Below are 72,089 nucleotides of genomic sequence, written 5' to 3' on the forward strand. Positions count from 1 at the left end.
GTTGTGTATGGCTGCTCTGCTGAGCTGCCAGGTAGACAACACACACCATCTGGAGAGCTCCAAGATTCCTCTCCACAACCAAAGTTGACAACAGACCCAACATTTTCCTATATTCTCCACCTTCCCTGCTCCCCAGGGATCTATGCCTAGATAAAGAAAGTCAGCAGGGCAATGGCAATAGTGGGAGAGACGGGGTGTGTCTAGGAAACCATGGAACACATGTTGACAAGGAATCCTCAGGCTGCCACATGTGGGGAAACTGAGGCTGTCACCTATAGCTTGGGAGATGCCCAGCATGCACCTCTGACTTGTGATCTGACCACATGACCTGCACTCTTAACCAGGGCATGGAACCATCTGACATACCTGTGTTACTATTTATTATTTGCATTGTGGTAGTACCAAACATGGGTCATGGGCATTTGAATTTGATCTCTGCTTCCCACACATAGCCAATGGCAGGTTTGCCCACTGACACTGTGCTCCTCAATAATACCTGGAGAATAGAGAGGTCCCTCACTATTCCCTCAAGGAGCGCTCTTGTCAGCTTAAACATACTGGGTGAAATTTTATTGTATGCAGGTAGTCACCACTTAAGCCTTTAGGAAGATTACCAACATGGTATTAGCCCTCTGCACAGGGGTGGATTTCACCCACTGAGCGTTTCCTGACATTACAAAAAAAAAAAAAAAAGAAAGATTCAAAAGGCAAAGATGCTTCCACACACTGATGCATGCAAAGATGCCATCGCATTATTTACCTGCACAATTGTGCACGTGCAACTCGGAAAATCAGGGCCAAACTTTGAACCCAAAGACGTTGCATAAAGATTACATTAGTTTAAGTAAATATATTGTCAATATACTCTGTGCCCCACACAAAAGCTATGTTAAAAAAACATTATTTAGATTGCAAAGTCAAGCATTCAAAAATTAGGAAATGCCAGAATTAAGGTTGCCTGTGCAACCTTAAGTTGGATCCCTTGTATGTATGTATGTATATTATGAAACAGTCTTTAATTACATGACCACATACTATTTTTTACACAGGACCCCTGCCTTATTTTTTGCATAGGCTGGACAGTGCACACTTAATGAGTCACTAATCAATATTTTGTTTTCTCCTCATTGTTCAGTGTGTGGCCCCCATGCCTTATTTACTGCACACTATTCAAACTATTAGCATGTGCAGTTCATTAAACTTCACAACATCCCTGTTAGGCAGGAAAGCGATATTAAAACAGGATTTGCAGACAAGTAAGTCTGAGGCCTGAAGAAGGCAAGACACTTGCCCAAGGTCACAAGGTGAGGCCATGGCAGAGCCAGAAATAGATTTCAGGTGTTCTGACTTCCAGCTCTAACCATTAGCATCTACCCACCAGGAAAGGAAGGAACTATTGTATATCTTAGGAGCTGCCAACTCATTTTACACAAGACACTTAGTTCTGGTCTACACAACAGAGTTGGGCTGACGCAAGGCAGCTTACATCGACCTAACTATGGAAGCGTCTACACTTAAATTTTGCTTTCTCTGACGTAACTGCCCCCATCCTGACTTAATAACTCCACCTCCACGAGTGCCGTAGAGTCAAGGTTGATGTAGTTACATCAATGCAGCATCAGTGTAGACACTGCATTGCTTATATTGACTGTTACTGGCTTTGAGGAGCCGTCCCACAATACCTCACCCTGACAGCACAACCGATACAAGCACTGCTGGTGAGGATGCACACTGCTGACACACGGAGCAAAGAGAAGACACGCACAAGTGATGTAATTACTGCAGCAGCTGTATGCTGACGTAAGTTAGGTCAACTTAATTTTGTAATGTAGACATGGCCTATTTTGATTAAGTGCACTTAAACAGCTGCCGTGTTGCACCCCAGAGAACAGCCAGCATGGGAGAATTGCAAAATTCCCTCAGCTTCATCCAGTGTAACAGGGACTCTAAATTACACCCCTTTTTAAAAAGAAGTCCATTGTCCAATATATTGGGCCAAATCATGCTTAACTTATTCAAATCCCATTGAACCAAATTCTTCTTTCGGTTATGTGAATATAAACCTGGAGTAGCTCCATTCAATACGTTTACTGAAGATTTTACGCCCGTGTATGTTAAAGCAAAATTGGACCCCAAATGGCACTGCACATCTGAGTAAGGTGAGCAAGATTTGGCCTCTTAATTCCATGTGACAGAAAGGCCTGAAATTTGACGGGATGACAAGTTCTCCCGTTCTGCAAAGTTCCATTCTAGGATTCCCCAGCCAGAGCCATTTTGTGCACCTGGAAAAAGAAAGGATTTTGATGTCTAAACAAAAGATCTGCTAAGGCAGCATATTCAAGATATGATATAGGTTGTTGCTAGTTAACCTGCTTTAAAATTGGCTAAACATCTCAAAGCATCTGTTGGTGCAGGCTCCATTTCTGCTGATTAAACCCCATGCATTCTGCTTACCTAAAAGTGATCTTCCCTGCAGTTTGATTTGTCTATGATGGACTTCCTGATTAAAACCATAGTGTAACGGAGCGCGCCTCCGTTAATGAGCTGCCATATTTCAGCTCGCAGGTGTCTCTATTTTAGGAACCACCACCAAGAATTCTAATTAACGCCAAGTCTGATGCTGGCTTCATGGGCTAGCACTTTCTAACTCATTTCAGAAAGGTAACCTATCATTTTGGGTTTTTTTTTTTTATTTAAGAGGGGAAAGCAAATATATCCATGTCTGGTAGCAATACAAATATATATGGCTGTTACATATCTTGGATCTAAAAGCCCAAACCAACCAACTAAACAAACCCAACAACAAGGAGGTCCTTGAAGCCTTTACATGGCTTAAATAGTGCAACACGCAGTATGCTCTGTGATAAGTGTCTTTATTTGCTCCTCTTTGTCAGGTTGTTACCTCAATCAACATACCCAAGAAAGATGTAAAAGTAAATCAGGGCTGCGGAAGTGAACCCCTGGGTTAGGCTGAAAGGGGGCAGAAGGGAATTCAGAGGATTGCCATTTGGGCAGGAAGAAAAAAACCAAGTCCTTCTAATCTCATGCAGTTTTATTATCGAAGCCTAGCATCATTCATTCCATGAAGCCATTATTCTCTATTAGCCAGACACATAAATTACACCATCAATCCATAGCTACAGTTCAGATGGATTTTGGCTGGCAATATAACTGGAGAGTGGGTGGGACAAATATGACAAGCATTCTGCAATAAGCTAAAGGAATTCAAATTAGTGTTTGAAGTGTATTCAGCTGCTATTTTAACCCTATTTTCCCCACTAAGCTCCAAGCAGTGCTGCTACTTGAATTCCTATTGCAATAAGAAAGTCAAAGTTTGCAAATAATCTTGAATGTGATTTTGTATGTCCCCTGTAAACACTTATTCCAAAGCTATACTATTGGGATTATAATAGTTAGTACTATCACTAACAATTCATTCCCCAGCAACCTGAAAGGCCAAATTTCCCCCGGTCTGACAGGGACCTCTGCCAGGGAGTGTGGGATGGGCTGGCATTGGTGGAGAAGAAGAAGCTGAGGTGGGCTTGGTGCTGAAGCATGGGCACCAGGGCATGGCTAGGTACTGTCGGGGAGGAAGACAAGGTAGGTTCTGCACTGGTACTGAGATGGCAGGAAAGGATGGTCTGCCCCTCTGGAGGAAGAGGTTGGGGTGGGCCGATAGCCTCTGCACTACCACTGGGATGGCCTGGCCCCCTGCAGGAAGAAGCCGGCGGGTGGGACTTCGTGCTGGGGTTGCAGTGGCAGATGGAAGTGAAGAGGAAGTGGGGGTGAACTCCGTCCCTCACCCCCTAGACAGCACCTTTACTCAGCAATGTGGAGCCACTACCGTATCCACACAGAAGGTTGCATGTAACCTCCAGCTCCCTCCTCCAGGCCAGGCCCCTCCAGCTCCAAAGGAAAACGTCACTGAAGATGGAGAAGGACGGTGACTCTAGGCCAGTAAGCTCTCTCTAATTGGCTCAGGTGTGTGTCTGCACTACATGGGGATACTGAGCCTTTTAATACCTTGAGCCGTGCGACCTCCGTGTAATTATGGTTCAAGTCTCTGCCCTTTTGACTTTATGCTCCGTTAGCTGGCTAATGAGAGTAACTGCTCTGTCATTAGGGTGCATGTCACCTCCCGCTCGCTTCTGAGGGAGACTGAGCTCTTTGGTACCTTGACCTCCCAGTAATGAGGTTCAGCATTACTCTGCTTTCGCCAGCCAGTGAGAGTGACTCTCCTGTAATGAAGGTGCAAGTAACTTTCCTGTTGCTTGTTGAGCTCTTTGGACTCCTCAGCAGTGTGACCTCCCTGCAATTCGGGTTCAGCTCTCGGCCCTCCTCCTCTCTTGGCATTATGCCCTGTTGGCAGTCTAGTCAGTGTGACAACCCTGAAATTCAGGTGCACATCACAAGCCTCTCTTATGGGATGCATAGAGCCCTTTGGTACCTTGTAATTCAGGGTCAGCTCTCTGCCCTTTTGCTCACTTAGCATTACGCTCCTCTAGCTGGCTAGTCTTTAATTTGGATATAGGTTGCATTTCTCCTTGATAATGGTGGATTAGGGCCATATTAGTAATTTTGGGCAGTGACACCTCCCTGTAATCAAGGTCTGAAACTTTGCCCATTAGTTCTCAGCATTGGGCTACTTTAGCCTACTGACCACCTTGTAATCAGAATCCTCAGCCCTTTATTCCCTTAGATTATGCTACTTTAGCCAGCTGGTCGGCAGAAGCATTCGGTAAGTAGGGTGCAGGTCTCATCAGTCACTATTCATGGTGCCCTCAAAAACCTCTGAAGAGATTCCTGGCCCATCATGCTCTTTCAAACTTGTCTCCAATAGCAAGTCACAAGGCGTGGCTGCAAAATTCCAGGCAAGAGATTCTGCAGCAGTTGCTGGCAAGTTCAAACAGAGAGGTTTCTGTGGCAATTTTGGAATGAATTGATCAGTATAGTATTCCTTTTTTTCATTGACTTTGAATAAAGGTCAATGAATTTTTCATGGTCTCTCTTAACCCCTGCTGGTTTTGTATTAAGAATTTGGAACTGCATTGTGTAATAGTTGTCAAGGGGAAATCTGGGAATTTGGGTTTAGGAATAGGATTTATTTGATAGTTTTGGAACCTGGGTGAGGCTTGGGAGAGGTGAAAGTCCCATTGAAGAATATGGGGACAGCACAGTCCTGGCCGAATATACCCTTATGAGATTGCCAATAATTCTATAGTTGTGTTTTTTGCCCCATTACCTGAACTGGATAGAAGCTCTGTAATGCACAAATAATTTGAAAAAAAAAATTAAATATGTTTTTGTCAATTGATTGAAGAGATCATTCTGTGCTGCCTTTAATTATTTAACATCTTTTGGCTTTTTTGTATTGAGAATTGTGAACTGCATTGGAATTCTGCTAAAACTCTGCCCTGCACGCTCTCTTTCCAGGCTCACAAGGACAACTGGACAAGAAGGAAGAACCCAATCAAAAAGAAAGAAAAAGAATTGTGGAGCAGGAGACAGGAAATAAATGCTGAAAGCACAGTAATTGGGAATCTTTATAATTTATTATGTGATATATTGCAAAGGTAAATCATGCAACAATCTCACACAGTGAATAAAAATTAAACTAACATAAGACATTAATAAATTTCCTAAAGTTATATTAAGTATTCTTCATGTGCCTTGTAATAAATAGTGTATTAAAATAACTTTTTTTTTTGGTGTTTGTAGTTCTTTTTAGGTTTACACCAGGTCCAGAACTGGGGCATCTAAGTTCATTGGAAGGATAAATTAAATAAAGTAATTACTATGTGTCACTTACCAAACGGTGATACATTTTGAAAGGCTGTATATATCAAATTCTGAAGCTCAATTACGTGTCATATACGAAAAGAAAAATTGTTGATTATCCACAACACTGTCTGATGCCTGGAGAACCATTTACTGCTACAACCTTTCACAGTTTCTATAACTACCTTTGCAACATGAGAGAACACAGATATGGCTTGTTACCCAATAAGCATGTACGGCCTCTCAAGAAAAGATCTTTCACTACTCATCTCGTAAAACGTGTGTCATTTGTGTGTCATAGAGTCACTGTCTAGTAGAGAAGCAGGACATCTTTCCAGTTTAATTTATTAAACTTAACTTTTACCATTCGTTCTTGAGTCATACTGATGTCTATGTTTAGCAGGTAGTCATTTTAACATTCTTAAACTCTGTTGGCCACAGTGAGTTGTTCAAAGGTGAGAACCATTTGGCTATGATATAAGAAAGAACTGAGCTTCATCGTGGCCAACCTATAGAGGCCACTGAAAACATTACTGCCAGTAGGCACATTATTAACCCATATCTCTCACTCCACAAGAAAAAAATGCTTTTCATACCAGATCGGTGCCAAAGCTATAATGTTACATGGAGTTGACCTAAGTTTCTACCTATTTCGATATGTTAACCACTTGGAAATTGTCAATAAAACTGGAGAATTTGCATCTAAAGTTGATTTCATTGTCATAAATAACAAAATATTTCAGATGTATGTTTATCTAGGTGACTACTTTGTTTTAGTTAAAGCATTTCATCCTTTCTTAGAAAATGTGCTCCAGAATATATGTGACTCGAAGTATTAGTTGACCAATATAGACATTTGTTTTTACTAACAGTTTCTCACTATGTACTGAGAAATAATTGGGAATCCATAACGCAAAACACAATGCTGTAGGATTATACCTCACTATTCTTGATAAATAACTGTTTCCTACTCAGATGGTTGTATTAATTTAAATGGAAGATATGGGGCCAAAAAGACAAAGGTGTTAACATGACTCCAACTGCCCAACGTTAAACAGTTTTAAACAAGGTTCAGGTTTCGTATACATGGATCTCAGCCTGTTTGGTCCCATGACAAACACACCATTAAACATCTTTTTTTAACCTTTTACTAAAGATACAGAAAAAGAAGGAAAAACAGTTCAAGCATTTGAAATGTAAAGTATTAAATAAGGCTTTCTTTCTAAAGACTCTCTGCAGCTAACGGGAAAGGGAACAATGGATGTTGTTGAAATGAAACCTCCCCTTGGCCTGACCGTCTCTCACTCCAGTCTATGCTACTCACTTATGTTGGTATAACAGCCTTGCTCAGGGGTGTGGAAAATCAGTGTAGTTACACCGGCTGAACTCCTGGTGTAGACAGCACTATGCTGATGAGAGGGATTCTCTACTCAACATAGTTACAGCCTCTCAGGGAGATGGAGAATCTGCACCAATGGTAGAAGCTCTCCTGTTTGCACAGGTCACATCTTCACTAAGCGCTACAGAAGCGCAGCTGCACCGGTGCAGCGCTGTAAGTGTAGACAAACCCTTAGCTGGTATTAAAGACGGTAATAACTGTCCTTTTGGAGAAAAGAGAAGACATTAGTTGAAACGAGCTGGAGCTGTTGTTATTGTTGCTGTTGTTAAAGTACAAAACAAGACAAACGCACACAAGAGGGAAGGGAAAAAGAACAGCAAAGAGAAAATACAGCTTCTGTCTCTGATCTTGACCTTCATTTGCAACCTCACTGCTGGAAAAACACACATAAAGCACACAGTCTAATCCCAGAGCTCAGTCTCCAATTCATTCCCAAACAACCCCTTAGCCCAAGCCCTGTGAGCCCAAATCAGCTAGCATGGGCCAGCCATAGGTTTTTAATTGCAGTATAGACATAGTCTACAAGCTTTAGGGATCCCTTAAACCTTAGTGAGCTTTTTAAGGTGTAATAATTGTAGAAACCAGTTAGGTATTGAACAGTGAATTGTTCTATTAAAAGATCCATCATTTTAGTACTGGTAGATAATTTTATTCTACACTGAGAAGACGATTTTGCAAAAATCATCACCTTGTGATAAGAATTTGTTAAATGGATTAACGAGGTTTGATTATCACAACTTGATACATCTTTAAATATTCATGTTAAATTCATAGGTTTAACTTTATGACTGTCATATAAACCATCTTGCTTTAGTTCTGTAACTCCTTATTTATTAATGTAACATTAATAAAGTGTATAAATTCAGGAATAGCTTCAGTTCTGTCATTGGCTAAACAAGGAGGAATCCAATCAACTTGTGAAGAATTTTGGTGTGGTTAATTTTAATTGTGATTTTCTATCTTATTCTTACGGCCTTTGGAAATAACCCCCTCTGAATACTGAAAGGGGTTTTTTTTTCTTGCTTTCTATGATCACACTTTGGAGGGGAAGGGAAGACTACCATGTGACCTTGAAAGGAGGATGTTTGTAGTGTTGTTGCTCCTGTGTTGGTCCCAGGACATTAGAGACACAAGGTGGATGAGGTAATATCTGTTATTGGACCAACTTCTGTTGGTGAAAGAGACAAGCTTTCAAGCTTACACAGACTTGAAGAAGAGCGCTGCATAAGCTTGAAAGCTTGTCTCTTTCACCAATAGAAATTGGTCCAATAACAGATATTACCTCACCCACCTTGTCTCATGAAAGGAGCCTGAAGTTCTCACAGCCACTTAGCTGCATAGCATTTTCTTTCTTGAACTTTTAAGGGGAACAAAAGTGGGACTTGACTTGGACCCCCCATCCCTCTAGTCCACTGCCTTCAAGCCTCCATTCACCTGTAGATTTCCCAGCCCTGTGGATCTCTTCTACAGGACCAGAACCCAATTCCTTAGTATGCTACATGCAAGGCCCCTGTGTCTTCTGGGATAAAGTTAACCTACAGCTGGCAAGCTGGTTTCTGCAGCATTCCAGTGCAGGGAAATTCAAAAAAAGGTTGAATAAATTAAATATGAAAATTAATATTACAGTAACCCCGTGTTTATTTTCAGAAATTAACTTATTTTATGATGGTTCTAAATTTTCAATTTGCCTTGGGTATTTGTACTGACAGTGAAAAACTGCATTTGTATGGGAGAGAGCTGGGTAAGGGAGTAGGAAGATATAAATCACTATATAAGTGCTAAGTATTTAAAATTTTTTAGTGCCGTGAACAAAAGTTTCCTAGTGAATATTTCATTTCAATTAAGTTTCTCTTTTTCTTGGCATTTGATGTTTCATTCCTATAGTACCTGATGTCTTTTCCTCTATTGAAATATACATGGGGATGTTACTTTTGTTTTAGTACATTTGCCTTATGATTTATTAATAAAAATAGGCGATTTGGAAAGCAAATAATTTAATATTAGGTGATAGTTCATTGTATGAAAACCAGTTACACAAATCCAAGGAAAGATTGAAGGAAGTGATATCTGTGTAGATGGGATTAAGGAAAAAAAATCTCAATATTTCAACACAGTAATTGCTGCTAATAAATCATCTTCAGAAGTAATTCAGAGCTTGTGCTTGCTTTCCCATCCCAACATGCCTTTCCAGTCCTCCAGAGCCGACTCATCACAGTTGGACTCGCTACCCTTCTTTACAGCTGGAGACTCTGTGGAGCAGCCATTATTTTGGTTGGAACGAGGCAGAGTGCAGGTGGCAATGGCATGCTGAATATTGGAAAGAAGATGTGTTTATCTCCTTTCTTACTCTGAAGAAGAGCTCGGGGTAAGCTCAAAAAACTCATCTCTCTCACCAGCAGAAGTTGGTCCAGTAAAAGATATTACCTCACCCACCTTGTGTCTCTAACTCTTCTATAGCAGTGTTCATCAGTAGAGCTCAAAGAACTTTACAGAGGAAAACAGCAGCATTTTCCCAGTTTTCACAAATGGGGAAACTGAGGCACAAAGCAGTACAGTGACTTGACCCAACATCACTGGCAAAGCCAGGAATAGAGTGCATGTCTCCTGAGTTCCAGTGCAGTGGTCTATTCACTTGGCCACACTGTCTAGCGCATCTGCAGTTGTGCTTTGAATTTAAAAAGCATCCTACTGCAAGGGAGAGGGGATTATAACTATCCTTATCCCTTTACACCAATTTTTTTCCTTTGACGTTCTCCCCAAAAGAAGCCTGAGGGAAGAAAACAAAAACCACACTGATAATCCATAGATCTGCCAAAAATGTAGGTTCAGAACCTTCCCCCACTTTTCCTCATCCTTCCAAACAGAAGTTCATTTTGTGTGTGTTTCTATCATGATTTACCACATTGGACAGAACAATACCTATAACGATGATTATTGACATGCCGTGGAAATACAGATCAATATGCCTTGAATGGAAGCAACTTGTTTACTAGCTAAGAGCAAGAAGATAGCATTCTAAAAATGGGAGACAGTATGATTATTAAAAAGCCAAACTAAAGGTAGATGGAAGAAGAGAAAACAACTTATTAAAGCCTCATTGTGTACTCTAAGATAGCAGTGACCCTCTGGAGAAAAAGAGGTAATTAATCCCTGTAGATTCAGCTAAATGGAACATCCATTACTTTCCCCACTGGTCATTGTTTTGTAACATAATGTTTGTGCAGATTTAAAAAAAAAAGTACATAAATTAGCAAGAAGGCAGGATGCCTTAGGGCCTGGTGTCAGAGACTTCCCCTCTAGAATACTGGTTTGGAACTAACCTTTGGACCAGATTTTTTTGTTCCAAAAACATACACTCCGTAAAGCCTGGTCCAGCTCCTGGTCAGAAGAAAGACTCCAATGGATTTCACTGGGAGATGGATGGGGATATTAATGAGGATGCTGGATACAAAAGTGATTTTCAGCTCAGGCCAAGAATTTGACATGATCCAAAGAGGGCTTGGATAGTTATACGGAGCAAGAATATCTGGAGTTATAATTAATTGTGATAAAAATGTTGGAAGGGATATTAAATGTTGTGCTTCAGGTCTTAAACCAGTCTCTAACTATTAGAGATTAGTATGAATCTTAAAGTGGGAAGCGGGGAGGGGAAGGAGGGAGATTATTCTCTCATCTGCCTGCTGCAGGGTTCTTACACGTTTCTCGGAAGCAGTAGGTCACTGGCTACTGCGCCACATGGACCTTGGGTCTGATCCAGCATGGCCATTCTTATGATCCTAGTGGTTCCTACTGGCCTGGCCAATAGCTGTGACATCATCATTAAAGGTTTAGCTTTACAGGTGGAGATTCCTGCCAGGTTCTTATGCATTTGTATTCCAGTTTCCCTGAAAATATTTCCTGAACTCACCGAGAGGCTAGTCCCAGGAGTGACCCAGCACACAGCTGGCCTACATAATCTGATAGCTAATCAACACTAAACACTAGTCTATTTCTCCTATTTCAATGGCCACAAAATACCAAAAAAAGCACGGAGAATTCCATTGCTCAAAGCTCACTCCGTTTCTCAGAATGAGCATGACACAGTGCGTGGGCGGCACTTGTGCTAAGTTAGCACGGAGGAGAACCAAGCCTGTTTCCTAAGTAACCACGAACATTATATAACTGTGTTTCACTAGTGATCTCCAAAGATGCAGGTCTCACTTTCCAGTCCTGGTTCTTGGGTGGGGGGGAGGAGTAAAGTTGCCATTCAGAGAAGAGTCCTAATGAAGCAGTCTCTCTTGCCTTCCCTCTCTGCACTCCATTATCTCTTTCTCCCTGCTGTGGTCATTCAAGGCCAGACGGAGCCTTTAGGCTCTGCCCTGTATACAGGATCTAAGATGGTGAGTAGCTGTGTCACCCCAAGAGGCATCCTGAGAAGGAACTGCGAGTCAGAGTCAACAGTTCCTCCCTTCTTGTGGGGGAAGGAATTTACTGATCCTGGGGGGAAAAAATGCTGCTCACTTCCCTCTCATGCCCAGCCAGCGAGGTGCGGAGTCAGGAGGAAAGTCCCTAGGCTCTGCCCTCACCCTCTCTGCCCCTCTCCGTCAAATGGCTTGCCAGAGGAGCAATGACTATGCAGGGTCTGTCACAGTGGACCCAGATCTGTACCCCTGGGTGCCCTAACACAGTGGCACAGGAGAGCGGGGGAGCCGTATTGGTGCTAATGACAATCTAGCCCTTCAAGAACATGTGCTTTTACCCTGGTGCTTTGCTGACAGATAAAGAATCTTTTACCTGCTGCAAGTGCCAGGGGTGGTGTCTGAAAACGCTCAGGGACTCGGATGCTGAGGTCTTAAATAAATGGCAGAAAGAGCAGCTAACTTTTCAAATACGGCTCTTTTGTGGGAGAAATGTGTAAAATGGCACAGAGGTGTGTTCTGGAACATTTATGAGGAAATGGGTCTCATTTCCTATTTATCCCCGATACTCACATGGCCTCCATGACTATAGCATCTGAGGGCTGTACAATCTTTAATGCATTTATCCTCAACACCCCTGTGAGGCAGCACTATTATCCCCATTGTATAGAGGGGAAACTGAGGCACTGAGAGGCCAAGTATCTTGCTCGAGGTTACAAAGTAAGTTTGTGGTAGAGCAGGGACTTGAACTCAGGTCTCATAAATCACAGGCTAGGGCCCTATCTGCTGGATCCTTCTTCCTCTCACTTCCTGCTTCACTCTCCAATGCCCACTTTCTGTCTCCCCTTTCCCACCACTCCTAACTTCCCTCTTCCTTCAGTACAAAAGTTCAACCAGCTGATTATTTAATGGCCATCACTTCTTCCTTTCTAGAAAACGTATATGATCCATTGACCTCACTGGGACAGCTACACAGCCAATGACAGTCCGTCTCCAAGACCAGGTCAACAGCTCGTACTACCTTGCTAAAACCAGAGGCCTAGACAGTGCTTTTCAGTGGTGGATTGGGATGGAGCTCAGGCTCTGAAGCCCAATCACCTGCTCCAGCCACAACATCTACCCGGCTATTTTTTAAGCAGGGTAGCACAAGCCCCGTCAGCCAGGGCCAGCTGACTCGGAGGCTCGTTGCCACAGGCTGTGTAGACGCACCCACTAACACTTCCATTGCGATTTAGTTTCCATTTCTGTATGGACACCAAACAATAGCAGCTTCTTTAAATTGGAAATTGAATGCTGCCCTGGAATCCTTCAGCATAACATGCCACTGAGTTATGTCTCCCAGTTCTACTGAAGGACAATACCATGGGAGCTACATTGCCCAGCACTAGAATTTTGATTGCATTTTATTTCTTCTGCATGCTCCCCCCTCCCCCAAAAAAGAACAAGACAAAAGGTTTTGTGCATAATAAAAAGCTGCCTGTCCTCTCCTGTTTTGCATGGTTTCACTGGTTTATATCGCCTCTGTTATTATGTATGAATAATGAAAGATCATGTAAGAGAACACGGACAAGGTGGATACTGCATTACCTTTTATTAGCACAGGGTGATGCTACCATATGCAAGCTTTCAGAATTTCCTTGTTTGTTTATTTTTTTGGTCCAAAAGCGGAGCCAACACCTTCTCAGAGTGCAGTGTTGGAGAATTAACCAATGGAAGGGCAATGAGTCGGAGTGCAAGTTACAACCCTGTAAAAGTCAGGGTGTGGGTTTTTGTTTGTTTGTTTTGCTGAAGAAATTTCCTACTTACTGGGGACAGCCTTTTTAAAATAAAATTCCTAATGAATATATTAATCACCTCCAGCTAATATTACCAATGTTATTTAACATCTCTGGATATTATTACCAATGTTATCATCATCAGTGGATATAATACTGCCCCTAGATGCATATCTTCAACCTGGGTTTATGGCATGCCTCCTCATCACACAATGCAAACAGCAATGAACTGGGAATCAAGAAAGACAGGTTGTAGTCCAGGCTCTGCTATCACCTAGCTGCTTGAATTCAGGCCAATCAACACTGATAACACCAGCAAAGTCAGTGGAAGTGGTAGATTATCTGCACCTCTGGAAATCAAACCATTAACCTTCCTGTTCTGGTCAGAGAGTGAGAAAGTGACTCCAAGCAGACCTGGTTCTTTTATAACTTCCAGTCTCCTCTGCCATGTGACCTCCCTGGTCAGTATCAAGGTTCCCTTCTTCTTACACACACACACACACACACACCCATCAGATGATCAAGGATCCTGCCAGATGATCTGCTGCTTGGTTACTATCCTCCTGGAATCCAGACTTGACAATCTGGTGTTACCTAGATTGTAGCTACCCAATTCTTCTGCTATGGCAAGGCCTACTCAATGGTTGATAGTCCTTAATGACCATTTCATTCAAGAGGCAGGCACCAGCCCTCTTTCTTTAACACAAGAAGTATAATACAAAACTTCAGCAAAATACATCTGTGACATTATCTGATTAAAATATGACCACGTAAATCATTGTTGCTACCACTGTTATATAAGTGCAACAAATCTTGAACAAAGTATGTCAAGTAAGGTGTCTATGGAAAGGTTATGATTCACTGAATATAATTATGCTATTTGTATGCATGTATCATTCTTGTGTCTGAAGTTATGAATATTAACTATGTACCTGTATTTCAAATGTTTGCTCCGGTGGTAGCACCCACAAGGTATTTAGCCAGCACATTGTGAAAGGACTATTCAAGTTGAATAGCCCATCAAAGAACACTTGACTCACAATGGACCATGAGAGATGCTTATCTACACTAAATGGACTTTCTTGTGATGGCCTCTACTATTACTAAGCAAAGCATGCATAGACATGTGACTTGTCCATGTGACTCCAAACACCGTCTGTTCCCTGTAATTTTCCACAGTGAGAACAATGGTTTCCCTTCACTTGACAGACATTATAAAAGGCCCTGGACCAGTGGCATAGCCAGGTGTAGTGAACAGGGGGAGCTATCACCAAAAAAAGGCGCCACTCGCTTCGGCGCTTTTACTCACCCGGCGGCGCTTTTACTGAAGGGGCGGCGCTCCGGGTCTTCGGCGGCAGTTCAGCGGTGGGTCCTTTGGTGCCGCCGAACAACTACGCGACTGCCCTGGACACATCTTCATTTTGCCTCTTTCCTGCTCAATCCTCTGGAGTGTGGAGTTATGCGAGCATTCTAACCAAAGGACTGAGGACCTTCCAATGATTTGGAAGCAACCAGAGACTTAAAAAGCCAGCAGTTTATTCCATCACTGCTACAATCCTGATCTAGGAACTTTGCAATGAATGTATGTATTTGATTCCTTTAAACCAATTTTAGCTCTCACCATTCTCTTTCTTTCTTTCTTTTTATAAATAAACATTTAGACTTTAAGTATCAAAGGGGTAGCTGTGTTAGTCTGGACCTGTAAAAGCAGCAAAGACGTTAGTCTATAAGGTGCCACAGGACTCTTTGCTGCTTTAGAGTTTAGATACTAAAGGATTGGCAACAGCATGGTTATTGGGTAAGATCTGAGTTGTATATTGACCTGGGTATGTGCCTGGTCCTTTGGGTTCAGAAGAATCCTTTTGTTTGATGAAATTGGTTTTAAATACCTACTCATCATTAAGTCTAGTGTCTGGGTGTTGAATCCATGACTAAAACCTAAGGAGGCTACATTTTTGACTTCTTGTTAGCCAGTGCCAGTGAGCCAGAAGTTTACTTTTGTTGTTGGTTTGGCATATCTCATGGAAGAATAACCACCAGTTTGGAGGTGTGTCTGTCCTTTTTTCCAGCAGCTTGTCCTGAATTTGGTATTCTCAGTCAGGACCCATGGAGGTATGGTGACCACATCCATAAGGCATAAACATATCTTCATAATATCAAACAGAATCCATATGTTGTATATACGACTCCCAAACTGCCCCAGGTTTTAATTTTCAAGTGCAACAGAACTGAGTGATCCTAAGAATCAGGCTGCTACCTGAGATGAATGCAGACCCATACTTTGGCCTACAGGTGCAGAGAGGAAAGTCTCAAGCAGCTATAGGGTGGACTCTGAAGAAAGGTTGTGCCCAGGAGAACTTTCTCTATTCTTGTTTTAAACTAGATGATTTCAGCTATGTTTGAACGGATGGCGGAGTAATTGCAGCAATTTTACGATGGTCTTGTTCCTCTCATAACACGGGATACGCCTCATTACTCTTTGGAGTGGGTTTTAGTGAGCTAGCATGCTAAGAAACATCAGAGTGAGCTTTCTGAGAAAAAGACTCTCATGAAGACAGGTCTATAACAAGCAACAGAGGGTCCTGTGGCACCTTTAAGACTATCAGATGTATTGGAGCATAAGCTTTCGTGGGTGAATACCCACTTCATCATTCTATAACGGTATTTGGGCCACTCTTTTCAGCGTAGCAGTATGTTACAGTGGCTCTGTCTTATCACTTCATTACAAATACATAATCCTGTCACATCGTATCTTCCCACATGCAGAGACTAACCACAACACACACGTTCCCAAGGCAGCGCTGTCTCTCTCTCACTCTCCACCTGCTTTCCCTGGTAGCTTGACTGTATGAAGGCAGCAGAAGATACTGCTCATGACTTCTTTAAAAGAGCCAGATCCAGGGGGGGCTGCTGTTCCACTACAAATGCCCTAGCCATCTTTGACACATTTTTAGATGCAATAAGAACGTAACTGTTTGTGGCAAGGACAATTTGACAAAAGGAATTATTTCCTGAGCTCTGCTGAGTTTCCAGTGAAGTATATGAGAAAGCATGATATCTTGGATCAGAACTTTTCCCTCTCAAATGTTCTTGACGCATCTTGATATAGCCTGAAATGATGAGATACACCGAATACTTGTTGCTGGGATGGAGGGATAACATAGGGATTTCCATACCACAGGAGACCAGCAGTCCATCTAATCCAGTGGCCAATACTAGAGGTCTCAAAGGAAGGTGCAAGAAATCCCATTGTGGACAATTATAAAATAATCTGCCTATAGGGAAGTTACTTTCTAACACCCCTAAAGATTGATTTATTCCTGACAACATGAGGGGTTATATGTCTTATATTAAATGGAATGCATTTTTATAACTATGGATATTTTAATTAGTCACATAAAGAACTGGGTTTTTTTTAAATTTACTAAGCATTGGGATTCATTGTGGCAATGAGTTCCGCAGGCTAATGATGCATTGTGTAAAACACCACTTCTTTTTAGCCATTTTGTATTGCTGCCTTTCAGTTTCATTACATTTCTTCCTGTCCTTTTATTATAAAAGTAAGTAAATCCATTTATTCATGTCTGAATATTGGTGGCATCATAGGAGAACTTCTGGATGCCGTCACAATCCGTTGCTAACTTCCAGCACTTAGCAGCTGACCTTCCAGTGATCTGCTGCACGTCATCCATCCATCCCCTCACTGGCTCTCCCCTACTGCAATGAGCCCTCCAACGTTGTTTCCATAGTAACTTTCTCAAAGTTATTTCCATCTCTACGACGAATGTGACCAAAGTACCTAAGTTTGTGTCTCTTGATTTCTGACATCAGGGTCTGCTTCTCTCCGATAATATTTCTAACTGCCATTTGGTGTTTTTCCCCCCTTTAATAATTATTTTTGATGCAGTCAGACTGCTAATTAAATATACAAAAATAAGTAAATAAAAGGTGTCCGACTAATACTCAGGTGGCTTTGACACAAGTTAAGCAAAAACTAGAATCACTGCCAACCCACCGGCAACTGCAACAAATCTATCCATCACCATAAAGATAATGCCTCCCCTCCCCAGAGCCCAAGTAAATAGATATTGCAGTGTTCCCTGAATGGCAACCTAGCCAAGCTATGTAGGAATGCTTCATTTAGCTTCTCAAACCCATTCATTATTCTGTACACTTCTGTCATCTCACCCTCATTCATCTTCCCTCTAGACAGTCCCAATCTTTTCGGTCCTTCTTTGTGCAGATGTCTTTTTCATGCCTCAAATCATTCTGTTGTCCATCGCTAGACCCCTTCTCTTTCTGCTATGACTTTGTACAGCTCGGGTGACTAGACTGAACATCCACGTGGAATCCCCAATCACTCGGCTACAGCACCTTCACCTCCCCTTTGTGGCACTGCAGGGCATGTGGCGGAACCAGGATGTGGCCCCTCTAAATTATCTATGTGCTGATCCCCTGTAGCCAACTGATAGGTTACAGAGGAAGTTGCATCCAGCCTTCCTTAGTTGCAGGGTGAGTTGACATTATTCAGGCTCCTGAGGGGAGGAGAAGTGAAGAAAGGAAGAAAAAATTAGGGTATTGTGGGAAGATTAATATTCTAGAGACTTTTAAGAGGGGCGATACAGAGCAAGGTACCCACATTCCCGGATACCTTAGCGCTTCCTGAGTCCTTTCCACATCTTCCCTCGGAAACTGACACACAAAACTTTCCTAAACTTCCAAGTAACTGTGCACTCGCCCTGTGCAAAGCGCCATAAACACCTTCAGACTATTTAACGGTTCATTTCCACGAGGGATGGTGCAGGGGGAAACATCATCAGCTGAAACAGAGACGCGGTCCAAACTTTAGCAGGCAGGTAATTTCTCCCAAACCGGTGCTCTGCTCCATCAACCAATATCTTCAGTGGCTGTTTAAATATGACAGTATTGATTTGGTGAGTGCTAATCCCCCAAGTGTCTTTTTCAATTGAATATCGCTTGGCAGCTCAGCAGTTCCTAGTCATTTATCAGCAGGGGAGGGCTTGGCAAATAATGGCTCTGGCGCGGCAGCAAGGTCGAAGATGTTGAATTATTCAGGAATTTATTTATTTAAAGCCAACATATTTCTGGAAATGCCCAGAGCTCCTATGAAGCAAGCCCACCCCCTCCTTTTACTCCCGCCACTCATGCCGCATCCGACTGCAAACCCACAGCAACTGTGGCATCTTTAAAGGATGAATGGGCTACGGTGTTTGTGGGGGGGTTACATCCCACTCGCTCCCCTGGCTCAGAGTGCACAGGCTGCTCACTTAATATATCCCCCTGTGAGCAAGCGAAGGAGGGAACGGGCAGATCCTGGTCTCCAAGCCCCACCCACTCATCAGTCAAATCAGCTGACTGGACACGGTGGGGACTGTAAGCTCTTCCATAAAAAGGAGTGAAGTAATTTATCCCTCAACACTGAGCAAGGACAAACTGAGGAGGGGTTGGGTGGATAGTGACTGAGTCATAGTTGGTTCTCTGGTTCGCTTATGGGTTGATGCAACTACACGCGGTCCCTTGCTCAGGGCAGGTTCCATCCTAGCGCTCAGTGGCTAGTCCCATGTAAATCAAACTATAGTCTGTCTGTCTACACAGGAAAGTTATTCCGGAATAAGGGAGGGTGTGAGTTTAAAACACTACATCAGAGGGGTAGGCGTGTTAGTCTGTATCCACAAAAACAATGAGGGGTCCGGTGGCACCTTAAAGACCAACAGATTTATTTGGGCATAAGTTTTCATGGGTAAAAAGCTTATGCATCTGAAGAAGTGGGTTTTTTACCCACGAAAGCCTATGGCCAAATAAATCTGTTAGTCTTTAAAGTGCCACCGGACTCCTCGTTGTTTTTAAAGCACTATAGTTATTCCAGAATAAGTGTCCACCCAAGGAACCAGTAACGTAACTGGGGGGGGGGAGCAGAGGGAAGCGGCCGCTCCCACTGAGCACATTCTCCAAAAGTGGCACCTTTTTAATTTTTTAAAGGGTGGAGCGACAAAATAACGCACGACCGTGGTTTAGATCCAAAGCCTTTTGACAACGTGGATAATGTGAACAAATTAGAACTTTTGGCAGACATGTACTCAGGTGTGATCGACAGTGAAACCGAAATTGTAGAAGAGTTTCTTTCATTTAAAGACATGTACAAAGCGATAATGAGCATTAGCGGTAGGGTAAAATCAAGTGTCGAGAAACTCACCCTCAACAGTGTACTGAAATTCATGATCACCAATGATATGTGTTCCATTTATCCTAACCTTTCAAGACTGTACCACATTTTTCTGACCTTGCCAATAAGTAGCGCAGTTGCGGAACGATCCTTTAGCCGGCTCAAACTTATAAAGTCCTACCTGCGCTCTACAATGGGTGAAGATAGATTGTCTGGGTTAGCTTTGCTCTCCATTGAAAGACAATTGGCTACTGAAGTTGATTAAAATAAAGTAATAGATAACTTTGCTAGAATGAAGCTTGGACAAAAGAGGCTGTTGTAGTTGCTTTATAGATTAACATATTGTTCTGATCTTATCTTTGAAATATAAAGTAAGTAAATAACAGGTGTTTTTATTATGTTTTGATTTTATATACAATATAAATAGATGTCATACTGTAAAACGGTTTTTATATTTTAAATGCAAAATAACACACGTACTTGTTGTAAAACAATATCATTGTGGTGTTTTTATTTTAAGTATCAAATAAAAATGTATAACGCATTTAAAAGTATGTAATTAATAATTTGATATGTCAGGTGGCTCCTTTTTTTATGTGTTTGCTCCCCCTCATGTTAGAACCTGGCTACGCCACTGCAAGGAACTATTCTGCCATAGGTATACTGGTCAATTTCTCCATGCAGACAAGCCGTAACTAATGGAGTAATATGCTACTCAGTATGATAAGACCCTCAGCATTTGGCCCATTGACTTTGCTGTATCTGCTCACACTTGTAAGCATACCAGGCTCTAAATGTTGACATGGATGGGAACTATTATGCCTATATTATGAATTCCTGGTTAATATTTCTTGAAAACTTATGCATAGCATGCAGAATAGCACAAGTGCAAATCCATGCAAATACCACCAAATCTTATTTTTCTATGCCTGCCTGGCCCCCTGAGATACAGGTTTGACCCCTGCTGTATTCCAGAGGCATGCCTCTTCAAACTGGGAGCCAGATGTAGATTTCTTCACATTCCATTCATTCCTTTTGTTGCCAAACGTTTCCAAGAGAGACCTAAAACCTTCTTTCATTGTGATGTCTTAGGAAAAAAGTGAATAAAGAATATTTTAGGCATTAATTTTAGTATCCAAATACCATAAGGCAAGATATTCAAGTGCACTGGAGCAGTGGAGCTGTCCCCCCACATTTCCTTCCTCAGCCCCCATCCCTGGGGTTGCCAGGAGTTGCTCAACCCACCCACTGCAATTTAGAGCAGCCCCAGGGCTGCTCTTAAAACTATGCTGACTGGAAGCAGCTCCCAAGGGGTTATTACATTTGAAGAGGTTGCTAAACCATAGCATGCTGTGGTCACTCCCCATCATGCGCTCAATACTCCCTACACTGATGAGGGGTATAATAGGAATGATATCATAGAGCTAACAGGCACTCTGCCCTAATCAGGGAGTTGCCTATGCTGGGGGAATCTTCAGGTGTCCATTTAAGGAAGCATTAAGTCCATTTTGTACCACAGGAGTGACATAGAGGGGAATTAGTGGAGCCAACCATCAGGCCTGTAATGTTTGAAAACCATTAGCAGGGGTAATCGTGATACATTTGGATTTTTTAAAAATGGACTCCATGACAGTTTTGCAGATGGCTCCGAGTTCTGTAATTCTTTCTGCGAGCTGACAAAAAAGCCATCCGTGAAGCATTCAAGCAGAACACGGAACTTTAAACTACTCTGTATGAGTTTGTGTAATGTAACAATGAATCAGTTTAATCAATCATCGGTGTTGTAGCTAGCAAAGAAAGCCAGTTTAGCCACTTATTTTGGTTCAGAAATGGCTCCCTGGCAACACTGCTGGGTTTTATATGGACTGGTTATTAGGAATTCTGTCAGCATGCGTGACACACTAGGATGATTTGCAGGGCTGGCTCACTCAGGCAAGCAGCTATTTAATTATATGCAACATCCAGCAGTCACTGGAAAAAGAGGGATTAAAAATCAGGTTTAGAAAGTTTTTCGATTTTTTTTTCAATTATTGTTTTTCATTCTTTTTTTGGCCAAAACTATTTGCCGAACTCTACCTGAATTCAAGGATTGTTTCAGTTGACCCAAAACTGTGAATAAATTATTTGTATGAAAAAAATTGCCCAGGTGTACTAATAACAGGCATTTGATGCCATTAGAAAAGAGAGATGTTCTACACTCCAGCGCTGGATGCTGCTTCTATCCCTAAGGGAGCCCACAGTATCTGACTTTACAACTACGATACTTCGGTGTGCAGAAAAGCTAAATTAGAGCAATTATTGAAGGTATCTAAAATGTGTAGTGAAACTCCACTGGCAGTCAGGGCCCATTAATTTCAAGACCACAGAACTGGCTGAAGAATCTTTGTCAGCTTTCCTAGAAAAAAGTTTTTAGTCATTGGAATAAAGGGGCAGATTTGGGTGTCTGTTACATGAGGTGTGTGTGTGTGTGTGTGTGTTTCAGTAGGTGTGTATGCGGGGGATACAGATTCTTCAGAGCATTAGAGGCTGCACCACCATCCACTCCATGGAAGGGGAGACCCCTGAAATTCCAATCCATAGCAGCGTGAAACAAGGCTATCCTCTCAGCCCCATTGTTTTCAACTTAGCCGTGGAGCTGCTCATTTGAACAATTTCCAGCAGACACGGCAGCTTCAACCAGCAGCAGGGTGACTATCTTGGCCGATGCAGATGATCTGGTCCTGATCTCAGATAACCTTGAGAGTCTCCAACAAATGCTCAGTGTCACCAGCCAGGCTGCCAACTGGATGAGACACCACTTCAATGCTAGAAAGGGTGTATCCCTACTTATTGATGGCAGTAGAAGGGACTCGGTCCAGGTGATGCCATTTAAGATACAGGTTGTCTTCCTTGAGTATGGGCAAGCATACAAACATCTCTGCACACTCATAGGTTTTTGTATCCAACAGATGCCTGAGGATACCATCGCAGAGATCCTATGGGATGTGGCCAAGATCGACTCCTTGCTACTGGCCTGATGGCCGAAGATCAATGCCTCAAACACCTTCCTGATTCCCTATATTTCATTTGTCCTGAGGGGATCTGCCATGGCAAAGGTATCTCTCAACAAGGTGGACAACACCATAAGGCAATTGGTGAAGAAGTGGATGTATCTTCCCTAGAGAGACAGTAATGAACTAGGGTACATCTTTCACAGGCAGGGCAATGCCAATGTCCCTCAAATAGGTGATCTGTGTGACGTTGGGGTGATCATTCACGCATTCTATCTTTTGATGTGCCTGGGCGCTATGGTGAGGAACATCGCAGTGAGTATTGTGTATGACACTGGCAGGAAGCAAATCATCAGGACCCCTTCCAGCCAAGATATAATCATGTACCCGAGTGGCTCTCTGGAAGGCGCATTTGGAAGAGACGGGGGAGACTTTGTGCTGGCAATGCTACGTGATGGTTGGAGAAGCGTATTGGCTGTCACTGGATGTGGTGTGAGGAATGTCAGGAGCCGGAAGTCCTGGTGCCACAAGTTAAGAACATTGAGCACACAATCATTACTCCGAGAGCAAGGACCAGGCAGGAGAGGACCCGGAGGAATACCATCCATTGGCAGTATGTAGAGAAAACCTGTGATTAAAGCCAGATCAGGGCAAGGCTTTTGAGGTGACATGCAAGTGGGATGCCAGAAACCACTTCCTTCCCAGGGGCAGCTTCACCCGATTTGCCAATTGAAGATTCATCCACAGGGCCCAGCTCAACTGTGTCCTGCCGAAAGGAGCCATCAATCACAGGAATCGGGACACGCGGTGCAGAAAGTGTGGCTTTGCCAATGAGATGCTACCCCCCGTTTTGTGTAGCTGCAAGCCCCATTCCAGAGCCTGGCAGCTGCGTCACAACGTTATCCAAGATCACTTAATCAAGGCCATTCCATTGCCTCTTCCCTGTAGGGAACGTTGCCATGAACTCCTCTGTCCCTGGAATGGACAATCAACTCCAATCAGACATTATCATTACTAATGAGGAACAGAAGAGGATCCTCATGGTGGACGTCACATTTCCTTTTGAGACCTGGACCCCAGCCTTTCGTGAAATCCGAGCTCGAAAGGTGGAGAAATACGCCCCTCTGGCCATGTCTTGAGAGCTAGGGCTTATGAGGTTCAAATACATGTGCTGATAATCGGAGCCCTGGGCACATGAGATCCCAGTAACAAGCAAATGTTACAGGAATGTGGAATTGGTCAGTGTTATGCCTAGTTGATGTGGTGACTCATGGTGTCAGACACCATCAGGTGGTCAAAGAACATTTATTTAGAACATATCACCTAACTAACAGGAGAAGTAAGCTAGAGTGCCAATGAGAAGCAAAGACAGGAAAGTAGCTGAAATATTTTTTCTAATGGATCATATTTATTTAGGGACAACTTACCCCAAATTCTAAATTACTGAGGGACAATATATATTCATTACTAAATTATTTATTTTTCGCAAGTTATTTCTAGTATAACTTTCCAAGGACACGGATATTTAAACTATACTGTTAAATTTTATTAACCCTAATTTGGGATGTTGCAGATTATGTAGTTTCTGTGGAAGAGACTGTCCAGCAGGCACTAGCAATGAGGTCCCCGCTGAGAGCTGAAATCACTGAGAGCTGAGGTGGAACCTCAAGAGACCGACGATGGCATGGTGGTGTGAAAGCATGGCACAACAAACAACAGTGGCCAGAGCGAGCAGTCAGAGAGACCGACCAGCAGAGCAGTGAGCAGCCGGAGGAACGAGCAAAGTGCCTTCTCCCCAGCCCCCAAGGTGGGAGATGAACTTGTGCAAAAGCACCGCTGAACTCTGGTCTCCATTGACCAAGGACAACAACTGTGACCGGGGTGCGGTAGAGGGAGAAGGGAGGAGCATGTTAAAAGAACATTTGTTTATTGGATTTTCACACTGCAAGATGAGAAACAAAGGCAAAGAACAATGCCCAATGTACTCTGGAGCGGGAGTTTTGCTCATGGGCATAAGTATTCGAATCATGATAGTGGTGTTTTCTCAAATTAACGCCAGGTTTCTTTCCCCTTTTTTATTAAAAGTTTTCTTTCCTAAACATAGACTCAGGGCTTGCGAGTGGGGAAGAGTTGCCTCTTAAAGGTGCTGAGGGGATGTTTAATTTCCCCAGATTACTGGGTTGGGGCTTAAGCCTGTTCTCTGTTATATGGTTAAGAGGGACCTTTGGATATTGAACCCAGCCCTGGTTGCTGCCGACTCCACCTGGCAGAAGGGTTACACAGAAATACTGCAACCGTAATTGGACAAAACTTTGGACTTTGCTAAGAGTGTCAGATTGCTCCAGCTATTGTGACTTTTGTGAACTGTATTCATTTTAAAATCCTTTTGCAAACCATTTTAGTTGTGTGAGCCTCCCACTATTCTGGCGATGGGGGACAAATACACTGTTGATAGGTAGCATGGACAGGGCATTGGCCCTTGGGCCATTCCATCATGTAACCCTGCTCAATCTCAGCACCGTCTACTACACGGCTGCTCTTGCTGTTGCCGGGGAACTGTTCTGGGAATGGTTGGATGGTTGCAAAAACCTCCAGGCTGAGCAATAGTGAGGGAGTGCAGTGTGTGCACCCAAAACAGGATGCACTGGGTGATTGCAGCTCGCGCTAATCCAATCAAGCTGGGGCAAGTTGCAGCAGTGTAATAGTGTGACGTAAGCCTTGCCTGCACTAGGCTTTCCCCCCTCCCTAAAACTTCTTACCATTGCTATCAGCAATTCAGCTCCACAGCGGTAGCAATGGTGAGAGTGCTAGCACAGGCAAGACACCAGCCATTTTAAGCAAGGACAGGGCAGTTAAAATGCCAGCAGCTGGCAGTGACTTGCCCACATCAGCTCTCTCACCATAGCCACCCTTGGTGGTAGCAAGGGTGGGAAATTTGGGGCAAAAAAAGCCCAGTGCAGGCACAACCGTAGACAAGTCTCTAGAGGTAATCCTTTCAGATGCGGGGTCGAGGCAGTTCGGGTGATCAGGGTGAAGAAGCCTACACCGTTACTGCTACCGCTTTCCTTCCCCTCTGCATAAAGAGTGCACTTTGCAGTTGAAGGCCATCAGTTTGGCACCTTCCAGCGGAACTTATTTTGCTTAAAAATGTAGATCCTGTTTGCTCGAGTGAACTCTCTAGTACGTGAAATGTGATCATTCTGTGGCCATCTGAAGCATTGCAGGGTCCCACTTGTTCAACCGCCACTCAACTGATTTAGCCTCGCCAATTTTTTTTTTTCAAAAGCACTAGGTTAGCTGTTGGATTGAGTTGGCCATCAAGTGCAATCAAGGCCTAACACTAGCTTTCAGGCGACTTTCTGTGGAAAACTTAAGCACGCCGTAGTATGGGAAGAAATGGAAATCAGTCTCGGTTGTTTGAGTGAGGGACAAATCATTTCTCTAACGATTCTCAAAGGAATCATTACGCATCCCCATTCAAATCTGTTCCTACAACTGGGTATGTTAGTTAACCCTTCAGGTGGCATAAAATTGGTATTCCCCAGAGGCAACACATTAACGAACTTTGAATTGAACAGCAAACGGACACTGACGTTTTTCAGAACAAGAGGGAATTAGCTTAGTCTATCTCCTTGGCAGTCCTGATCAGCCGATAAACTGTGCTTTTGGACCTTAGTTAACAACAAAGATCAAGCATAATTATAATTTTAGCTCAGTTGTTGCTGAATCGGTGACTGACCAGTGTGGACAGAGGGTTACACCTTATCACTGGTTGAAAAGCTTCTCTACGCCAGGGAGAGACCAAGGATTGGAGAAGTTATCCCAATGAGCCTGGTGGCTGAACACAGTTGAAAGTCCTCTGTGGACAGGACCTCACTCGAGAGACGTGAAAGCTCCCTAATGAGAACTGAGCTGCAGGGCTCAAGGAACTGGAACTGGGATCAATATATTTTTCCTGGGTGACTGTTCATTACAGGAAAACCAAGAAAAGAAGCCCTTGTGTGGTGTGAATGATCAGAGTCCAGTCCTTAGAAGGAAGTTGTCCATATGACCAAATAGAATGAAAGAATATAAAACCAGCCCAGTGCATCTGGAAGCAGTTTGGACAGTCTCCTCTAAGAACATAAACCAGAACTGGTGTAGAGATTAACTACCCTCTCTCTTCCAGAACATCGGTCCGTTCCTCCCAGGTCAGGGAGGCGAGACAGTGCCAAAACTGTGGGGATAAAGCATGCATGGCCATTTCCCGTACTGACCCGGTGATCTAGATCAAGCAGAGAGTTTCATTTGGTAAGGCTGGCAGCTTGCACGTCCATGAACGCTAACTTCACTTTATAAAGAAAGAAAATTGATCAGTGCAGATATTTGGGTGGGCGAGGTTCTGTGGCCTGCGTTGTGCAGGAGCTCAGACTAGATGATCACGATGGTCCCTTCTGACCTTAAAGTCTATGAGACTATTAGAAATATATAGAGATCTTCATGGAGAGTGCTGCCTCCACATCTGGCCTTGTACTAATAACATATACTATGACCAGCAGGATCCTGTATATAAAATTAATCCCCCCAGCCATATGTTGGGGTTTAGAATGTCAAAGAAGAAAGAACAGTTACGGTGATCCTTGAGAGTGGGTGCATTGCACTCTCTCTTCAATGGTTTGATATTAAAATATCTGTTATTCAGCTCTTCCAAATCCCTCCACTTCCAGTTTCATGGCCTTGAATAATCCTATTATTAGCTGCTCATTCATTTCCATCCCAGTTGCATAATGAAGAGAAGTGCAGCAATGTTTCATGGCTGCCTGGAGATGAAAATAAAAGTGCCTTTGAAAGTCATAGACAAAACAAACAACATTCTGGCCTGACACAGATCGGCAAAAATGCAGGAAATTGAAAGTTCAGCCAGACACTTGATGCTTGTCTCACATTATTGCAAAAGGGGGGGGAAAATGGCTGTGGGGCTTTGTGGCTCAGTGGGTTAATGCACTTACAGCTGTAGAGATATAGGTGCAGATTCTTATTTCACAGTGGTGGAAATCAGGAGTAACTCCATCATGATTAATGGAGTTACACCACCATTGTAAACCCAGCTTAATCAAAAGGAGAATCAGGTCCTTTGGTACACATTGTCCGACACTAAATCTGCTTCGCACCACTACAGCAGTTCAATGCAGAAATCTGTATTTCCTTTGTGTAAGGGAATTTGCACTGGTATACAGTCATTGTAGACCAAACCAGCTGTAGGAAAGAGCCAGACTAGCATCCGAAGAAGTGGGCTGTAGCCCACGAAAGCTTATGCTCTAATAAATTTGTTAGTCTCTAAGGTGCCACAAGTACTCCTGTTCTTTTTGCAGACTAGCCAAAGGCACACAGGAGTACCCCTACAACTGCAACAAAAACTGCAATCATCAGGACTGCATGTACGTTTCTACACTGGAGTATTACATGTAATTTAAAAGTCATTAAACCATTTTTTTCGGGGGGGGGGGGGAGAGCATGGGCTTGAATAGGGATTGGGAGTGGCTGGCTCACTACAAAAGCAATTTTCCCTCTCTTGGTATTGACACCTCCTCATCAATTATTGGGAGTGGACCACGTCCACCCTGACTGAATCGGCCTTGTCAACACTGGTTCTCCACTTGTAAGGTAACTCCCTTCTCTTCATGTACCATTGTACATATGCCTGTATCTGTAACTTGCATGCCATGCATCTGAAGTGGGGTTTTTACCCTCAAAAGCTTATGCCCAAATAAATCTGTTAGTCTTTAAGGTGCCACCGGACTGCTCAGTGTAGATCTAAGCTTTCATATATATTTTACTAATTTCATCCTTGCTAATTATGGTAATTGTCAAAGTCATTGATCATATTCAAAAATCATAATAATGTCTTTGGGGGTAATTTCTGTCCTCAGTCGTGCCTGCTGATTTCACTGGGGTTGTACACATGTAACTCTGGGCAGAATTTGGTCCTCCGAACGTAAGTTTCTCATGCAAAGGTTCCTTTCCCCTAAGTCAGCAGATCCCTAGCCCCTATTTCATTTGAGCCACAATCTTATCTCAAAGGCAATTTATGTCTCACCCCAAATCAAGGTTAAGGTCATGAGTCAACCCATCTGCATACCTACTTTTTCCAGCAGTGAAGTCATAAGGTTGAATTAGTGTCTCATCCTAGTTTTCATGACAAGAGACTGATATAAATGCAGGAGGATGGTTTCATTTCAGAATCAAATACAAGATGAAACATGTCGTATGTGTGTCAGGGAGGGGAGAGAACCCTGTTATTTAACCACTTTGTACCAACACGACTGCCACTTTGATAACAAAGATTCAATACTCCACGAGAATTGCAACCCTTTGGTCCTACCAATCCCTCCAGCTAGCAGCTCCATCCACGCCTCAGCACTGCTTCTCCCTCGCCTTCCCCATTGGCCTCTCCTTCCACAGCTGCTTGAAACATCTTTTTTTTTTTTTTTTTACATGTGGAAACATTTGGACAAAATACTTCAATTTTTTTTTGCAAATATTAGAAATTAAACAAAAAAAAAGTTTTCATTCACGTTTGAAATGTTGGCTTTTAAAACCTGGAAAAAAATCTGTTTTCGGTTTCCCTGTACTTTTTACTCCCCCTGCCTCACCCCTTGAAAAGGTGGGAAAAATAAATATAAGGAAAGATCTGAGGGGGAAAAAAAACAACAGGATTTTCCCCCCATTTTCTCTTTTTTTTTTAACTGCTCCCTTCCCTCCCTCCCCCCCCCCACTGGAAAATGTAGAAAACGCAAAAGGGAGTGAAAGTGGGAGAAGAAATCCAAAAAAATCCTTCCTCCCACTTTTTCTCCTGTTTACTCCCCCCCTTTTTTCCGGTGGGAACAATGGGAGGGCAGGGGAAAAAATTAAACAAAACAAGAACCCAAAACCCATTTTTTTCAGTTTTTGAAAACAAATGGAAATTTCAACATGCAGCAAAACAAAATGAAAATGTTTGTTTCAGGTGTTTTCTTCGAAAAATCAAATTGAAATCAAGCTTTGGGGGGAAACATTTAATTTTTACAAAATTGCATGTTTAAAGGAATATTTTTTTCATTCCAAAGGTGCTGACCAGCTCTATCCCACTGCCACTGTATCTACAACGCGCAGTCCTAGCTTCTCCCCTGCAACCGGAGTTCTGCATGAAGCTGCAACTGTCCTGGCTAGCACCCTTCTCATTGCCCTTATCTGGCTACCTGGCATCTCTGCCTCTCTTCCCCATCACCTGCATCCCTTGCTTCTGCTCCAGTACTAATCCCTGGTCCCAGACTAAAACTCTTTGTAACCTGTCCCTTTCATGCCTTCCCAATGCTCTGGTCCCCGACTCCTACCACTGATTCTCCCTTTTATCGGTCTCCTCAATAGAGTCCACCTGTAACCGGTCATTCATCCTCTGCTTGTGGATTACAACTCCCATTGGTGTAACCACCCCTTCTGCCCTCGAATTCCCACCCCTGCTTCTTCTCATCCTCACCACCCAAGGAACTAGGGAGTTGAATACTAAGTGCTGCAGTTAAAGCGTAGAAAACAGCTCTTTACCAGCAAAGTAATACTGTAGATCTTACATACATGTTTTCTTTTTGCAAGTTTCCCCAGAGGGAAAGTCTCTCTCCCTTTCATGTTGGTGCAGAAACTTTTAAACAATTTCTGCTTTGAAGAAAGTAAATGCATTATCTTGGGAAGGTATAAACCCCCAACTTCAACATGTTAGTCCACATTTTCTTCAAATTTCCTAACTCTGATACTACCACTCCCCACAAAACTGCCTCCCTTCTCCAGGGTTTATGGAATAATTTCCCAACTGATGCAGATTATTAAAACATGCATCTAGATGTGATAACACTGAAGTGACTGGCGGAGGGGTGGGAGGAATAAAGAATGTACATTACCAAGTTCTGCACTATGCAGCTGACCATTAGCTTCAAATACTGAATACACGTTGCATCTGAAATTAACCTCCATTCATACAAAATCCATTTTAGTTGGTTACATCATGTATGTCATCAATAGGATTAGAAAGGACATTTTTGTAGCCATGGGAACTGCTTTTGCTGAGCTATCGAGAGGCAGGGGAGATCTTTTTTCCCCCAATTAGTTAAAGAAAAAAAATCATTGTGAGTTTTTAAAACAATTTGGAGAACACAGAAGCAGCATCGCACTCTATCTGTGTGTGCTGAGTGAAGAATTTCAGCCTGTCCAGTCATTGACAAGCCAATCCAGAGTCTTTCTTAGGTCTAAATGTAGGCATGCTAAAGTAATCGCAATTGCAAGTAGAACTCAACTAGCATAGCAAGTAGGTCTGGGTATACATTTGAATATGGAAATATTTAAAATCAAACTGAATTTTGCTGAGGCACCTAAGTATTCCTCTGACCTTACACACAGTGATGGAGAATTTACCATGACCCTTAGTAAATTGTTCCAATGGTTAATTACTCTCACTATCAAATACACCTCTACCCCGATAATAACGCTGTCCTCGGGAGCCAAAAAATCTTACCGCTTTATAGGTGAAACTGCGTTATATCAGACTTGCTTTGATCTGTCAGAGTGCACAGCCCCGCCCCCCTGGAGCGCTGCTTTACTGCGTTATATCCAAATTCATGTTATATCGGGTCACATTATATCAGGGTAGAGGTGTATTATTATATTATTTGCAGTCCGAATTTGTCTAGCTTCAACTTCCAGCCATGGATCCAGACATGTTTAAAAGTATGCAGTGTATATTATAAAGATTGTTTAATCCTATTTGTATAAGGGCCTTGCCCCTCTTGTTTTTTTTCCTGAGTGATGTAACATCATCCACCTACTTCCATCACTAAGGTGAAATGAGATGATTTTTTCTCTCTTAAGGAATAAGTACTTAATGCTATGTTTTTTGCATGGAATGAACATTCAGTTGAAAAATCAAGCACGTGAGTTTTCTACTAGTGCAATATTAATGAGGCTACATTGCTCTTAGGTGGTTCTCTTCTGACCTTTCTTCCTAGTTAATCCAATCCTTTACATGGCGCTGTTTTTATTATTGAATCTCTACAATAACATCTATTAGGTTACTCAGTTAATGTGGAGGTGTTTGTCGTGTTAGCGTACTACAGCATCAAAATTGATAAGTCATTTTGTCCTACACATACATTCAGATGCTCAGCTGGTGCAAATCAGCATAGCTCCATTGAAGTCAATCAGCTGTTTACACCAACTGAGGATCCAGCCCTTAGAGTACCTGTGAGTTTGGGTGAGAAATGTTTCAAACCCAAACTTTTTATCTGAACTCCTCAACTTTGAGGACTTGGATTAGACAGACTCTGGATCCAAATAACCCTGGATTTGGTTTTGGTGGGTTTGCAAACCACAGTCCCCTCAGCTTTTAGCCATGTTGAAAGCATATACATTTAGCCCTTGGGGTGAAAATACTTGCATCTGAACTGATTTTGAGCACGTCCATCTTCTTCTGTCTCCATAAGTATTCTGGAGTCTTGTCCATGCTCGTCAGTAGCTCCCCAGCATAGCTGCGAAACTGCTAGCTCCCCCTGCTGACGTCTTTCTGGACACAATTTTAAACCTAGCAGAAGGACTTTTATTTATTTATTTATTTATTTATTGCAAGTGACAATCTTTCTGCAAGGCAAAGCACAACAGGTTCATTTGTGCAATGGCAACTAGGGCTGTCAAGTGATTAAAAAAATTAATCCCAGTTTTAATCACAAGGTTAAACAGTGCAATTAAACTCCTTTTACTGAGCTAGGTGGGCTCCCTTCAGCTGAGCGAGCCCTTGTTTGCAAGGGATTTTACCTCAGGGAGCCAGCATGCGGCGGGGAGGAGAGGCTGGTGCAGGGAAGCAGAGCTCGCCAGGCCCCTGTTCTCTATTGGGTACCTCCCGGAGCAAGGGGCCAGCCAGGGGCAACGGGGCACAGGACGTGAGAGAGGGCGGTCCCAGGAGCAAGGGGCTGGCTGTGGGCATTGGGGCACAGTGTGTGTGGAGGGTCAGTCCCTGGATTGAGGAGCCGGCTGGGGGCAATGGAACATGGCACAGGGGGGTGGACCCCAGAGAGACCTGCTGGAGGTGGGATGGGAGCCATTTCTTTCCTCTCCTCTCCCCGCCCTCCGGTGGCGGATTGGGTTACTGCGCCTGACCAGACACTATCCGTTGCCTCCACAGCGGGAGGTTCCCTCCCTGCCCAGAGGTATGCGATGAACATGTTAAATTTTTTTTCAGTTAATCACAGGCATTAACTGCGATTAATTGACAGCCCTAATGGGGATGGCAGCACTGCCCTGCCTCCCATTGGTTTTGGGAGGATAGATGCATTATCGATTGTGAAGCACTTTAAGATCTAGCCCATAAACCCATTTTTAGGCAGAAGCATTTGCTTTGCTTGGGCAATGTAGTGAACACGGCCCTTTTTTTGCTTAAGCCCTTTTGGTGTTCCATCACAGGCAATGTGGACGACCTGTGGAACCGGGTTGAAGCACATTATGGAATACGGCACAGCATGCTGGGGGTGTGTGTTTAGGCGCTCCACTCACTACACAGCCCACTTCAGGAACTATTTTGAGTAAAGCAGGTGTGGATAAAAGTGTTCCATCCTGCCCGTTTTTATGCCAATCAAAGGCAGCTTTCACAGGAGGGGGAAAAACCCCCTTCAAAAATGCTAATTTTGTCACAAAAATCTGTTCTCATTTGAAATATGATAAAGTTCCCCCATAAAGTCACAAAAATCCACTATGGCAAATCTGTGACATTTCATAATTTTTCCCAGGTATAGAATTTAATCTTTTTACATACATACAAACAAATCATAGTAGAGCAAAAATGGTTAGCTTGGGCTAAAAAAAAAAAAACTCTTTCCCTCTTATTAACTTCCAGACTAAAACTCTTATTAAAATTCTTTGGAAAACCAACTGAAAGAAAATTGTTCCCTCCCACAGGAATGAGTTCAGGACTTATTGTCTCTTGGAAATCCAGAGTGTGAAAAACAAGCAAGTAAACAATACATAGAAAAAGATGATCTCACCAATACTGAGTGCTGAACCTCTGCAAAATGACCTCACCTAAGATATTCAGTATTTTGTTCAGTTATAACAGAGGTGTTTTTAATCTCAGTAATGAAAAGAAACAGAGTTGAAAGGGCAAGAATATCAGGAAATTAGCAGTGAGATAGTGAATCAACAGCACAAAGCATCATGTGTGATCCTCATGGACTATGTTATACTCAGATTCTTCTCTGAAAAATTTCTCACCAACTCTCTTTCTCACCATTGCTTATACCTGGAATGTAGCAGAATGGTGGGGGAGCTGGCATAGATTGGCCACGTGCATATTAGCCACTGTGCCGTGTAACTCCTTTCCGAGCAAATCCTTCTTGTGGTATTCAGGAATCACACTGAGCTCAAGGGACTTGAAAGAGAGGCTCTTTATTCAATGACCATTTCCATCAGCTTCTGCATAACAGAACATGGGCTTCTGCAGCACCCTCCCAAGCCAGTTAAAGGTACAGTTCCCCACACCCTACATTAAACACTGGCCACCAGGTGATGTCTACCCACAAAAAAGTTTAGAAGAAAACAAAAGTTTTTATCAAAAACATTCTTCAAAATGTTTGCTTTTGTTAAATAAATAAAAAAAGCTAACATTTTGAGGGTGTTTCCAACAAATGAAATATTTCAAACTTTCTGCTGGTGAAAATTAAAAAAAAAAAAAAAGAAGTTTCACAATGAAAACCCTAATAATCTCATTGAAACATATGTCCTGCAGAAATGTTTTTTTTCCCCCAAAAGCAAATTTTTGTAGAAAAAAATCACTTCAAGTAAAGGATGTTGACCAGCTCGATCTACCACTGCTACCCACTGATGTTAGGTGACAGTGGGAAATATTTTCAGAAAAACAGCCTGTGTGTTCAATGTTTTGGATTCTGGCTTTCCTTTGCACCCTTATGATTTGCTTCTGATCTCACTAACCTCAGTTTTGCACCAATGTAGCTCCAGTGACTTCAGAGGAGTTACTGCTGATTTATACTGCTGTACGTGAGAAGAGATTCAGGCCCACTATGCTTATGGTAATAAGAATCTGAGTGTTTTAGGACACAGTTCTTTCAGAGGAACCAAGAACAAGAACTTTTCTGTTTAAAAATCAACTTCTCAGAGACGCTTTAATGTTCAATACAAATAAGAAGTTAATACCTTTTGCTATTCCACAGAATTAAAAGCGTATTTATTAAAATAAAAGCTATTTAATCAGTTATAGTTGTGCCAAATGCTCATTTCCTGAGAAAATCCCAAAGCCAAATTGCTTCTAAAGAGACCTTTAACCTTCAGCTCATTTATCAGAAGACAGGGCTCACACTGTTCATTTCACTCTATGCATCCGAAGAAGTGAGGTTTTAACTCACGAAAGCTTATGCCCAAATAAATCTGTTAGTCTTTAAGGTGCCACCAGACTCCTTGTTGTTACTGTTCATTTCAGGATTCAGGCTTATGCCAGCAGATAAATACAACAGCTGGTAATGGGATTCACATATTCAAATTACCTGGAATACAAAAAGGAACAGTATATCCTTTGTGCTCATGGGTTAGGTGTTCTCTGTGACAGGATCTGATGGACTTTAATCAACAGGGCAGTTGGCAAACGTGGCCAAAAGAAAAAAAAATCAAGTTGAGAAGAGATTGAGAAGATCCGATGAGAGTTTCTGGAAGTGTCCGATTAAAAACCCTTGCAATATGTGACTAAAGGGTGGTGGTTAGAGAACACAGTAGGGATATCTGTTGTAAATGGTTTACTATCAGAAAAGTTCACAAAAAATGCTGAATGCAAGTAAACTCATTTGGCGGATATTTGACCAAAGAGGGAAAAAAGCAAAACGGGAAAAATGTTTATGATTTTTAAAAACAATTTCCACCCACGCCCTCAAATTTTCATCCAGAGGTAGTTGACATTTTTCAAACTTTTCAAATTTTGAATGGAAATTTTGAATTCAGGTAAATAAATGGGGACATTTCCCACCTGCTTTCTTCCCCAGCCAGCTTTATTAATTTGCTAGAACACAGGAAGCAAACACAGAACGGGGGTGAACACAACTAATTTATATGAACACTAGAAAGAATATTCGTGGAAATATTTGTTTCCAGTATTCACCCAGATCAAGTTCCACTATCATTATGTCTAAACGGAGGGGGGGGGGGAAATACGGAAAAGTGAAAAACAGAAGGGTTTGAATATAAAAACGTAAGAATGGCCATAGTGGGTCAGACCAAAGGTCCATCTAGCCCAGTATCCTGTCTACCGACAGTGGCCAATGCCAGGTGCCCCGGAGGGAGTGAACCTAGCAGGTAATGATCAAGTGATATCTGGATTAAGTTAGTGTCTTCTGTAGAGTAGCTATCCTATACCTTTTGCAAATCTAGTGTTATAGAATTTTCTAACATTATTAATGTGGGTCTGAATCCAATAAGACATCTGTCCCAGCTACATCTTATTGGTCTTGTCTGCTCACATGGCTTCTCAGGAACTGCCCAAAAGCTTTGCTGAAAAATTAGAGGATACAAAAGTTTGTCCTTCAGAAGAACATGCACCTTTATAGTGAGTGAAAGGGCCATTAACTTCAGGTCAACTCCCTGGAGAGCATGACTGACTTGAATAGGGTGACCAGATCACCAAAGAAAAATATCGGGACGCGGGGGGGGGGGGGGGGGGCGTCGCGGGGGGGGGTGACGTGGGGGGCGTGGCGGGGGGCGGGGCCAAAAAAAAAAAAAAAAAACCTTCCTCCGCAAGTGCTGGAGGGAGGCCCGGGAGACTCAGGGGAAGCGCGGGGCCGGGGTGAATAAGAGTCCGGCCTGGTCCCGAGCAGGCAGGACTCAGTTGGGTGGTAGGGAGAGGAGGGGGGCGGCCCGCGGGGCCAGGCGGCGGCTGTTCTCCCCCCGGGGCAGCGGGACTCGGGAGCAGCCGCTGCTGCAGCTCCCACTGCCGCGGGGGAGGAAGCGGCCATGGGGCTCCGCGGCTGCAGCTCTGGCGCCTGCGAACCCCCCGAGCCGGGGCCTGCTGCGGGGACCCAGCAGCGCGTACGCTGCGCCCAGCCCCTGGCCAGCGTCTGGGCTGCCCAGCTGGTGCTATCGCGCGGCGGCCCCGGAGTGGGGGCAGCAGGCCCCAGCCCCCCCGTCCCGCAGGGGAACGAACGGGGCTGGGCGGCCGATGCCTCCACCCCGGGGCCACCGCGCGATAGCACCAGCTGGGCAGCCCAGACGTGCCTAGCCAGGGGCTGGGCCCAGCGTACGCGCTGCTGCAGGCCCCGGCTCGGGGGGTTCGGGGGCGCCAGAGCCGCCGAGCGCCATGGCCGCTTCCTCCCCCGTCGCCTGGCCCCGCGGGTCGCCCCCCTCCTCTCCCAACCACCCGAGTCCTGCCTGCACTGGGCCAGGCCGGACTGTTACTCACCCCGGCCCCGCGCTGCCTCTGAGTCTCCCGGGCCTCCCTCCAGCGCTTGTGGAGGGAGGGGGAATGGTGAGCCCGGGGAAGAGGCGGGGATTCGGGGAGGGAGCCAATCGGGGGAGGAGGGGGCGGAGTCGGGGCAGGGGGGGGGGGGCGCCAGCACTTCCGGGCTCGAGGCTCGGGGCATTTCCTTGTTTGTCCGGTTGTCCCGACCGCACGTCGGTCGGGACGCGGGACAAACAAGGAAATATCGGGACGGTCCCGATAAAATCGGGACGTCTGGTCACCCTAGACTTGAAAGATTTTATAAAGATAGCAATATCATAACTTCACATTTTCAAAAGCTCTAGAGTGAAATAATTGCTCAAAGTAGAAACACCTCTAGCAAAGGAAAGAGCTATCGTTTCACTTGTCTTAAAATGGGACAAAAACTAAAAATATCCAACAGCCAGTCTTCTTTCCTTACTAAACATTGCTTACTAAGTTGATAACCACAGAGTGAATAAAATTTTTACCTCTATCATGAACTGCGATCAACTTCTTCTTATTCTTTGTATGACCATAGTGCCTAAGAACCCTGGTTAAGGACCATAACCCCAGAGTGCTAGACATACAATGACAGACCCAGACCAGTGGGGTACAGGAGTCTGGTAGAGGGCAAATATACTGGTCACTGGATGAGTAGTTTTCTGTTCCCTGAGTGACTAGAGCAGGGGCTGCACTAGAGTAATCAGGAACCTGCTAGAACCAGTTAAGGCAGGTGGGTTAATTAGGACACCTGGAGCCAATTAAGAAGAAGCTGCTAGAATCAATTAAGGCAGGCTAATCAGGGCACCTGGGTTTTAAAAGGAGCTCACTTCAGTTTGTGGTGCGAGTGTGAGGAGCTGGGAGCAAGGAGCTGAGAGTGAGAGGGTGTGCTGCTGGTGGACTGAGGAGCACAAGCATTATCAGACACCAGGAGGAAGGTCCTGTGGTGAGAATAAGGAAGGTGTTTGGAGGAGGCCATGGGGAAGTAGCCCAGGGAGTTGTAGCTGTCATGCAGCTGTTACAGGAGGCACTATAGACAGCTGCAGTCCACAGGGCTCTGGGCTGGAACCTGGAGTAGAGGGTGGGCCCGGGTTCCCCCCCAAACCTCCCAATTGACCTGGACTGTGGGTTCTTCTGGAGGGGAAGGTCTCTGGGCTGTTCCCCAACCCACATGGTGAATCTCTGAGGCAAGAAACTCCGCCAATAAGCGCAGGACCCACCAAGATAGAGGAGGAACTTAGTCACAATTCACAGAACAAAAGGCTTGGTTTCTTTGCCAGTTAGAGAGACACCTGGAAGGGTTTTGTATATTTTATAGGAGGAGAGAGAAGATGACTACTCTATGGATGATGTGGGCTCCATCCTTAGATGCCAAAAAGGCTTCCACAAGGACTGATGATGGGATAATGATACCTCAGTGTAGAAATTGTTTTGGATTAAAATTCAGGAATATATAATTAAAACAATATATTTCCACTTGTGCAAGCAACTGGGGCTGGAGCCTGAATTTGTAATTGCAATAAACTAGAATCCCCACTGGTATTTTGCAGGATCTCCTATTTTTGATAGGGAACAATGTACTTTCCTTAATAAGAATGGCTGCCAGACTGCTAGGACCTTATTCTGATCTCACTTAATTGGGTGTAACTCCACTGAGCTCAGTGGTATTACACTCCTGGAAAACTAGTGTAAATGTGATCACGATCACATGCTTAACATTTTCTGGTTCACGTTGAAAATCTTAAATCCTGTATTTTGCTGTCTTGTGCAAGCTTTTTTTTTTCCCTCTGTTCAGGGAAAATGTCCACTTGCTGGGAATAGAAGGATCCTCTAGCTGCAAAATCACTTGAGTTTTTACAAGCAACACATGTCTTAAAGGACTTCAATTACCCACTGTATGCCTAATGGGAAAGCAGAGAGCTCCTGGGAAAACAGAGCGGAGAGTGTGACACAGACAGAATAGCAGCAACAGTTACTGATTGCCAGTTCAACTTTTTCCTTTTGTTTAATTGAGGAGTCACTTGCAGTATCTAGCCAAAGGGCCTTTCAGAAACTAGATCGTGCTTTGGGCTCCACCTGGTGGAAAGAAGAATAATTTTGATAACCTTGTAGAGCATGGGTGCCCAACCTTCCCAGGCTCAGGGCCACACACCTTGTTGCACAAAGGCCAAGGGGCCACAGCCTACACTCTCAGGCATGTTCTGCTAGACAAAGGGAGCAGAAACCACCCAACAGTCCCGTGCATGGGTATGTCCCCAGCTGGCACAGAACAGGCTTATGATGCACTTCAGTATATTACACAGCTCCTTGATGGTGAGGAGGGAGGAATGGCTCCATCTGCTGTGGCTGACCCCAGCTGGTGTATGGTCCCTGGGGGACTACAGCTAGCTTGTGCAAGTTAGAGCAGCCCTCAATGCTGGGGCAGAGAATCAGATTGTCGATCTCAGCTTCTCCTGTTCCTTGGAGCTGACCCGGGGGTGGGGGAAGCATTTTTTATTAGGCTGTACCCAAGGCTCAGGCACAGCCAGTCGAGCTCCTGCTTCGCACGCCATAGGAATCCCACAACAATACAGAAGTTGGTCCAATAAAAGTTGTTACTTCATCCACCTCATCTCCCACAACCTGGCAGACAATCCAGTAGCCGGAGCGGCTTTCTCCTCTGCAATGCAGCAGTTGGCCAGCAGGGGTGCTGCTGAACCGCTGCAGCACCAAAGGTAAGAGCAGTAGTCGAGTGCTTCTCTGGGGGTCCGTCCCCCGCACAGTGATGGGCCTGACAATCCCAGGGGGCAGCTCAGGGAGCGCATCTTCAGTTCATTCTCAAATGCACATTTCCTCTGATACACAGCCACCCTCCAGGGACACCGTTTGGACCTCCTTGTGCAGACTGAACGCCCAAGCCCATTACTTAGCCTAACGCGCCTCCCCATTTGCAGGGCAGAGGAGCGCAAAGCAGAGCCTCTGGGTGGTCGGGCCGATGAGGTAATGCCAGCTCTGGAGCCTGCTCTCCCCTTCTCCTGACATTGTGGAAGCCCCACTGATTATGCCCCGTGTGCTTCAGGGTCCTGGGGTTAGCAGCAGGTGATGGAGACAACTGTCCCCTGTGGCCTCATCAGCCGCCTCATCCCAACACAAGGGGAATTCACAGCGAGAGTTAATGCCCCACTTCCCTGAAGTGGGTTTATGGGACAGCTGTCAAACAAGGCACATAGGAGCCCTGCCACAACAAGAATCACTAAGTCTTCATGTGGATGGTCAAATTTCTGACCGAACTCAGAAGATTCCTAAGTCTCGCTGCCACAGGGACAATGTGGTGGATGCTCTGCAGGAGTAAAGTCCAGGCGTAACCTGCTCCACAGGGTGCCTTTCAGCAAGCTTGCCAGATAGAGAGAGAATTTCTTTGACAGACACCTGACCCACCATGTGCTGAACTTACCCTCGACCCATTCTGTACAGTATGGGCTACGGAGCAGCCGTCAGCTGACAATTGTCTTTGGCGACTACCAACCAAGGCAAGATCAGATGTTGTAAAAGGTTCTTGATCTGGTTTCCAGTCCCCTAGAGTAGCAAAATAACAACCTCACAACCTTCGAAGATGGTGATGATGGTGAGCATTTAAGGCAGATGTTCGATAAAGTAGGATTCCCCTTTGGGGACAATCCTTGTAAATGAAGGATACCCATGCAGTCATTCAGCTGTAGTAAGAATGCAGCCACCAGATGTCACAGTAGGCTAAGTTATTCAATGCCCAAGATTCAGATCACACAAACACAACTCCCCTTGTTTCAACCAGGTGTCTGAAGGCAATGCTGGGACCCTGTGTCTTGTTTTCTTTCAGTGATGAACACAAAAGGTGGGGAAGTTGGGTCAGCTTCTAGGCCGGTGGATATTTCAGTCCTGTGAGTCTCTAAAATACAGATTTTGATCTAAGCCTGATTAAGGGACCAACAAAAAGAGTCAAGTTAACTGACAGAAGAAGACAAAGACAGGACAAAATGGGATGTGGCCATAGTCTAGTAATTGACTATGCCAATGGGGAGTTACAGCAGGTACTTAGTGGCCTGTCTTGTGCAAATGCTTGATGGTTGTTTTGGGTGAGGGGACCCATTGCCCAAAAGCAGGAAAATTTGGCCAAAAAACCGAACCCATTCACAATCACACCTTTGTGGCCCTGGATCAATACCACCGCCACCTCTTGGAAATTCTTTAGGGCTTTATATTTTCAAAGTCTCTTGTCAATGTTAATAAAATAATTTTTACACCATCCCTCTAAGTGGGGTAAGCAAATATTATTGTCCCCATTTTACGAGTGGGGAAACTGAAACACAGAGAAAGAGCTGCCCAAGTCCACCCCACAAGAATCGTAGATGAGTTACTGAGATCACAGGCATCGCTCTTGGGTTCTGGCCTTATACTCTACGCGTGCAGCAATGCTTCCTAGTAGAGTTCCTGTCACATGCACTCCCATAAACACAACCAGGCATGCACCATCTCTCTTTCTGTTTCATAGCCGCCCCCTACCCTCACTCTTTAGTTAAAGGGGGAAACTCTGTACTGGGTGCATCAAAGAACTTGCAGCCCACAAGGAGGGGAATGATAGCAGCTTTAAGCTACCCTGGTACCTTCTCCACCCTGGGCACCTCCAGGAATGAGGTGGCACCCAACATAATTTAGACAGCCACGTGAGTCTGTCTGGGGCTGCCTGGGATCTCCGCGGTGCTGCATGCCTCAGCCCTACTCCTGAAGCCGTCCCTCCCTTCTCCATCCCCATCCCTGTCGGTCGGAAGGGGGTTCCCCAAAGGCAGTCTTACAGCTCATCTATACATTGCCTGCATTGGGGGAATTTACACTGGTCCAGCCCTTTTAGTTGGCATAAAGGGGCCAAAGCAAGGGCCAAAGGTGGTAAGGATCTCACTCCTACTTCCATTCACACTGGTGCTGAGGATTATGGCGGTTCACTTTCTGCTCTCAAGAAATGGTTTCTCCAGTAATGTACACACCAATGTCCTTATACCGTATATTTAAGTGATAAATAGAAATGTTTTAGCATCTCTCCCTTGTCAGGGTTGTCTTAGCTTGACCTGGACGTCCTTCTCTGTGTTAATTTGCTCCATTCTTTATAAGATGTTTAGAGATCTTATAAGTGATTTTTCTCCATTATTTCTGATTCTTTTGCTTGGGTTGAAACCTGTTAACAAGCAGGATGTCAGGCAAAGGGTCATTCGTTATTGTTGTTCATGCCCAATTATGCAAACGAGCAGTGGATTATCATTATAGACCTGTCCAGCTGTCATGTCGGATAATTTCTTCTTCTACTTTTTTGGGGACTTCAGTAATGATATTACCACGCAAGGAGAAACAGCCCTGGAACACTAACTGGTGCATTTTCTTACTGAAACCTCATTATTGTTAGACACTGACTTTTGGTCATTCCAGTAAATCATTATATTTGGGGTGGGATGGGAGATGGTGCCTTGCCTAACCCACTGACGGTAAATCTATTTCTAGTCTATGCTTACCATTTACCCAGACATTGTTTATGGCGAGTATGAGAGATGCTCCAATTTGGTCCAGATTTACAATCCATTCTATTAGCTCTTGTACACAAAATGTATATGAAATGTCAAAGGGTTTTTTCCCCAACCAAGTTTTTTCTTCCCCAGCCCCTCCCCAATTTCATAAAATCTCTCTTCCTTTTGAGCATCAGAGGACACTGCTCTTCGAAAATCTGGACCAGAAGGCTTGAAAAAAAGTCCTTGTAGAATCTGATCCTCACCTGCTGTATTCCGAAGTCAATGAAGTGGTGCCAAGAGGCACCAGTGAAGGGTCTGTGTCCTTTGAACTCCAAATCTGCACCTGCAATTTTGTTCACATATAGTTTTATGCCTGGAATCAGGGAGTCAGTCATGCACCTTCCCGGTTGGCAAGTGCACACTGGCGTGCTGAAATACAAGATTTCATCTTCATTTAAAATTTTAGGTGCCAATTTTGAATTTGGGTTAAATTCTCTTTTAAAATGCAGTGCACCTGGTGAACTAAATGTTACTGAAAGTACCAGTGTCACTTATTCAATGCACACAACCTCCTCCTTTTGTGGTTGGTTTTTGAATGCCGTTTACATTTACAGTGGAACCCCATTTATCTGATCTAATTGGGACCAGGTTCTCAGTCCTGGCCAGAAGGTCTCGGGCTGTCAGCCCTGGGCGGCTGGTGGTCTGGTTAATACAGAGAGCCGGATAATGGAGGTTCAGATAAACGAGGCTCTACTGTATTTCAATAAAGCATTGGCTTCAACTGATACTAGATAGATAGATATGGACTAAAGTTCAGCATTTAATTTTAATAATGGAAAAACATGGATAACATGGATTTCATGTTTTTTTATGAAAGATTTTTTTTATAAATCACTGAAAAGCAGGATCCCTGGTTATATCTACTCTCCCAGATGCAACAAGCTGCCTGGAGCTGCCTTCATCAATCCCAAAGGGTCACACTCACCACCATCACTCTTCATTCTGCAAGCATCCAATGAGGCACCATTCCCATCTTCAAAAGAAGTGTTTTCACTAGCCAGTCAGCTGCTGCCAACAGCTTCTACTTTGTCAGACGGGTACCAGTAATTCTGTCAGACGTATCTGTTGTAATCCCCAAGTGGCACCAGTTTTAATGGGATGTCAGCATACATCTGCCGCACAGGATTTCCCAAGATTGACCCAGCAATGACAGGTCTTTTGAGTGTGTTGATGCGTTGTGGTTTATGTTATCAGGAGACTATGACTTTTTCACCCCTTCTTGCTGGGAGTTCCCCCCTGCAACTGAGCAACATCACTTACCAATGGGAAATGATCACAGCTTGTTCTGAACTTTGACAGAAGTCATACAACATCTCACAACATTCAAGGAATGACTAGATGTTCTCTCTATACCTATCTGGATGGCCTCAGAGTTGACCAGTTCCTTCACTGGTCTTGCCTTTACTCCTAAAGTGGAGCCATCCTAGAGCATATACAATATGTCGTAGATATAATGCAGACTAGATGGTTTTTGGTGTATAATTCTATGTTAGAAGAAGCTTATTAGGGTTGTAAAGTCCAAAAGTTAGGAAACAACAGGATTAAGGTTGCCTGTATATCCTTAATTTGGCCTCCTTGTGTGTATGCATCATGATACATTCTGGAGTTACATGACCACATAGAATGTTTGCCACAGTGTGTTCTAGTAGACTTGAATCTTGGTCGACTACACTCTAGGTGAGTGCCCTGGGTTATTGGCTATTCTGAAGTTGGGTGGTCTCTCACACACACTCTTGGTTTTGTTTCTACCAATTGAAAAGAAATATCAAAACCTCCATTTTTTACAAAACTGAATTCTTGTTTTCCAGCCAACCGTAACTAGGACTACATTGGGTGTAGGAGTCACGGCACTGGGGTGTGTGTAATCCTGAGGCAGCCAGACCCACCAGCTGTCACGCTACTTTGCAGTATTGATCGTTGTCTCTGCACACAAGTATTTTGTCAGTGTCTGCACTTTCTGACACCTGGTGATTTTTTTCTGCTCTTCAGAGAAATCACAGGTGTCATATAATGGTTAGATGGATACTACAGCAATGGATGCTATAGTAAATTCTAACACAGACTGATCTTAATGGAGTGATGGTGAGATACACCAGATGAAGATCTGGCCTTTAGTTTCTAATCACCCAGTGGGGGTTTCTCCTGCTGCGTGACTGACAGATTCTCCAAGCCCATGACTTTCACTGCTAGAGGTAAGAATCCAAAAGCCATTAATACTTATCAACTCTTTAGCATCTTTCTTCCCTAATCTCTGTAACCCTTTCACATTGACCACAGAATGGTTTCTCCAAAATGAAGAAATCAATTTTTTTCTATAGGGATTGTTTTCTTGTGTATAAGGGACATGTGGGTGCTGGGGAAACATATGGCTAGGCCACTTTTGTGATCCCCTCCCTGGATGCATGTGCAGAGATAAAACCGCTGCCACAAACGGATTTTCTCTGCTGATTCATTCACAACATCATGCAGGCTCCTGACTGTAATTACTGTCTCATAATTATATCACTTGACTGGCACAAAGAGTGTGCTTGTATCTGATAGGGTAAAATAGTTCAATTAATTTTTAACAGAGGGAAACGCTGGTAAATGCTTGTCATAGCCCTACCAAAGACAAAGAAATCTGTTAATGTTAGATTATTGATTTCCTGCTCACTCCTGGCTTTATTAAATTGAATTCCTGCATTACAACCACCATTTTTCATGTAGTTCAGCGCTTCTAACCCAGTGCAGTACAGCGCAGGGGGAGGGGTAGCTCAGTGGTTTGAGCATTGGCCTGCTAAATCCAGGGTTGTAAGTTCAGTCCTTGAGGAGGCCACTTAGGAATCTGGGGCAAAATCAGTATTTGGTCCTGCTAGTGAAGGCAGGGGGCTGTATGACCTTCCAGTTCTAGGAGATAGGATATTTCCATATATTATTATAAAAAAGGCTTTAGTAGATATCAATTAAAGGGTAAGATGGACCTAATGGCAAGAGGTGCAAAGTGTGGGCCCCACTCCTGAGCTGGTGGAAATCAAACCAGATCTACTGAGGTCAGTGATTTACATCAGTGGAGGATTTGGACCTCTGTACTAATGGAAGTTGGTAGGTGAGAGTGGACACTGAATGGGTTGTTGCTATCTCTTTCTAGGCATTTCTTCTTCTTTACAAATCTAAACAGGTTGCTGCAAAATTAAAACTTATATGTGAGGCAAGGGAATCCTAGAGTGAAATAGAACATAAGTGCCTCAGAACTGTCTTTTAATGAACACAGTTCTCAATTTTCCAGCTCAATACTTTTCATCATCTGTTTTCCTTGGGTTTATTTCTACCAAGTTCTCAAGGGGAAAATCTCACATTGTGTGTCATGATGGTTCTTCCTTGAGTGACCTCAGTACTTCGTGTATTCTGTGCTTCCAGATAATTCAACACCCTCAGAAATCTCAAAGAAAGGTGGACGATGAACAAGGTTGGGGGTAAGTTAATTTCTTTGTCATCAGAAAACTTTCCATTGTGTTCCCATGGTTACAAGGCATTTCACTATACCAGAGTGGTAATCTGTCAAAATTTTACATAACAGATCTGAAAGAGCTTAATGAAGAATGGAGGATAAAGGTTAGAGGTTAAGAGTAGGAGCTAAATTTAGGGCCGAAGCGTCTGCTGTTTTAATATCCTATGAAATGTAAAACATGGCATTAAAATAGAGCTATTTTGAGATCATCAGCAATCATCGGCTCTCAGGGTGTACCTTCATCTTCACTGCAGAGTTTACCCAGGTTAGCCAAGCCTGGGTGGGAGCATCCATACTGCTATGTGATGCTCAAGTCATACCCATCAAGCTCTGGCACTGTAGTAACCCAGGTTAGGTGCAAGGATTTCTCATAGTCCCTAGCACTTCACTTGGTAGAAAGTCAGGCATATATGCCCCTCCCCCCCCACACACAAAGGATTGTGGGAAAGCACTGGAAGACTATCAGCACCCATGCTCTGCAATCCAGTTTACAGCCTGCATCCACACTGCAAAGGAGGTGGATTAAAGCCTGTGTTAAAGTGAAACCTGGGCTCTAGCCTGTATCCCAAGTTGGGCAAACAAGCCCAGGTTTGAAGCATATACAAACATGGGTAAAGGCTTGTGTGTGTGGACGTTAAGGGGGCTTGGGTAAAATCCAAGTAAGAGCTGAACTCGGCGGTGAAGACATCCCCTCAGCGCATGTTTGATTAATCATAGCTAGGATGCATGACTAGTGATGGAGAGACCTCAAAATATTCAGAGATGCTGTTTGATTAGGTGCCCAAAAGGTCTCATGAAAATATGTTTTCTAGATTCTCAGGATGTGATCTAAAACCCATTGAAGTCAATGGAAAGACGGTCACCGACTTCAATCGGCTTTGCATCAGGTCCTACAAAGGTGGGTAATTTAGGCAGCCATTACATCCACCTCTATGTGTGTACACCGCCCAGCACAATGATCTCGGAGAACTACTATAGGCAAGATTTCTAGGACTTCCTTTGTTCAGACAGCGCACAACAGCTTTTCAGTGTTCTGTCTATCCTAGGTACTTATTTGGCCCCCAGTAACATAGCACATTCTTACCTCACAGCGGTGGTGTGAGGATAAATACATTAGCGATTGTGAGGTGCTATTATCCCATCTTACAGAAAGGAACTGAGGCACAAGGAGACTAAGGGCTGGATTCACATGTAGGTGTCACTGGCATTCACAAAAGTCCCACTCAGCTGCTACCTAACCCTGCACGTGCCTAATGTCCCGAGCCACCTGTTTCTGCCAGTGAACATGCAGAAAGCTGCCTAGGTTCTGATGGCACTGAACAGTTCAGCACCTCACTCCTTCCTAGCTAGGTTTTGTCACATATGCCTCAAGCTCTGGGTGCAATTGGGCAGTGCATAAAGATAGGAGAAAAGGATTTTCAAAAAATTGTGAACCTCCACCAAAGGTTGGACTGAAGTTTGACATGGAAGTTAAAGGGGTTATGAGAGAGGCTTATCTAAGCTGCTTCTCCCAGTCCTTTCAAGTAGCAGAGCAATATGGTATGCAATTTTATGCTCACTGATAATAACTCCACACAACTATTTCCTTGGGGGGAAAGAATGACATATGGAAGGGTCAGCAACTTGCCGTGTTGCCAGATTGTGAACAAGCAGTTTGGGTCTGCCAGGAAGTTAGATTATGCATGTAGCCAATGGCACTAAAATAAACCACGGATGTGCTTTAGATCATGACAAATCTGGATTAATAAAAGGGTAAAGAGATCACTTGTATTGCAGCCTGCACTGGAATTTCTCCAAATAGAGAGGATAAGGCACAGTCTAATAGTATAGAGGAAAACAATTGCTTTCTCAGAAGTCCAAGAATAGAGAAATGGTTCAGAAACGAAAAGGGAAACCCATATTTATTCTAGCGAATGAATCAGCCTCCGGTGTCTGGCTTCATGTGTAGTATCTTCCTTTGTAATGCAAGCCCCTGAGTATATGCTCCACCGGCTCTGAAAAAAATAAACTGTCCTCTATCAGTCGGTTACACTTTCACTGGCATTACTATATTAGAGGCAAATCATACAGATGACATAATGTGACAGCTTAACATGGCTGGGCTCTGCTCTTCAGAGTGAACTCCGTGTTTCCATTATATTCTTCTTGGGCGAGTGGCATATGCTGTCTGCCCATATTTTTTGTTTCCATTATTTTAAGAGAAATTTCTTCTTCCTTGTGTATCTATGTCCCAGTATTAACAGACATTTCTAAGGGTTGTTAAAGATTCTGGTGCATGCGTAATATGATCAAAACATTGCAGATGCTCTATTAATATTAGCGTGTGCAAATATCCCCACATGCACTGGTTTTCCATAAAGGTAGAAAATGGCTAATGCTCACTCAGGTTATTTGTTAACCACATTGAATGTAGACACCTAGAAGCAGGAATTGCCCATGTGAAATCCAATAAGGTGATGAATATCTACAACATGATCTGGTCTGGTAGCTCTTCAAGAATTCTGTGCCACCTAGAAGTTAAAATAGGACATAAGGTTACAGTCACCTTTCTGTGTAACATAGGGTACCTAGAATTGAACCGTAATTCAGTAAAGGCCAGATTGTGGTGTGGACGGTAGGGTACTTTCTAGTGCCAGCTACCTGTACCACCGATAGCAGCCGGGGGAGGAATGCAGCCCCCATGGGGTTGCTGTCTCCAACCCACTATGCTGAGGGCAGAATAGGGTGTTATGTAGCTCCAGCCCCCAATGCCTCAGCTAGTCTTGCTCTGCCAGCATGCCAGGGGAAGTATGCTCTGTCAGGTGTAGGCCTCAAGGGGGAAACCAGGAGGCATATGGTCAGTCTGCCTTGCGGTCTGCTCTATGGGCAAGCCCAATAACGTGCCACTCTTTGCTTGAGGAAGAACCTCAAAAGCAGCAGAGCACCCCTCTTTTAGATGTGGTTAGGGCCTGGATTCAGCAAAGCTCGTAAGCACCTGCTTTCTGTCTTTTGCTGAATCAGGGTCTAGCTGACCAACACTGAATAGTCTCAGCTTTTTTGTATTACTTTCTACTTCATTATTTTTCTTTTTTTTTTCCCCATTGCAGTGTGTGCAACATGAAAAGTTGTTTGTTTGAAATGCAATTCTTATCCTTCCAGTATGGTTGACATGCATCTTTGGGTTCTTGATTCACTGACTCCTTTTACAGTGGATACTCGTTGCTGTCGACGTTGGTTGTCGAGATGATCAACTTCTCAATGATGACTCTAATGCTTAGTAAAACAATCAAAGACTTTGCAATCTGCTTTACCCATTTCTAGTGTGATAGGGAAGAAACTGGCAAGCACCTGACAGCAGCAAAAGGTAAACTTGAAATGAACTTTGGTTGAGTCTGTATTTACGAATCTATTCAGTACGATTATTGCATTGTGCATGACTGCTTGATGAATTATAAGACTGGGTTCCCAAACATGGTGGATGACTTTTGATAGTGTTCTGGTTGCTGGGAGTAGGACTGTATTTATTTGATATGTAATTTTATTTGTTGGGCCCATAAAGGCTACTTATAAACGAGAGAGAAAAGTCTAATATGAAGATACAGCGATAAACCTTTCCAGAAATGCAACAAAATTCAGGTCAGGCTGGTTTTTTTTTTTTGACTTTTAAAACATCTTGGTAATACCCTTAGTTGCTAGGCACAAATGCTATGGGATTGTGTTTGACAAATATGGTATTTGTTAACTCTTTAATTGCACTGTAATTATGATGATATAGCTGAAGGATAATTACATGTTTTTGCAGTAATGGTCATGTATTTGTGTGCATGTATTTATTGCATGCCTAATTTATGCATGCAGGTCTTAATCCTGCAGTCATTGAAGCTAATGGCCAAGCTGCTATTGAATATAGCGGTGCAAGATCAGGCCCTAAACTCCCAAAATGTGTGCACAAATCAGGTACTTGTACATTACACAGGAAGTCAGAGTGTTAGTTGTGGGGGTGAGGGTGGGGAGTGCCTTTAATTGTATGTGCTGTACAGACCCTGGCGCAAGGACAGTGCTAAAGAAATGCTAAACAATAGGAAGACTTTGTCCTTTGAAAGTTAAAGTTTCCCAAAGTGATCCTTCACCTCTTATTAAACTTGAACTAAAGAATGGGAGAGAAATTTGAACTGCATTTTTGAACCAACCTAACAGGATTGTCAGTACAGTCCGTGCTCTGGTACCAACTCAAAAGTAGTCTTCAGCCTTGTCCGGAAAATAAACAGGAAACAAACAAACAAACCAGAAAACGTTTTCCTGGTTCCGTCAAGCTAACATTTTTGCTGGGCGGTTGCCTAGAGTGTGTCAATGCCGATTTGCATATTGTTTGGGATCTGCAAGTTTCAGCACTAAAGCTAAAAGCAAGGGAAGCTTCCAGTGCATTTGAAGATTAATTTCACATAATCGGAGCAATGCTGAAGTCAACAAGCAGAATTTAATTACTACCCTGACAGCTGGGAGGCAATTAATCCCCTCAGACTTTCAAGAGCTATCCTGTTCCCCCCCCACACGCACACCAATCCCCTTTATCTCTTTCTCACTAATTAGAACCATGTTGCAGGGTGAAAGCTGGCCATGGTGCACATTACCACTTTGTCATCAAAACCACATCCGCCTCAAACTACTCACTGAGGCATCAGTGCCTTCACCAGCACAGACATCCAGGCCATCTCTGGATGGAATGAAACCATAGGCTGATGCTAACCTCTGTCTCGGTTTTGTGTACTGAATCTCACCATTTTCCCCCAGGCATCTACCTAAAGACGCATCACAGTTCGTTCATGGCAGGAACTGCTGCTTCACTTATAGGACCTTTCAGATTTCTAGGCTGAGTAATAAAAACATGCAGAACAGCTTTTCAAATATGTCTAAGTGAGTTGGGTGTCTAACTTACTTAGGAACTTTTGAAAATTTCACCCATGAGGTCCACTGCTCTGCACATTGGGGGTCATTTACATATGGGGAAAGTGCACGTGAAATACTCCCCAATCAGAATGGTAGCTATACACACTCACTTTACACAAGTGCAAACAGCTCCACAAGGTGGAAGCCAGTGAAATATCAGGGGGCCCCTAGTGTTTTTTCCTCTCAACTGGAATGGGTCTTCTTGTACAAATGGCTAGGTAGAGCTGAGCAAAATTCAAAATTTCTAACCTTTGAAAATACTGATTTTTTTCCCCAACACTTCTTTTCATCCCAAATTGGGACAAAAAGTTGAAATATCTTTTTTCCCTGCATGGAATGGAATATTTTTGGGGAAAAAAAACAGTTTGGAAACAGACGTTTCATTTTGACATTTTCTATCAAAATGAAACATTTCAACATTCCAAATCAAAATGGGTCATTTCATGTTGTTGAACTGACCCACAATGTTTCATTTCAAGTTGGTTCAAAATTAAACTGCATTTCGCCCCATTATGGCACATTGCCTCATGGGAGTTGTCATTTGGGAGCCTGATGCCCCCAGTCTCCCTTATGGATCAGGCTGGCTGGCTGATATCTCCCATGGTGTACTATGCACCAAGATGAGAGGGGAAGTCCACATTGCATTGTGCGAGTAGTCCAATGGGAGAAAATTGAACCCTGAACTACAACTCCCATGAGGCAATGTACCAATAGGGAAATATAGTTTAATGTTTTTTTGAACTGATTAAAAAATGAAACATTTTGGGTCAGCTCAACAAAATGTAATATACTATTTTGGGTCAAACTTACCAAAAACAAAATGTTATTTCAATTTTTCCACTGTTATTTATATTTATATCAATTTCAATTTTGCATATATATCTATATATGCAAAATTGAAATTGTCCCACGGAAAATTTCAATTTTCAGGAAACTGTTTTCTGTGAAAATTCCTCACAAGCTCTGTTGGTAGGGACTTACTCCTAAATCGACATTTTTGCTTTGTTGAGATACCTTATGTAAACATCATTTTATATATTAAAGACAGAGAAAAGTAAAGACCATTCCAAAAATGGTTAAGATAAAGTACAATCGGCTTTCCTAGAGACCACTTGTGTGGGATCACGTGCACAAGGTCTGGATTCAAACACTGTTTTTCTTAAACACAAAAGGTCATGTCCTGCCTCCCTTCTGCGGCCCATTGGTGCTTGCTTGGATTTTGCAAAGGGGTGGCAAAGTTGAGTGTGGGAGAATTGATGGGTAGCACAGAGCTGCAACGTCAGCTCTCTGCTACCCACCTCACAACCTACAGTCTAGGGGCTGTGTTGGGGCCATAGAGGAGTGGCCAGAGCTGTGTGCCATCCTTGGTTACCCTCTTGGCTTTGCTGCAGAAGAACACTTGTAAGTCATTGCAGGCACAGCCCCACTGTGTGCAACCTTACTGCACTTAGCAGAGCTGAATTTAAGAACAGACTCTATTCCCAATAGCTTTTTCTGAACTTCTGGAATTCAGTGTGTGCTAACAATTAATGATTTGTCTGTAAATTAGAGTTGCAAATGGCAATTTCCTGTGGTAATGAAGTTATAGAGTGTCCTTTATGGTTTATTGGTGCACTAATAAACCACACTCAGCGTGCGATAAGGCCACATAGTTAAATTAAAGGCTTACTGATGCCTTATAAAACATTTTGCACAATATTACTTCAGTATTCTTTGGTGTTGTACCCCCGTATTACCAGGCTGATTTTGCACCATTCTCTTTAGATACAATTCTGACTATATATTTTCTCTATTTGTCTTCCCACATGTTGCATAAGTAATAGGCTCAGAGTTCCAAATCTAAATTTGGGATTTTTGTTAGTATTTGACCAGCTCTAAGTTCAGTTTACTTTTATAGAGTCTTATTTATCATGTACAAGTATCTAGAAAACCACCAGGTATTCAGGAAATGTTAGGAAATCCTGAAATTTCCACAGATTTTAGTGTAAAAGATCATTTGTCCTTCCCCCCAATACAAATACACACACACACACAGGAAATCCCTTATTTGTTAGGCATTATTTATTTGTCCTTTACTTACAAACTTTCAGACAGCCAATCAGGGAGAAGAAACAAAGCCATGTGCTTTACATGACTAATGCAAATAATGAAGAGATGATCAGATTTTCAGGGTGATTTTGCCCTGCTGAAAATTCTGATTTTTTGTTGAAAATTTTTTTCAACAAAAACTTGATGTTTTCAATGGAAAAACACTTTCTGTGAAAATTTAGGTTAGTCAAAAATCCAATTTTCCATCTAGAAACATTTTGGTTGGAAAGTTTTCTAATCAGCCTGAATGAATATCAAAACAGGAAATGCATGCAAGTTTGTGAAAAGCAACTGAGGGTCCTGTGGCACCTTTAAGACTAACAGAAGTATTGGGAGCATAAGCTTTCGTGGGTAAGAACCTCATCTGAAGAAGTGAGGTTCTTACCCACGAAAGCTTATGCTCCCAATGCTTCTGTTAGTCTTAAAGGTGCCACAGGATCCTCTGTTACTTTTTACAGATTCAGACTAACACGGCGACCCCTCTGATACATGCAAGTTTGTGAATAACCCATAGCCTGAAAAATTACATACCCCAAACAATTTGGCAAATACCAGGATGAATATATACAGTGAAAGCTAGAATTGGCTCACAAACAAAGGGGTTAAATTTGTAACAAATGTGAATTACAAAGAATAATCCAACCGGTACTAAATTTCTAGGCATTTTGGATGAAAACAGATCTTAGTTAAAGTTGAGTTTGAAAAGGATAAAATCTAAAGAGGCTGACAACTTGAGCTGTGCAAAATTTTCATCTCAGACCCGGCAACAACGTAAACTCTCTTTGTTTCAGTTTGATTTATTGAAGGGCTTTCAAAGGTTCCTGAACCTTTTAAATCTGGTCCATTGAGGACTTCATATCTAAAGCAGGTGATCTTCAGTGCTGTGACACGAGTTTGCATTGATCTGCCTTCTCAATACACCTGAGCTGGACAGACCTCATCTAGACATGAGACATACATTAGTCCTTAGTCTTTTAGCTGAGATGGCTATTGGTGCTAATGGATACCAACTGAGAGGAATTCCGTGTGCAATCTATTTTCATTAGAAAGCTGGGAAGGGAACTGAGATCACCACCTTGATTAGGCTGGCTTCTGACAGAGCTTTATTACAGCCTTGGCCACTTAATATTCCTCCTGTCCTGCAGGAAGGGAGTGAGTTTTGTTTGACAGGAACTCAGTGTTCAACAATGGAATTCACCCTGCAGGAGAACAGGCTATCTGATGAAATAATTCCAAGGATTTTTTAGAAAATGATGTTACCAATAAAGCATTAAAATATTTGTACCAACCTGGACTTCTGTCCCTCTGCAGGAAGCAAAGGCAACACACTCAATGGGAGTCATTTTCTCTCTTTCCTGTTTTCACTTTTCTATAGCCACTGTTTTTCTTCCCCACTCCCAATTCATAGTATTTACCACTAGGTCACCAGCCCCCCTTCCCCCCCCTTAAATTATGGAATGGGTTCATTCATAAAAGCAACACAGAAAACCACATCTTGGGGGTCTATATTTATTTCCCTTAAGTCTCATATAAGATCTGCTCAATATAAGATTTTTCTATGTATCAGGCTGAACCTGGGGATAACAGAGAAAACAATTCGTCCTTTCTTCTACCCTTTGTCTGTCTTGCCTAAAACATTCAGGAAAGAAGAGACTGTCTCTTATTAAAACTGGCGTGAGATTAAAATCAGGCCATGTGTGTTAGAATGATCAGAACATCATTATTTGTATGTTTTCCCCTGGGATAGCTGGAATGCTTGTGTAACTCATTGGTCAGTGTGTGTTACCCATCCACCTCTGTGTCTGATCCACAGACATTGTAATTCTGTTACAGGCACTAGTTAATATATGGGGCTCTCATGCTGTTGAGACTCACGCTTAGCTCTGGAGTCCCCCAGTTGAATTCCTGGTGTTGGCCAAAATGTTATCTATCACACTTATTTGTACTCTTTTTAATGTGAGGACTCATGGGGTCTCGTGACATTTTACATCTCACGCACACACATTTATTTAATGCAGCCATGATTGCTGATTCCAGGTTCCAGGAGAGGAGACATGAAGGAAAGAAATCCTTGCAGCACCCTTAAGACGCTATAAAGCCTCTTTATTTTGTAACCAATGAGAAGATATATCAGGTATATTCAAGATAGAGGTATGAAATAAGTATTGATTAATACTGTATAGCAAGGCCTAGAGATAGGCTGACAGGAGTTACTGCCTGGCCGATATTTGACTGGCCTGGCTGGCTTTTTTGTGGATTTGCTAGTTGCCAGAAAAAAAATTAATCTGCCCTTTTTTCTTTTATGTATGTCTAAAATTTGCATTATCATCACAATACATTGGGATATCTAATGTTAAAAGTCTGCGTCCAGCTAAAGACGTTGCAGTGTTCCCACTTCTGCAGTTTTAGTAAAAAAAAAAAATGATGTTATCAGTTATCTATGTGTGTTCTCTCTCTAAGTGGCTGTTGAAGTTGGGGGTGGGAGGTTGCGGAGTTGCCTTGTGCTTGGGGTTGTGTCGGGGGTTGGTTTTTTTTTTTTTTTTTTTTGCTTTTCAAAGGTGGTAGCCCCACTAGCCAATGAGTGACCCTATGTCACAAGATGAGACAGTTCCACTAATAGATAGGTTAATTGCCGATATTCAGGACATATCGATTGTATTGTACCAGATAAAGTCAGTTAGAATAGTTGGGGGATTTTTGCAAACATAGGATGTCAGCAATGTGCTAACCATGAGCTGTTATGGAGAGTGAGTGGTGTAAATATTAATAAGTATATGGGGAGCTAACAAGTTAGCCTATGAAAACGGGGCACCCCAAATTATAGCAAGGTGTGGAAGTATAGATCAGGAAAAGGGGTTGAAACCTTCAGAAATGTCTATGAACCTCAGCATAACACATTACAAAAGCTGTATGCCAGCCTGCATGCCTTGGGAGGCCCAGGGGCACCCACTGTTGACCGTGACAATGAGGATGAGGACGGGGAAGATAATGACTGACACTCAAAGGGTGTGAGTAATGCAAGGCCTGGACATTCTCTCTCCTTTGCTCTGTTGTGGCATTTGTGATACTGCTGATTGTGCTAATAAAGCCACTACAAATTCAGAAGGTCTTCTGCTAAGTGTGAGTCTCTCCCCTACATACACGGGCATCTTCACTGTCACACTAACTGTAATACGGAGGCTGATTAAGAGGCAGCTGCATCTTGCCAAAACACGTCATGTTCAACTGGGAAATCTACGTAACACCTAGCCAATAGATCAGGCAACACTTTAAAAGCGAAACTTTGAAGCATGGACAAGGCCACTCAGTGTTTACTCACAGAAGCCAGTTGTGGCTGTGGCCTCGGAAATGACAACGACGTGGGATCGTCTGTGACTCGGTGCACTAGGCTACGGCTGCACTGTGAGTCTTTTAGCGACACGGCTGTGCCGTTACAGCCGTGCTGCTAAAAGGCATGCAGTGTAGCTGCTGTTTGTCAGCAGGAGAGCGCTCTCCTGCTGACAAAAAATGTGTACCCCCCACGAGCAGCAGCGGCAGGAGTGCTCCTGCCGACAAAGCGCTGTTCACACCGGCGCTTTTCATTGGTAAAACTTTTGTCGTTCGGGGGGTGTTCAGAGCTTGGCTTTTTGCTGCCACCAAGGGAATCCAGTCTGATGTGGCTTTTTTTTTTTGCAATTTGCCCTCTTGAAACTGCAGAGAGACCAGAGACAAAACTCCCATTGGCTTCAATGGAGCAGGACGTTCCCGCCACGCTTCCCCCATAGGCCATTTAACAGACATCACCTGGCAGAAACGTTCATTCTTTTAAAGATGGGGGGGGGGGGTGGATTTGAACCTATGTCATAGCACTGAAAGGGTTCCCTCACCTCACCATTCTTCTAAGCCATCCAAGCTCTCCAGTTGTTCAGTCTGTTGGAACAATAATCTCACTTTCTCTGACCAGCTAGCACCAAGAGAACAAGACGCCTGATCTCACTCTCCCTACAGCTCATCTCCGAAGACAGAGATGTAAACACCAAAATAACATCGCAGGCATCCTTTCCCTTCACGTTAGCCCCCTGGCATGTTGTTCAGGCATGTCCAGTGGCTGAGCTGTGTGACAGCTCCCTTCAGAAAGGAGATGATGCCAGGCAGAATGGACCGTCCAGCTGGGTTGTCCCAGTGTCACGGTTGGGAAGGACAGGGACACCGGTTGTAATTATGTATTTGAATAAAACAGATTGGAATAAAATGAGGTGCCTGTAACTGGAGATTGGCCTAAGGCACAAAGGAGCGAGCTGGTTCTGAATGGTCCCCAACTGGGGTGTTTGAGGCCAGGATTTTTATTCATTATATATGTAACATAACGCCCCTGATGAGGGATTGAACCTGGAACTGCTGGATTTAAAAGCATGAGCCTGAGCTAAAGAACCAGATCACGAAGGATGGAAGCAGCTGTGGCCTCATAAACCTCTGGTTTGGCGACTGGAGGGGGACTAAGGGCCATACTGAGTTACTGCAGGTTGTGTATGGAGAAGGCACAGCTACAAAGTTTGGCTCCAAGTCTGGTTTGAAAATCTTGACCTGAAACTTGAGGGATGTTTGAAAAGTGGCTAGGGATATTGAGTGCCCTGATTTTGGGCTTGCCAACGTGAGAGGGGCAAGGTTTTCAGAAGGGCCGAGCCCTGCCCTCTGAGAATGACAGCCCCTTGACAGGGTCTCAGAGTGGACACCAAGAAATGGAGGTACCTAAAAATCACTCATCACTTTTGAAAATCTTGACCTTGAGGGAACCTGGATATAGGGCTTTAGGTCTGGCCCATTCCCACATGTCCCATGTTAATAAGGACTTCCCATGACACAGATTTATAAAGTTCACGGCCAGATGGGATCATTAGATCATCTAGAACAGCAGTTCTCAAACTGGGGGTCGGGATCTCAAAGTGGATCACAATCCCGTTTTAATGGGGTCACCAGGGCTGACCTTAGACTTGCTGGGGCCTGGGGCTGAAGCCCGGGGCCCAGGCCAATCCTGAAAGCCCGAGCCCCACCCCACGGGGCCGAAGCCTGGGGGCTCCTTGGCTGAGGCTGAAGTCCTTGGGCTTCGGCTTTAGCCCCCCCCCCCTCCAAGATGGCAGGGCTCAGGCGAGCTCAGGCTTCAGTCCCCCCTCCTGGAGTCATATAGTAATTTTTGTTATCAGAATGGGGTTGCAGTGCAATGAAGTTTGAGAACTCCTGATCTAGGAAATTTCAGCTTCACCTCCCTTAAAAAAAAAAAAAAAAACTTTTTGAAACAGCCCAAGGAATAGCCTTGCAGGAAAAGAGGCATCTTGGACTGGTTTATATGGGGATAACGGGGAGTTTGCTAAAACATGGAACTCAGATTGGAACAGTATTTCCAGTCCTGCTGCTTGCCTTTCATCTGTGGCAGGTTTACAGTCTAGTCCCACGTTTTCCCCAAGAGCTACAGACAACTGTTTTTCTGCTGTTCTTAGAGCCAGCTATGACTTTCCAGCAAAGGTAATTTAACCAGACACACATCTTCTAGAGATTTTAGTAGCAGAACTAGGTGTAGATTTATGACCTCATCTGCCAATGAAAGTGATAGCGCTGAGCAGTCTGAGTGGCTGCCAAATGATGGATAATCTAATCAGTACTCATTGTTTTTTGGGTTGCTTCTTTCCCATTCTTCTGGTAACAGTCTAATCGGGACACAGTAAACAATATATGTTTAACAGTGTGTTAGGTTCTAGGACACTGCATAAAAACACAGAGTAAATTCTACTGACTCATCCTGGAAACCAGACTAAATGGGTCTATTAGCCCCAACACAAGATAGAAAATGACTTGAGTGCCTATAGGAGGAATAACAGAGGAGTCCAGCAAGGAGAAATCCAAGAATCAGCCAAGCCCAGGAGCAAACTCCGTCAGGAACTGTGCTCTTACTGCTGTTTAAGTTAACAAGGGAACTGCAGGAAATTTAAGTTTGGACACTATCCTGTGTTAGGAACATGCTGCAAACCCCATCTGCTTATAGTGGACTAGGCTCTCAAGATAGGTTACAGCCCCTTTGTAGTAAGATGAGGCCCTGAAACATAAACCCTTATCAGAGGCCCAGTCTGAGGCCTGAACTAAAGTAATGGTCAAGACTTTGCCAACATAAAGCAAAGTTAAGCTCTGAGCCAGAGGCAGGCCCTGCTCACAGAAGCTGGCAAGGAAAGGGCTGATGCTGCAAGAAGATACATACCTAAAAGGTACTGAACACTAGGTATCAGAACGCTCCAATACTTGCACATTCCACACAGATACCAAGGAACAAGCTGACCTATCCCAATGACAGGGCCAAAAGAATAATATGATGGTTTAAACAAAACAACTCTATCCAACATATACAAGGTGAGAGGCAGCACCTTACTACATAGTGGGGTTGCACCTCAATTTGTCAGGAGTGATGTGTAACTCGTTTGTATCTGTGTCTAAGAATGCATCCCTGAGTGGATATCTTTGGCCAGCCTAGGGGGCAGTGGAAAGTCCCACCACTGACTGAGCTGAGTCCATTACCAGGGGGCACATATTCGTAGTATGTCCTCTAGAGTAAAGTTTAGGGGGAACTATTACTGTGTTTTGTTTGACAATAAACCTGGCCGACGTGCCTTCGTACCTTACTAGGGTCTGTGGTCATTGGGGGTTCTCTTGGGATCTGCTGTGTCAGCGATCTGCGCAGACCTGGGGCAGCACACAGAGGGAACACGCACACAGCCGACTGATATCAACATTGAACAGAGCAGAGTACCACACCGGTAGCATCTGACAACACCCCTTTGTGCCACTCAGGTGATGCAAAGGGTTTGATTGTCCAGCTGCAAACGGGAAGCAGAAAATTCCCATCAGAGGACTTCCCCTGGCTTGAGCTTCTGCCCCTCCCCCATCCCTTCTCACTGCAGAGGGTGTACTGGGGGCAGGGAGGGAGTATGATGATGTTCCATTAGGCTGAGGCTACCTCAGATGACACCCGGTCCACTATAGATCCTATGCTATAATGGCAGAATTTAGAGCTTCCCAAGAGCAGCTGTCAGTATTATGAGGACTCAGGATGGCCATGAGAATCAGGGACCCTTCACCCTCTCCCTGTGGAGAACTGGTGCAAGAGAGAATCTGCCCCCAGTGTGGCTTTCTGACCTCAGAGGAGGCTAGACAGTCTCATGGCTACATGGGTAAATCAACATCCCTTTCCCATGGCTAAAGCAGAGCAATTTGGAGGGATATTTTTGCCTCTCTCAGAGTTGTAATTGTTCCCACATTTTTTCTCTCACCTGAACTCCAGTTCCCTGAGTGACCCTGCAGGGTCCAAGGAGGGTGTAAAATGGAATATGAGAAAGATGCAGCTCAAAACAGTGGCCAGCCCCTTAAAAAAATCAGAAGTACTTTGTCACTTTCCAAGCTGTGAAAGCAGCTTGATATATATAACCTGCATCACCCTGGCAGAGTAACTGAGCTGTCCGAGGTGCTGGACTGAACCCAAGAATCATTTGAGCCATGTGGCATATTTAGACCTCTCTTAATGGTGCAAACAGACTTCATTCTTCCAGGAGGCCTCATTGTCAGCCCTTGTTAGCACCTAGGAGCTGTTGATTGATGCACAAACAGTCTGTCAGCAAGCATCGGTAAACAGGAACTTTAAGAAAGGAAAACATTGTGGAGATAAATCAATATTTTTCATATCATGAGTCATATGTGCTTATGCAGGTTCTTTTTGCCATGAGCAGAGATTCAATTATGTATAGTGGTTTTTTTTGTGGGGGGGGGGGGTACTTGTGTGTCCCTTGCCAACATTCAAAGGGAGGAGGAGGAGAGAGAGAGAGAGAATATCTTGGAAGTGACCTTTGTGTCTCCAAGCAACTGAGACTCTGATAATGACAGCTGGGCTAAGCTAAGATTGTAAATCAATTTTTGATTACCTTCGCCCATGAAAGTATTACTTCTTGAGCTAGTGGTAGTGATAAAATAGCTTAACAACTGGCCTGGACAAAGAAAGTGATTTTAATAGATGCAATGCTATCTTCTTCAAAGGGTGATAATAAGGTGATATCACTGGGCCTGTTGAGTGTGAGGGCATCTGCCTGCCTTGCAGTGATATACTCAGTCCTATCTGAATTTCTCCAAGGGTTAGAAATAACATGACCCTGCCCCTCATTGCATTCTGAACATCCCAATAGCTACATCTATGGGCCCTTTAGTCACGGTCGGTCTGTTCCTCTTGGAGCTGGACGTTTTAACCTTGTTGCTTATGAAGAGCCATGTTGGTATCTGAAAGAATGTTGATACCCTACTGATGATTCATTGCCCAAGCTGACACAAATCGATGGCAATTGCAGGTTAGTTCACTCCCACCATATGAAATTGCTTTATCAAAGCACAAACCAGTGCAGGAAAAAATGCCCTTTTATATATCTTCCTCCACCAAGTTCCTCCCAGTCAGATCTGAACTCCGAGTGTTAAGTATGCCTGAAGGTAATCACACACTGAGTGTGAAGTCAATGAAAGGAAGTACTGGACAATCCTGACTTGACTTTCAAATGTACTGAACATCTGCCGCATCCATGGACATCACTGGGATTTCTAAGGGATCAGCACTTCAAATAGCCACTGCTGAACATAGTCATGACACAAATAGCTTAGGTGAAAAAGTTGTTCTGAACTGAACAGATTCTAGCACTCCTGAGATCCGAAATGAGATTGCAGCGTTATCCTCTGCTGTGTATCACAGTGGTGCTGATAATACATAACTCAGAATTAGGCAGGGTTTGGGTGGCCTAGGGGCGGGGTGGGGCAGGTGGTACTGGGATGGAGCATTTCAAATCCTACTGAGGTTGGTAGCAACGCAAAATGCATGTTATACCCATATTTGCTGGGTATAATAGGTATGACCAATTTATCCATCTTTAATCTTATCTCATGTATATTTCTTGATGATTTTAAGGTGGTAGCTTCTGTTAATCTAACTCCAGGCCTACACTCTTTAATACATGATTGAGCTATTCATGTCAAGCTGTGATTGAAATGCTGGTTGTGTCTGCTCCCAGAAAGATGTTACTTAGATCTTTAACAACGCAAGAGAGTAGCTAATGGAAATATATGCAAGTACTTGTCCATCTATCTAATCTGACGTGTCAACATACTTATACAGCCCCGTCACCATAGCTTCCGAGTGCCTTTTGTTTAATTCAGCTCTAGCCCAGTGTTGAGAGGGTTAATCAGTACACTTGTGGAGGATTTGTTGTGCTGTACATCACAGTGACACTCTCTCTGGTGTTCTTCATAACCAGGAGGATAAGATCCGATGGGACCTCTCACCCTTCTTTGCCTACTCCCATATCATTGAAATTGAGGTTTCATTTGCTGTGCCTAGAAACCACTCCCATAGGGTATTGGTTAGATGGGTGACCACATGTTGCTACTGAGTCCACTGTAACTACTAACTTATATAAACAGACCTGTCTCTATGTCACTTTGCCCTCCCACCCCATTGGTCTCTTTATTCCTTTCTTGATAATGGTCTAAGGCCTTCCCCCACCCTACCAGACCTCAGAACCTACCATCCCTGACCTGCTCACCTTGTTCTTCCAGTCTTGGCCTCTCACCTGACATTCTGCAGCTAAGAACCACTCTCTCACTTTTGCTCAATCAGAGACATGCTGTGTGGCGAAGTCACTGAGGCAGTTCTTCTCTTTAGCTTGTGCCTGACTTTCTCTTTTGAGTGTTTGAGAGCCTTTGTAGGAAGGGGAATATAGATAAATTGCATGATACTGCACTGATGCACTCTCTTCATTCTTCCACGGAGTCTCTTATAACCACATACACATAATTCAGCAACCCCCCAAGGCTCTCTTCTCAGAACCCATTCATTCAAACTGTTCTTGATCTAATGTCCATTCTCACCTGGACATGTGTGTGCAGGGGCTTAAGACCTCAGAACTGGATTTGCATCCTAGAGTGCATCTTCTGATCCATCCAAGCAGTGACTCCGTGCTCAGAACATGGCTGGGTGATGCTGAAAGAAAAATGGACTGACAAGTGGAGTGTCTATTCAATTTTTCTTCTCTTTCTGGCCTCTTAATATTATGGAATGGGTGAATAGGACCCATTGACTGTAAAGGACAAGAGCAAGAGCAGAGACTGTGTGTATTAGCTCCAAGCACAGGAGTGATTCATCAAACCATTTTGTTTGAAGGTCAAACCCCAATTCATGCTTTTGCAATAGACTTAATCCCTATGGACCAGATGCTGGGAAGTGCAGAGCACCTGAAAGTTCCCTTGATGTCAATGGGACCTGAAGGTGCTCATTAGCTGCTCAGCACATTGCAATGGTGCATTGCAGACTTTGCATGTGGTCTTGTCGCATAATCAACTTCACAGAACTAATACCAGCAACCTGTTTGGGGAAAAAACCCTAATTCTTATCTTCAGTTCCCATAAATGCAATCAGAGATGAGTCTGTAGCTGTTAATGATGGAGGAACTTCATTAACCTGCTCTTTCTGTACTGAACTGCACCTTTTTGAAGTCTAAATCTGTTTGGTCTGCAAAATTGGCCAGAGATCTCATGAGAACCAGCTGTACTGTAAGATTTCTGGTAAGCCCAGCTTCCAGTCAAGCCTGAAGTACTGCCAGAGCCAGGGCTGGTGCAACCCATTAGGCGACCTAGGCAGTTGCCTAGGGCACTACAATTTGGGGGGCGGTGACCGCGGTGGTATTTCAGCGGTGGGACCTTCTGCTGCCTCTGTGGGGGGGCGGCATTTCGGTGAGGGACCTTCCGCCGCCTAGGGCGGCAGAAAAGCTGGCAGCACTCCTGGCCAGAGCAACCTGTTTCATGCCTGCAACCAGGAAATGCAGAGGCAAGTGAAAATGAGATGAAAAAAGGAGGACTTGTCCTCTGATCTGGCCCTGTTCACCTTTCCCTGTTGTCAATATAGGTCCCATGGGAGCAATGGTACCTCTGAACTCAGTGGGTAAGTCCCACGCTGGGATGCAATCAGTGCACTACTGGAGGGAGAAGGTGGTGAAGTCAGGGCTGGCTTTGGAGGCCTCCTAATCTTGTGATGGCAGGTCTGCGGATATTTTGGTGGATTGCCCACTTTTGCTGCCTGCAATGCTGATGCTGTTGATAGGGCATCGGAGAGTCTTTTTCAGGAGGCAGCTTTTAACTAGGTGCGGAGGTGGTGCTTCTGCTATGCGACATAATGCACTATCTGCGGGTTCCTTAGACACAGCTGATCCATGCCCATACATAGCAGGGGCAAGTCACAAGCAGGCAGTGGATGGAGTCAGAGTCTGGGGGAAGCAGGAACGAGGATGCTGTCCTGTCTCTGCTACAGTGCAGATGAGCAAACAGTGTTCTTTCCCCAGCTAGCTGGCCTGCCATTTTGGTTCAGAAGTTTCTGCACTCAGATAGGATAAAGAGAGGCCTTTTCCGCTAATGGGAACTACATATCCCAGAAGCCTTTGAGAACTGCCCTGAGGTTCTGTATTAATTGTTTTTGTGGATTCTGAGCCACATTCGTATCTATTGATAATGCTAAATTCTTGGCTGTCACCACCAAACAAAGATATCCTTTTGGACGAGGCCAATGAATCCCAGGATTGCTTTGACTTTCATTGTTGTGGATGGTTTTAGCAAGATCATCTCTGCTTCTTAAACAAGGACTCTTTAAAACTATTTTTCCACCATGTCATGTCTGGATCATGTACTGTTCCCAAACCCTGGAGGCTGCTGTTTGCATCTGAAGAAATACTCTGAAAATGAGTTTGACAGCCATGCAAAGGAAAGAAAAGTCACCCATGCAAAATGACAAAAGCAGTTTCTCCTCCCTTGGTTTTCACACCTGAACTGCTAGAAGAGTGCCTCATCCTCCCTGATTGAACTGACTTCGTTATGGGGAGGGATAGCTCAGTGGCTTGAGAATTGGCCTGCTAAACCCAGGGTTGTGAGCTCAATCCTTGAGGGGGCCATTTAGGGCAAAAATCTGTCTGGGGATTGGTCCTGCTTTGAGCAGGGGGTTGGACTAGATGACCTCCTGAGGTCCCTTCCAACCCTGATAGTCTATGATTTCCAGACTGATTCTGGCCTGCATATTTATACCTGCCTCTGGAAATTTCCACCACATGCATCTGATGAAGTGGGTATTCACCCACAAAAGCTTATGCTCCAATAGGTCTGTTAGTCTATAAGGTGCCACAGGACTCTTTGTTGCTTTTTGCTGCTCATTGAGGTTGATCTGTCAGGAGCTGGACTGACCTGATTGAGTATGATGATTACCTTTCCTCTCATGTGAACAATACTGAGCCCCAATCCAGTGCTGGAAAATGCTCTTGTGTTCCTGCAGCTGGAACACACATTTGCGAGTGGTTTTAGAGTGCCCTCTTCTCCTCTCTACCTACTGGCATGGAATTCTAACAAACGATCAAGTAATTAACACCAGCACTGACACTGTTTAATGCTTTTCTAATACCGGATATCTCAAAGTGCCTGAGTGCTTTACAAAACATAGACAATGTGACACCAATGACATGCAGCCACCTCTGGGGTAGATGGTATCTGCTAACTAGTGCATAGCTCACTGCACAACAATAGGGAAGGGGAAATTTTGGCAAGGAGAAGTGAAATGTGCCGTGGGATCTTTAAATGCCTATGGAGAACAGACGTGATCTAGTATTCTAACATCTTATTGAGAAGCCTCCCACACAGTAAACCACTTGGTACTTTGTTTATCTACTGCAAGGATATAGGACTGAGTCAACGCTGTCAGGATTTTTAGTACTGGAGGCTATTATAATCCTAACATAGATCTTCCAAGCCCTATTGTTCTCAACAGGAAATAATAGCTGGTATATTTCCTATATGGTACTAGCAAAGAAATGCTTTGGCTTTTAATCAGAATCTGAATGAAAGCCAGTCATCTTCCTTCTGACTCCTGATGTCTCGCATCTCCAGTTACAAAGGGGTAATTCACGATCCGAGGTATTTATACAGCATGTCAAACATGCTGAACTATCAGAGGTTATTCGGAGCCTAAAATATTTCTGAAGTGCAATGTGGAGGAGATAATATAAAGAAAGGAACTGACCCAGATCAATTAGAAGTTCTTCACTGAAAGCCATGAAGCAGTTTCATAACATGTTTTCCCTCTCTCTCTCTCTCTCTCTCTCTCTCTCACACACACACACACACACACACACACACAGTTATATGAAAACTGCAGTTTGCAACATTGCCTGCAGCTGCTTTTCTCAGCACAACAAAGTTACCCCCTTTAAAAAGGTAAAAGAAAAAAATTCCCAACCCATCATATCTCAAGCTGAATTTCCATGTTTTCTCCTCTAGATGACACTGTCTCTACTTGGAATCCAGAGCTGGAATACCAGGCGACATTCAACATTAGCAAAGTCATGTGGGAGAAAATTGCACAGCACCTGCATGCGCTATTCTTGTCTCCAGCCGTTTCCACACAATTCAGAGACTCACTTATTTGAGGACTAAAATTCTCTGAATCTCCGTGATCTCAATAAATAGAATTTAAGATGTGAGCAAAAATGCACAGATGTTATTTTTTAAAATAATCTTTTGATTTATCTAGCACCCTTTGCAAGTATCGTGGGGCTGAATTCTGCTCAGTGACTTACAACCCTGGGGCAAACCAAATGATTTAAATTAAGTTGCCGGGGGATGTAAGTCAATCTAAAACTGGACTAATGTTGCTTACAAGTTAGAAAAATAAAACAAACCCAAACTAGATGGTCACAGAAGAAGTGTCTTCCATTTAGATTTTAAAACAAAAAAAATCCATTCACTGGGTCTCTCTGTGGACATAGAATTCTACCAACAGAGGATCTGAAACTCAGGTCTGATTCTAACCTCACTGGAACTCATTTGATTTCACCAAAGTTACACCCACAAGAGTAAATAGGACCAGAATCAGGCTCCTGGTATGTGGAATATGCAAATGTTATGAATGGATTAATTAGCAATAAATCATGACACAAAAAACAGGATCTCACTGGGGAATAAACAAATGTACCTGCTTTTAATGAACATCTTACCAGTCAGCAACAGAACTTTAAAGCCTCTTTCTCTTTTCATGGGCAAGCAACTTAAGGGCCAAATTTTGTTCTCCATTTCACTGGTAACAGTAGAATTTGATCCACTGGATTTCAATGGAATTCCTCCAGGATAACAGAGAAAAATTTATACTTGGAAGATAGGGGGGCTAATTCAATGCACTTTAAAGGCATTGGGTGTCTTTCCACTGACATCAGTGGACTTTGGATGAACACTATGGTCTGGAATTGTCTGTAAAGATTGGAGGGAGTCATGACGCTGTTGAACAGTTGAAAAGTGAGCTAGTCAATCTGTGGATCTAAATTTCAGTGGTGGAAAGGATTAAACATTTGTAGACATACACCTGGATGGCTGCGATGGAGAAGCTTAGTCTTGGAGAAGACTCCCAGGTGACGTGTTGCATTACTAGAAAATACAAGAAAATTCCTCCGTTTCTCATGTGTGTATGTGGGGGGCGGGAGGTGCACGAGGGGGAGGGTGGTATTTGTTGCTCATTCCCTCCTGTGTGCTGCCACTTCTGCATTGCAGTGTCATAAGGCCAATATCAGCCCAGGTGTCTACAAAGTGCTCATAATTTTGCTCTGTGTAATGAACAAACACACTTTCCCTCCCTGAAATGGAACTAATGTGGCTTTATTTACCTAGATACACATGTTGCAGATGTTTGAATTTTGTTCAGTTATCACAGTCAGAGTAACCAGGCCAGTTTAGTTTCTAGCTTTTGTCCATGCAGGCAGAATTCTGAGTGGTTACAGCAGGTTTTTTTTTTAAACTGGGTGCAATGGGGTTTGGGTTGCAGGAGAGGGGAGAGCAGGAGTTACTTAAGAGTGAGGTCTAATGAAAGTGCGTGCAATAGTCTTCACAGCAAAGTGTGAGAAGACCTATAGCTTAAGCCACTGAAAACTGGACTAGACCGAGCACCTGAGCCTTCCCTCTGGGAACAGTCTTGCAGCCACAGTGTCTTTCCATGATTCTGGGAAAGAAAAAAAATTTAGAAAGAAAGTGGCAGAGGATAAAAGAGGAAGACTCAGTTGAAACTCACTCAACCGTCTTCAGGAGAAGCTTTGTCTCTCTAAACTGAAGCTTTGGGGAAAGGCCAAAGAGCTGTCTCTTCCCACAAAGAACTGAACATTGAGGGGAGCAGCCTAGGGAAATATTGGAAATGGTTAAGCTGCCTCTGCGAGTCCTGTGGTGACTATTCCTGCCCGAACAAACACAAACTCAAGAGCAAATGCTGCCCATGGTTATACATATGATGCACAACTGAATGCAGAATTTGTCACCTTGGGTCAAATTCATCCCTGATGTGTCTTCTTTGCTGTCACTGGCATCACCCCAGGGATGGATTTGGTCCCTACGTATCTCTCTCATAGGAATAAAAATACGCTCCTTCCTTTCTTTTCAATGGTTGATGTATTCCTTCCTTTTCTCAAGGTTTTTATTATCGCAAATTATGTCCTTTCAAATTCCCTGGTTTGAAGGTGAGTAATAAGCCTGCAGTCTCTCCTATCAGCATGCTACCCACCCCTATAAATACTTTTGACTATCTTGCATGTGTCAAAGAAGTGCTGGCTCTTATCCCATTACCATACATCCTCTCAGTCTCCAGATGGATTCACAGGAGCATCCACAATTCTACAGTAACTTGGAAGAGAAAAACATCAGCATTACATTCTGAAGACATTCTCTTCCCCTTGGGGGAGGGGATATTGTGGGTGTGTGAGTAAAACAACAAGGTTGTCCCTTCACTTCTCTCCCCACAAGTTATTTTTTGAAGCTGCCGTGTGTACTGCCAGGTCTGGATTCACAATGCATTGCTGCATCTGCAGTAAGGAAGGGGTTTGGGAGAAGTTGCAGGAGAATCTGGGGCGACAGTCTCTTGCAAGCCCCCTGTGACACTGCACCCCATAATCTTCACAGGGATATTATTATATGATATGATTACGGCATAATTATGATGCATTTTGTACAAGACAGGCCATGTGAGGTGTCTTTGGAAAAGTTATGATTTGCTGAATATGATTATCCTATTTGTATGCATGTATCATTTTTGTATCTAAAGTTAGGAATATTGACTATGTATCTGTATTTCAATCGTGCTTACTCTGGGTGACACCCACAACTAGTCTTTCTGGTACAACTATGAAGAAGCCAGACAGTGCTGATGGCCCATTAGCAAAGACAATGGACCCTGAAAGAATGTAACCTTCCTGTGAAGTTTTGGCCAGCCTGTAAGCAATGGCTGCTATGACTCTACATGGACATGTGACTAGGCCACATGATTCTGGACTCCATCTTGGGATGTCGGTTCCCAGACTGTTTTCTGGAAAAATACTAAGTTTTGAAACAAAGGGTTCCCGCCATATGCTAAAGCTATATAAGGGAGGGAGTGACATCATCTGGGGTTCTTCACTCCCCACACAAGACGACTGCTGGAAAGACCTGAGGAACAAAGACTGAACTGGGGGAAGTGCTGGACCCAGGCTAAAGGGATTTCCAGCCTGTGTATGAAGACCTGAGAAACCCAAGCTGTAAAGCTAATGCAGCTTGTGCCTTAAGAATCTACAAGTCTGCCTGTGACATCAGTTAGGGTGAGAATCTGCTATTCGTATCCAATCTATCTAGTATATTAACCTTAAACAAAACACAACCTATTTGCTAGGTAATCTGCTTTGATCTGTTTGCTCTCACTTATAGTCACTTAAAATCTATCATTTGTAGTTAATAAACTTGTTTTGCTTTATCTGAACCAGTGAGCTTGGAGTGAAGTGTGTGGGAATCTTAGCTCAGAGGGGCTGTTGCATATTCCTCTCCACATTGATGGGGAGGCGAACTGGACAATCAATTCATACTGGTTGGGGTTTGGACCAGGGCAGGATGGTACCGCTCTGGGATCCTAGGCTGGTCAGGGAGTCTGCATGTAACTGCAGCTTTGTGTTGTCCCTACCTGTGTGTATGCTGGGTGGAAGTGTAAGACCAGGAGTGTGTCTGCAGCTTGTCACAGCAGCACAATGTGAGAGGGAGCCAAGGCTGGTGAGGCAAAGAGCTCAGCGTACCCCGGTTCCAAGTGGCGCCCTGTGGGGAACCCGTCATACCCCTGTCAAAATTCTGCCCTTAGCTTGCAGTTCACATAAACCAGCTCTCACGGGTCCTAGTCACCTCAGCAATTGGTCCCCTTGCTTTACAATATAAATACAGGAAACAAATAGTTTCCTGCTGTATTTGCTGGTAATGAGACAGATCAGCTTGAGGTTTCTTCTAAGTATTTCAGTTCTGTCTCTGCACCAACCTAATAGTTCCCTCTTTGGTGAAGTTGACATGTTGGCCTGGGGACACTCAAGGTCTCTTCCATCAGCACCCTTGTGGTCTTGAAAGCAGGGCTTTGGAGCTGTGCTCCAGCTCCGCTCCAGCTCCAGGCAAAAACCTGCAGCTCCACTGCTCCACGCTCCAGCTCCGGGCTCTGCTCCAAAGCCCTGCTTGAAAGCATTTAACTCCGAATTCTGCGCAGAAGACTTATTAAAATGTTTGATCCATCTGTTCTGGGAGGCTCAGTAAAGCTACAGCCAGTATCTTTCCCTTCTGGATTCCTGCCACACCAGACTGTTGGACCAAAGCTTTTAATTTCAGAAATCCATAGAAATGGTGTCTCGATCCTACAGCGAAGGGCAGGCACCTACAGCTGTCACCTGTGTATTCAACCAGAGGAAACCAGTTTGGCAGATTGGCTTACTTGGGCTTTTACAGAACAGACTGGGCAATAAGGTGCTGGGCCAATACTACCATGTGGTACCCAAAAGGGCAAGGAAAACTTGCCCTTACTTAAATGCTGTTGCTCTTAATTGCACAGGACATCTGACGCTTCATTTCCCATAATGTCTCCCCTTTTCTCCTTTAATTACGAGAGATTCCTAGCAAGATGCTTCCAGAGAGCCAACAAGTGGAATGAGTCTGCTCTGTGTGTGCTTGAAGTCTCTCCCTGTGAAGAGAGAGTGTGTCTGCATATGAGAGAGAGATGAAAGTGAGGTGGCTGGAGGCCTGGAGAGGTTTATTACTTTGGATGGGGATCTGATTCTGGACCTCAACTTAATGACACATCCATCTCCAGTCTCCATTTAAACATCTCTTTGTCTGAATCTGAGGTCCCAGTTGAGCTCATTATGGAGCTAGTCCAGAGTCATCTTCACAATTGCTGCTGTTAATTGTTGAATGTCAAAGAAAAAAAAAGGCTCTGAGTGCTGTACAGGTAATAAATAGACAGTCCCTTGCCTTGAGGACCTCACCGCTTAATGGGCAGACAGAGGAGATAAAGCTCTGAGCTGGAGTGCTCTGTAAGACAGGGGTGAGTCGGACAAGAGATGAATAAGGCTTAAGCAACACAGCTCACACAGAGCTGCCAAAGATCGGAACTCATGGATGATACAATGATAGCCCAAAACACAGGCATCATGGTGCCTCTGACCCAATCCAGATAATCAGAAAGCTACATGCAGGTGACTGTGCCTGGCACTCAAATCTCCTATTGTCCAATTAGTCTCTGGACAATGATGTGATTGGCTCTGTTTACCTTGAATCTCCTCCACTGCCCCTGCCTTCATGAGTCACCATTGTGTCCTTTCATTCTCTCCTCTGTGTGGTACTGCCTACTCATCCTGCCTATTGCTGGGTTATACTCAGGAAAGCTAATGGTGTGCCAATATATAAAAAGAACTACAATTGCCCAGGTCATCCTGTTTACCCAATCGGTCTGACATTGATTCTGGGCAAGATAATGGAGTGGCTGATTCGGTACTCAAAGAATAAAAGGAGGGTAATATAATTAATGCCGATCAACATGAGTTTATGGAAAATAGTTTGACAAGATCTAACGTGATATCTTTTTTGATGAGATTACAAGTGTGGTTGACAAAGGAATAGTGTTGATGTAACATACTTAG

Source organism: Chrysemys picta, chromosome 8 (assembly GCF_011386835.1).
Source record: "Chrysemys picta bellii isolate R12L10 chromosome 8, ASM1138683v2, whole genome shotgun sequence".
NCBI classification, from domain to species: Eukaryota; Metazoa; Chordata; order Testudines; family Emydidae; genus Chrysemys; species Chrysemys picta.